Raw genomic sequence first — 72,089 nt, forward strand, 5'->3', positions numbered from 1 at the left:
CTTTATGAAACTACTCACTCATGGTGAGATTAAAAATAATTAAATAAGTGATAAACACATCATGCAAGCAAATAAAGTAAAGCAATATGAATAACCTGAATTGAATCAAACTTGATTAAATAAAAGAAAACCATAAAATTACAAAATGTTGCAGAGGGATTCAAATGAGAGCAAATATCAAAAGCTAAGAGGTACAAAGTATTTAGTAGTAAAAAGTGATAATTTGTGCCTTTTACCTCAAGTTCAAGTGCATATTTATACAAAACAAAGAGCCAATAATCTCCCATAATCACTAATAATTTTATGCTAAATCATTAAAACACACTAACAAAAAGTCTTGGGAGGTTTCAGGTATCCAAAAGCCACAAGAACGCTAAAAAATCCATTGAAATCGTAACCTTCATTGGGTGCAACACGGGTGTGTCACCTAACGATGTCAGGCAATACAACCCATGTCAGAGGACACGACCAACCTATGTTTTCCCCTATTATTTTGTATGGGTTTAACAACATAGGACAACATGGCCCGTGTCAGATGACACGGCCTGGCCGTGTTGGCCATAGGCATTTTGTATGGCGAGGGCTCCTTTACATGAAATCCTTGACCTTTTTCACTCTAGTTAGGTCCATTTCTCTTTTATTTTCTAAAAACATCAAAAGAACACAAAAGCGCATAAATTAGAACTAAAACGATGAAAACACACGGGAAAACAAGAAGAAATAAGCTAAAAACATGACGCAGTAATCACTTATCACGAACATGTCACTTTTCTACTCAAACTAGTAATTCTACATATATCTATTGAATTCATGTATGAAGGTTAAGAAGTAGTAATTAACTCTTAGTGAATTCACTTCAAAGAGGAAACACACGTCTGAGTGCACAATCTTTAACTTCTATTGTAACTTAATTGACATGTTATGTTTGAATGACTTTCTTGCTTGCTTGGCAATATAACACTTTTCACATAGTTTCTTTGGCATTGTGTTTTTGGGAAGTCCATATACCATCTTCTTCATATGCATCCGACTGAGACTCCTAAAATTGGGATGGCCATACCTCTGATGCCAAATCCAATTTGGATCTTCAATTGTGGTTGTTGAAAGATATTAGTGGTCTAACATGTTAATCATAATCTTGAATGTCCTATTGGTTGATAAGGGGCCCTTTAATATTAGCTTGGAAATTAAATCAAACACATTGAGCTCTTTAACTTCTAGCCTTATTGTTTAGTTTTTGTCAAGAAATTGACCCAAGCTGATCAGGTTGTTTGCCATATAAGCAATATACAAAACATCATTGCTTATTATCCATCCATTTTCTTCACAAGAATGTTTCCCTTTCCTTCTAATGTAACCAGGATACTATGAGAAAATCTAATGGGTATCCTCATAGATTCATCAAGCTTGATGAACCATTTTTTATTTCCAGGCATGTAATTGTTTCACCATATGTCAAGGTACCAAACATCGGTTATGTCTTGAGCCAAATGTGAATTTGCTATCAAAATGACCTCTTTCGAGTCACTAATTCAAACATGAGCAAATCACTACTATAAAATATACCTTTGGTAACACTAACTTACAATGATCTGACAATTAATTATGGTAATACCTCATATATGGACGCATTTTATTTTTTTATATTTACGAATAGACATTGCATTATGGTCAAAACAAATAACTGTGATTATACATCCATGGAGTGACATGGTTCGAATCTCAACTCCAATAATTTTCTACTTTTTGTTACAATGAGTGTTGTTCTTATAATATGATATACATATTAAAATTAAAATACCTATCACCACGATTGGTAATGTCCACAATTTTGAAAGGAATTACATTTCATCACAGTTTTTGAATACGACCGTGATGAAATTGGTTACCCATATATAAGTGAATTAACTCTTGCTTTTTGACAGTATCGCGGTATCTCTCATAGCGAAACCCTAAAACACATTTTCTCTATTCTTCTTCGTCATTAACTTTCCTATTTTACACTATTGCCTCAATCTTGTTCTTCATACACAAAAGTATTCTTCTTCTTCCTTATTCTCTCGTTTTTGTGTATGTTGTTATTATGTTTCACATGGTTTTCTTTTTTTTTGTACGTTGTTATATGTTGTTGTTGTTATTGATAAATATAGATAAATGTTGTATGTTTTTGTTTATGTATCTTGTTGTATGTTGTTGTTGTATGTTATTTCTGTGTATGTTGTCGTGTATGTTGTTGATGAATGTTGTTGTATGTGTTGATGTTGTTGTTGATGTTGTTTTGTTTCAAAATCTGCTTATGTTTCAATAGCTTATTTCATAAATGTTGTTTTATGTTATTGATGTTGTTGTTGATAAATATTGTTGTATGTTATTGATGTTGTTGTTGATGTTGTTATTTTGTTTCAAAATCTTCTTATATTGATGTATTATTGTTTATGTTTCAATAGCTTATTTCATAATGTTTGAACTTTCTGCTTATTTTGACTTGTAGGTAGGGATGCTTGTTATAATAACGAGGATGAAGCTAAAGTCAGCGCTACGAACTTGTGTGAAAGACCCAGAATTACATTCATTCAAAATTAACACAAGGTTGCAGCTCTCACTTCAGCTTCATCCTCCTTTCATTGTGGATGCCATTATGGGAGACATGTACGTTTCTGAAACATTCTATGAATTGATATATATATATATATATATATATATCTATATATATATATATATATATATATATATATATATATATTATATATATATATATATATATATATATATATTATATATATATATATTATATATATATATATATATGGTGTGTGTGTGTGTGTGTTGTGTTCTTATTAATAAAAGTGCTATGTTGTATGTTGCTTAAGGTTTGTTGTTGATGAATGTTGTTGTTAATGTTTGTTTAAAAGATGAGTTTATTATATGTTACGTGGTTTGAGTGTTTTTCCAATCCCTTACCAAATTTATAACTTTTCAGATTATATTAGAAAATTATAATATGATAGATAAAGTTATATTAGAAAATAAGTACGCATTCAATTCTAGCCAAGAATTCTTCAGCTTGTTATTTGCATTTCGTTCTTTATCCCTTAGAACTTTATTTAATGCTTATAGTTTTTCAACCGCCCTTTTCCCTACCTCTAATTTTGTTTGCAGAGTAAATAATATTTTGCAAAATGAACTAGAGGTGAAGGAATGAAAGATTGAAGAACTAGGAGCATTAAACAAAGTTCTAACCTTTAAAGAACAAAATATGGATAATGAGTTGAAGAACTCTTGTCTAGCATTAAACGTGAACTTGTTCTTCTAATATAACTCAATTTGTCATATTATAATGCTCTAGATCAGATTGAAAGATTATATGTTTAGTGAGCATTGGTGAAATAAATATTCCACATAATTTATAATAAATATAGTGTATATATCACAACGGTTGTTTATACTAATTGTTGTTAAATGTTATGCATTGAGAATATCACAACGGTTGTTTAAAATAACTGTTGTGATAGGTAGCGTGCTACATAGCTTATAATCATGGGCGAACGACCATGGTGGAAAGCATCATACATACAACTACCCCTCTATTTCACAACGATTGGTCAGGCGTCGTGGTATCCCTTTTCTAACCGTTGTGAAGTGGCTTTTCCATAGTAGTGGATTGTGCTACACCCTTGTCATTTTCATTTGATTCTTTGTTAAAGTAACAATCTCTAGCATAATGTGCAAACTTTTGAAAATAATAGCATTAGACTTCCTTCATCTCCATATTATTTTTTAATTTCTGATTGTGAGGAGCACTATTCTTGATTGTCTCACCTTGACTTCTTGAATTCTTGCTTGCATCATCACTTTCATTACACTCCTTCTTCCATCTATCTTTGTCTTTGTTGTTATTTGAGGAGTTTTCTTTCATTTTTTTGTTGAAGAATTTGACATGCAAGACTTGTTTAGACACCTTTTCTAAATTTATCTGTTTTAGCCTAAACTCATGAGTTTCACGAGATGCTTGTCATTCTTCGAGCTTTATTTCAGATAAATATTTGAATTCTTCCATTGTAACAACAACGTGATCAAACTTGGCAGGTAGAGATCTTAGAAGCTTTTCCACTTTCAGCAGTTCCGATATCTTCTCTCCACACAACTTCATTTGATTGGCCAGAATCACCAATCTTGAGAAGAACTTTACAATTGCTTCAATATAATCCATTTGCATATTCTCATATTGTTTCCTCAAGGATTGCAGTTTGACTTTTTTTAGATTCTCATCTCATCCATACAATTTCTTGAGAGTATCCCGCGCATCTTTGATTATTTCTCGCTCAATTATCTTCTCAATGAAATTCAAATCTACGCACTGATGGATCAAGAACAAGAGTTTCCCATCCTTCTTGCTCATTTCACGATGAGTAGTTATTTGCGCCTCAACAACATTTTTCTCTAATGCCAAGAAACCATCATTCGTGATTTCACACTCATCTTGAAATCTGAATATGATTTTCATCTCCGCATACTATGTTCATAACGTTATTCCTTGAACACTGATAGATTGATTAGGAATTGATTGGAGGTTGTTCTTCCATTTGCCATAGATGGAGGTTGATGATAGAATCGATACTCTAGATATTAATTTGTTGGATATGTTGGGTAACTTGTATTCCAAGTTAGTTACAAATCAGAGAATTTTAGAGGAAATTAAAGGCAATTGAGAGAGAGATTATTGAAATAGAATGAATACAAGTTTAATGAGAAAATGCCTATTTAAATGGTTGGTAAAGCCTAAAACTAACCAACAAACTTAACTATCAAGTTATAATAGTTTGTTTGTATTGCAAGTTACAAGTGCAATGTTTTCAAATTGTCACCAACAATCATATTTAAAAAGTGATTTATATTCTAATACCTTCTTCAATTTATATACAGACTTGTTTTCCATAAGTGGGAGAAACCCGAGGAGAAAAGCTTAACATAAAAAAAATTAGAAAATTTCATAACATAAATAATAATGAAATATCTTATTTATTGAAAACTTTACCAATTGATCAAATACTATATACAATCTTCTGTTTATATATAAAATAAAGATTCTAATGATAATTAATCTAATTAACTCTATTATAGAAACATAATAACAAACTCTTAACTAACTATATATATCTAATAAAATTAAGTCAGTTGTTGTTGTTAAAACAAGGCACAAACAATTTTTCAGTGAGTTGGTGGCTTGAAACCCCTAACAGAATGACATTCCCTGCAACTATATATTACCACACACAATAACTATAATTAATTTTAATGAACATGATTAGTAGTGATTAATTAAATGAATGGAATTAGAATCTTAGATATTGCTATAGATTCTCTTTTTTTCATTGATAAAATATTGCCGCGTATATTTTCATGCAACTGTTTGATATCGATGCACTCAAATAAAACCAACTAAACTAAAAATCTTATATTTTAAGGTTGTTTTTCGCATTGACATATTTTTAATTTATAATATATATATTGATATGATAATAAAAAAATTGTTTGATAATGATTTTTTTATCATAAATTTATAATTTATTTTATTAATTTATAATTTATTTTTTACTATTTAAAATTATTATTTTTTCTTTCACTTTTATCTTAATTATTTTAATTAAAATCCATTTTTATTCTTTTTAATTTATTTTAATTTTAGATAAGAAATTGTGAATTAAATGCAAATAATACCTATCATTTTATATTTATCAACTAATTGAATATTTAATTTTATCAAATACTTTATTTAACTTATGAGTGGTCAACTATCGACCATAAATTATAAACTACCGTAAATTATCGATCAACCGATAATTTTAAAAAAAATCAGCTAATTTATAATTTGATAGGCCATTGCCATGCAATACTGCACTTGGCTTAAAAGCAAGTCCTATGCTTTCATTGACTTAATTATTCCACGAGGAACAATACAAATATGTAGAAAACAAAATTGTGCTTCGTCATTGTCAGAGCCAGATTACTTGGGTTGTTCATGTCCCAATTTGTCTATGGAGAACAGCAATGCCAGCATGAGTTTTTGACTCAAAAGGCATATACTTTTGAACACTATAAAAGAACTGGGCCATTTTCTGTTACCACATTGAGAATTCAACTAAAATGATAGATCATGAGATCTAATTCATTGGATTTGGATTGTCTCATCATAGATGACCCACAATTTTCTTACACTACACACTATAAAGGAAGTCTATGCCCCCCTTCTACAATGACAAATGGAAAACGAATAAAAATGTTTCTTGAGATTGTAGTTATTGCGATTGTGTGATGCGTATTGCGGCGGTTGCATCGTGAAATTTAATTGAGAAGAGTTTGAAAATACGCAGTAGAAAACACTTGATGTGGAGATTTTTAAGAAGTAAATTCAGTTTTTGAGTCTAAATTTTGAATTATAAATTCAATTTGAAAAATATGTTATACGCACAATTTTGTGGGGCACCCTATACTCCCAATAGGTAGTAACACTATCATGCTTCCCTTGAAAATGAAAGCAAGTTTTTTGGGTCATTCAAATAGCTGTCTCTTGCAAGACAAGTTTCAATTTCATTCATTACCTGCAAGGCTGGAACACTCTTAACATTCATGAATCTATCAAAACATGATTTTAACAAACTCTAAGGTAAACAATGCATTTGTCTATGGGACCAATAAACCCTTCAAAGATAGTAATACACACAACAATGTATCTGTCACTTTCATAGTGACCAAGCAACATGTATCTTTATAAGTGGACATGTCAAGTTCCACATTCCAATATACTATGACTCCACAACTTCATCATACAATAAAAAGTATTGATTACAGTTTCACTTCTCATCTCAGGTGAAGAAAGTATTACTCCATTGTCTTGTTACCACCCCAAGCAATATAGCTATCCTGCGAAATGAAGTCCTATAAAAAAAAAGATGAAAGAAATGTATCACAAATCGAGAAAATTTGGCGCGTGACAAAATAAAATGAGTTTAATGTAATGAAAATCATTGAGTAAATAGGAATACCAGTTGACTTAATCGAAAATCGGTAGTTGGTGCGTCACAGTCAAGATTTTGATAATCTTCGATATCGTTCTTCTTTGCAATGTCAAGGTCAAGATTTAGGTAATCTTCGATATTGTTCTCCTTTGCAATGCCAAGGTCAAAATTTTGATAATCTTCGATATCATTCGTCTTTGCAATGTTCAGGTCAAGATTTTGGTGATCTTCGATATCGTTTTTCTTTGCAATGTCCCGGTCAAGATTTAGCCACTCTTCGATATCATCATTCGATTGGTCTGGTCCTAGATGAGCACTTATAGAAAGACTATGTTGTTCATTATGTTGTCCGTTTTCTCCATCCTTATTCGGAAACTGACTTTGAATCGAACCAGTAAACAAGGGAAATGCTTCCGCAAGTTGTTGTGGATCCAATAGATTCTGCGACAGATCAATGTTATCTATCCCTTCATTAACCGGAGTTGTTAACATCGACAGATCTATATTCGTGCGCTCATCATTGTCATCCCGACTATCAAATAACAGACTTTCTAACTCATTAAGGTTTAGCGGAGGAGTCTGGCGTGGAAGATAAACAAAAGAACAAAATTATCAACATAGCTTATAAGAATTTTGAACCATTCCCATTCAGAATATGTTAGTGGCAGGTGATAACTGTAAGGATCTTTTACCTCAGGAGAATGATGAGATTCTCGCGCTTGGTCGATATCCAGGCGTTGCTTTTTGATCCAACTAGGCTCGCGAGTCGCAGAACTGGGAGTGACAGGACTCACTTTTTCAGCGGTTTGAAGATCATCCTGAGTACCTTTGCCTCGCAGTTTGACATGCTCCGGCTGCTGGTAAAAGACTTTCGATGCAACGTACTCTCCATGCTTTTCGTTCTCTTTTGTCCCGAGATGATACTGATGCATAATCCAATTAGTTTTCCCAGATAAATCTTTACTCTCTGGTGTTGTATAGAGAACCATAACCTTTTTACTTCCTCTATGAACCCCGTTCAAAAGAATAGGTTTCGTCTTTCCGGTCTTGTGCCAGCGGACATCACAAGAATCGTCTTGACCATATATTTTTCGACGCTTTCGACTGCCACTATTATAGGCCTTAACTGCTCGATGGAAATAGTGCGAAGCACTTTCATCGAACGAAACACCTACATTTTTTTAAACATATAGTATTGTGATCGAAATGATAATGAAGCATTCAAATTTGAATAAAACTAGTATTATCTACCTGGTAAATATCGAGGATGAGTATAACAGATACCCTCGTCCATATCAATGGTAGGGATAAATCCATCGATGAAAGGGTGCGGTTTTGAGTTTCCTTCACCAACTTTTGTAAGTAAGTGCGATATTATCTCTTGATCAGACGGATCAAATTTAACACCTATAGGCAGTCCAGGCCACTCTTGTGTTACCTAACAATAGAGTTTTCAAATATCAGATCATTTGTTAGTATCATAATTTAGGACTTAAAAAACGAAGAAACACAAGTAATTTCATTATTTGAGATCACATGTATTGAGAATGTGTACTAGGATTGTGAATGCAAGCCACCAATTGGTGTCATGTACCTTAGATCAGATAAGGAATACTTAATCTCTATAGTAGAAAAGATGATACGAATTAACTTAGTGATTTGAGTGTCTAAAGAGAAAATTTGTAGAATTTGTAGTAAGGAGAATAGATCAAATAGAAAGTATCTAACCGCTTAAGATAGAGGAACAACAACAATAATCAAGTCTTATTCCACTAAGTAGGGTCAGCTACATAAATCAACTTTCGTCGTAATGTTCTATTCAAAATCATGTTTTTTATCTAAATTATTAAATTCGAGATAAAGGTAGAAAAAATTTTAAAAAATTGTAAAAAAAATTATTATGAAAAATTTATAGAGAAATGAATGAGGTTGAGGTTGAACAGTTTCTATGAAATTTATAGATAAAGGGAAAATTCTTATGAAAAATTCATGGAAATTTATAGATAAAAATATGGTATTTGATAGAACATTATGGTGTCTTTATATATAGTTCAATTGATGCAATATAATGTCTAGTCATATATTTGGCTCAAAGATGATTAAATTGAAGGACTTTTGCATGTTGTTTTAGAAAATTAGAAACAATGCAAGATTATGAAGAAAACTGTCTTTATGTAAACCATAGGTATGTCTTAATCCCTTCATTTTAAATTTGAATTGGGACAAACTAAACTTTCAAAATCAGCTTAAATGAACTAAACTTTCAAAATCAGCTTAAATGAACTAATAAGATGAAAATTACCCCAATTATAAACATAAGTTCATGCCATAATTTAACAAATAAGAATACACAATCACACATGCAATATCATTGATAGAAGTTAGCAAATAATCGAAAAAAGATAAAATACCTGCAAGACTAGTGTAATTGTGATAAAAAGTAGTAGTAATGAAAACTATATTGAACAAATGAACACAAGTACAAAACTAGACATGAATGAGGTTGAACAGTTTGCATGAAATAAACCATACAAACACAAATGCAATATCTAAAACAAAAAACTAAAATAAAAAGATATACATACACTATTGTTGTCAATAACATGTTGGCAATTGGGGCAAGCTATGGTAGGATTGCTTTCCGATATAACTCTCTCGATTGCTCCCGATGCACACCTTATTTTGGTTGCAATGCTACTTTTATCCACCAACCACGATGGTCTGAATATACACAAAAAGATGAATCATTAATCAATATAGATGTGAGATTATTCAACACAAAGTATAAATTAGAAAATGTCTCTTGGAATTTTAAAAAAATTGCAACCACGGTTCTGGGTTGTGACATCAAGGTTATGACATCAAGGTTTTTGATATCGCCATGACTACATCCAGACTACGACATGCGTCAAGACATCTATATTTTTATGTCTTTTTCAACCACAATTAAGAGAACATAAGATGCATTTGATTCCAAGTCTATGCAAAATCGAGGATCTCAACGCGAGTGCAATTTAAAACCACAGTCTCTATGACTGCATCACAATTGCATTAACAATAACATGATACCTAGTTGATTACACTTTGGTGAGTATCAAGGATACCAACACAATCGTGATGCGACCTCGATTTAATAATTTGAACTTTGTGATCATATTAGATACATGCAATTAGCCCGTTACTATGAATCCCAACACAATCATGGCGCAACCTCAGTTTAAAATTTTGATCTTTGTGATCTTACGGAATACATGATTGATTGCAATTAGCTCAATATCGAGGATCCCAACACAAACGTGGCGTGCCTAAAATTTTCAACCTTGATCAATGTATTCATATCGCAACCACAATTGCATGCGCATATTACCTAATTGCGATTCAAAACCTTGATATTGCGGCCGCAATTGCAGTATCAAGGATCGTATTGTGATTGTCTGTGATTCTATATACCTAATTGACTACAATTTTCTCAGGATCAAGGATCATGATCGGATCACAATTTAAAACCCCATCAACATTAGAAACTAAGGGAATATTACTCAGCCAAATGTCATATTCATTGAATTCTATACTAAGTAAAAGCAACTTCAAATTTAATTTGAAATTAAAAGGATAATCACCATGGTTGGATATTAAACTAAGCAAACCATTTTGAAGGTGCAATAAATTTTACTAGTAAACACATATGATGAAAAATATAGAAAATCGGCTTTCATTAGTGACATTCCATTTAAAATATAAACAATTTTTCCATTCAAGAAGCAAACCCATTTGCAATAAAGAGAAAAGATTCAAAAGACATTTTTGGTATTCTTCACATAAGTTTAAGTGAAAAAATTAAGTGATGCTTGGTGCTGAAATAAGTAGGAAAAAGAAGAGACTTACCCAGCCATAGCCATAAGATATATAGATAACTTGGTAGTGCAATTTAAGTGTATGTGTATGTGTGAGAGACCATATACTTATACTGTTTTTGAGGTTGTTTCTCCCTCTCAAACTTCCTGTGATTTAAACAACAGATGTATGTTCTTCGTGTCACATAGAAAAATATGTTTAATGAATTTCTTCCCTTATTTTTTCTCTATTTTAAATCTATTTTATATATTTTTTAATTCATATGTATTAATACTATAATCAGTTTTACAACTTAAGTTGATCACGATTTTTGTGTTTGATTCATATAAAAGTATTACTTTTATCTTCAGACGCGTTTAATTTGCTAAAAACAAAAAAAATGAACAATATAACTTTTAATATATTCTAGATTTAAAAATGAATCATGACACGTGACAAAGAAAATAATAACACCTTAAACGAAAATCATGTGACAAAATAAATAGTAATAAATCGAACAAAAATAAAACAAATTTATTACTTGCGTAAAAATAAATAAAGTTGTCCAACAAATACTTATAATTGGACCTATTCGAAACTGAGTTTGATTTGATTCATTTAATATATATATATATATATATATATATATATATATATATATATATATATATATACCCATTAAGTTGATCACAATTTTTTATGTTTGATTCTTATAAAAAATTATTTATATTTAGGTGTATTTAATTTACAAGAAAACAAATGATACAACTTTTAATATGTTCTAGATTTAAAAATTGACAATGACATGTGACAAAGTAAATAGCAATAGCCCGAACAAAACCTATATGACAAAATAAATGGTAATAAAATCCTAACACAAATTTCATATTATCGTTTTTTCTATTAATCTTTTTAAAAACAAATGTTTTTAATGTAAAATTGATTTTTAAACATGCTAATAGATTAAATCAAATTTTAAGAAGCCCAAGCTTAAAATAAAGTCTATGACATCTAATAGAATAGACTCATACTTAAGTTTTTTTAAGTAGGTCTAACTCAATCTTTCCATAAACAATATATATTTTATAGAAATGATATTATAGTAAACATTGTATCATTTTATCGAATGCATATAGATATCTAACATAAAGTGTACTACAAAATTGTTTGTCTAATGCAAAAACAATCAAACCCAAAAAAAATACAACAAAAAAATTGTCTTATACTAGTTTGTATTATCATGTAGGATGCATATTTATGCTCAATATTGTCATTCTATGGATTTTTCAGGTACAATTAACTGTAACTTTCAAATGATAGTTGGGGGTTTTGATAATGACAACTTCCAATTTCAAACATCAATTGGTGAATTTTATGTTAATTTGTTGTCAAGAAATCTTTGATGATGTTGTCTATTAAAAAAGTTATATCCAGTTTCATTAGTTATAAGAGTCAAGTCTTAGATGAAGTGTAGAATCAATGGAGAGTCAAGCAAAGGAACTACACGCACACACATGCACACACACGCGCGCGTACACACATGCACACGCACGCGCGCGTACACACGTGCACACACATAAACATGCACGTGCATGCACACACGCATGCACACACACGCACGTACACACATACACGCGTGCACACACATGCACATGTACACACACGCACACACGTGCACGCATACACCCCCCCCCCCCTCACACACACACACGCATACACACACATACACACACACATACACACACAATCCCTTTGAATCCTTTCTAATTTTGTGAATGCATATAGCTTGTTTAAACATATAAGAAGGATTTTTACACTAGATAATAGATTAACACATTAGGTTTAATCGATTAACTTTTTTGTAATGTCTCTTAATAGTTTAAGTAAGTTTCTAATCGACTAGTGATAATAGATTTGAAAACCATCCATGTTTGGCTATATAATCGATTAAGAAGAAGAAAATGGTGGTAATATGTGAAACCTAACAAGGTCAATGCAGTATGTTGTTTGTGGTGATTCATATGTTTGAGTGAGGATGGTGGTGTTTACATGTTGGAAGTTATTGTTAAGGGAGAAAAAAGATGGTATGTGGTTTGAGTGATTGTTGAAGGATGTTGTTTATGGAATATGCAGCTTTTGTGAAGGTGAGTTGAGTGACAATGGTGATAAGGAAAACATTGGGATTATGAAGGTGAATATCAAAGATCAGAAGAAAAAAAAAGGAATATAATATTTTATGAGTTCACCCTTTTTCTTTCCAACCAAAGCCACTCTCTTTATTTTTTTTCATTTTTGCAAAGAGAGGTAAATTGAATTGAGATGCGTTGCTCATTCATTGGTTCCTCTCCTCCCCCATGCATCCTTCACACTCAGGTGCAAAGTATTTTCTATCCATAGTTGATGATTATTCTAGAAAGTTATGGGTATTCATCCAGGAGACTAAGGATGAAACTTTTGAAATTTTCAAAACTTAGAAGACTCTAGTCGAAAATCAAACTGGCAAGAAGCTCAAGAGGTTGAGAACCGATAATGGCCTTGAGTTTTACAATGAAGCTTTCGGCAGTTAGTGTAATATCTATGGTATTACAAGTCAAAAGACTATTGTGGTTAATCCTCATCAAAATGGCTTGGTTGAGATATTTAATTGAACAATCTTGGAAAGGGTTAGATACACGTTGGTTAGTGTTGGATTGAAGAAGGTATTTTGGGATGAGGCTATTGTGACTGCAACATACTTGATAAATATATGTCCCTCGATTGCCTTAGGAATGAAGACACCTGAAGAAGTCTGGTCGGGACATCCATGTAATCAATACAAACTTAAAGGACTTTCATGTTTATCTTGTGCTCACATTAGGCAAGTGATCAGTGCGTATTTTTATATTTAAGTTTATTTTTTGTTTTATTTTATTTTCGTACTTTATTTTCAGCATAAATAGTTATTTCATACCTTGTTACTATGCAGATCATAACTTGAGCTACGAGGATCGGATTGATGCATTCTAATATGCGTTGGAAAGCTGAGAGGATGAGCTAAAAGTTTTATGTTGAAGTCAAAAGCTGATTCTAAGTGAAGGAGGATAGAATAATTTATTGATGTTCCAGACTTAATTAAAATAGTTAGTTTGAGACAGTTTTTGTAATTTTCGGGCCGAATCCTATAAGGGCCCGAATTTGCCTTTTATTATATTAGGTCTTTCACTACCATAGTAATCGAATTTTGAATTTGATGATACAATATTGCTTAGAAAATTTCATAGAGAGTTAATTCCCAAATAGTTGATCTGTTGTATTCGAATTCCACTTTGAGGTTTTTATTAATTTCAGTTTAATTTCGATTTCTTTTCAATTCTTCCTATAAACTCGTTTGCTTAATTCGATTGTTTCTTATAGGATAGAGTTGATTAAATTTGATTGTTTGTATGATCCTTAAATATAATCACGTTAGCGTAGCTTTTTCGTTATCGTGTTTGATTAAGTCGCGTTTGCTTAATTCGCGTCTACTTAAATCTGTTTGCTTAATTCAGAAATTAGGAACATGCATCATATAATATCAATTTGCGCTTGTTAGTGGGTATTGTAATTGAATGAGATTGAATCCGCTAGGGAATTAAAATTATAAGAATCGATGATAAGTCGGAAATCGATACAATAGATTAACTTATTTATCAATTTTGCTTTTACCTTTAATCATCTTCGATTTAAGTTTTGAATCTTAAAATCCCCCTTTTTTCCATTCGTTTGATTATAACATTCAAGAGTCCTTGTGACACGATATTCGAGTGTCGCTTCCATTTTACTACACTTTTAAACTCGTTTTTGACCTGTGTGCGACAGCGGATCAAATTGGTGCCGTTGCCGGGGACTCTTGTAGATCTTAATCATTATTATAGTTTAATCATTATTATAGGTTTAGGTGTTATGTTTTAGCTTTCTTTTTGCCCTAACTTTCTCGGGTTTTGGTCTTTTTGCATTTTAGGATAAAAAAAATCTGTTTTTTTAGAAAATTGTCACAAATTATTCCGATTATTTGTCGATTGACTAGGAAAAAATCAAGGATTAAAAGCCTCTATTTAGAAACTAAATATTGGAAGTCGTTCTAAAAATCCGAAATTCCTTATTTTTCTATTTTTTATGATTTATTTTCTGTTTTGATAGTTTTAGAAAATTCCGCAAAAAATCTCAAAATTCTTAATTGACGTTATTAGATTAATTTTTGTGTTTTTGTATTTTTTGTATTTTATTTTAATGTTTTTTTTCGTATTTCAATTGTTTTTACTTAATAGGGACATTGTCGATATTTTCCTATTTGTTGCTGCATTGCTGAATTAGTTGTGTTTTCTTATTGTTTGTTAATTTTTTTCTTTTCTATTGAGTTTAACATGGCTGACCAAAGAATTCTAAGAGAACTTGTTGCCCCTGATGTTGATTATAATGCTTTGTGTATTGAATATCATGTTGCTGTCAAATCCTTGATTGGGAACATGTCACTTAACTCCCAACAATTCACAACAAGGGATAATTTTATGGTCAAAGCAAAAGGTATGAATGAGATTCAGGTTTCTTCTTCCAACAAGGCTCTAGAAACCAGAATTGATGAACTTACCTCTTTAGTGAAATAATTGATGTTACCCATTCCACCACCACCACCATATAACCCTCCACAAGTAATCACCTCTTCACGTTCTGAACCTCCACTTGAGGATCTTGTCAAGCAAATGGCTGTAAATAATCTTCAATTTCAACAACGAACAGATTCTAGTATTCAGACTTTACAAACACAAATTGGACAACTTGCCACTTCAATGAATGTCATGCAACAAGCTCGAAGGTCGAACCAACTACCTGCCCAAACAGGAGTGAATCCAAAATGCCTCAATGTGAGTGCAATTTCCTTGAGATCCGGAAAAGTTGCAGAATTAACCCCAGAAAAAAATAAAAAAATTGTTAGTGTAACACCTGAAAATAAACATGAACCTTATATTGTTGTTGAGGTTGAAAAAGAGTATGTACCATCAATCCCTTTTCCACAAAGAGTACTGAAAAATAAGAAGATTGACGAAGAAGAGCATTCTGTTTTTCAAATGGAGTTGCTTTCTGAAGTTGTTGATGAAGCTTATTCTGATTTGTTTTCAGTTGATTTTCCAACTTTATCTGGTTTTGATGATATTTACTCATGTGATGATTGTACTAACACTAACCTTTGTGCTGTTTGTGCTGAGATTGATGTTGCCTTGCAGGGTGACAGTGTAAATGAAGTTGTTTATGTAGCTGAAGCTCTTGACATTCCGGCTGCCCCAAACATATCATTCACTGAACAACCATATTCTGTAGAGCCTAATCCACTTCCCAAGGATTCATATTATTCATCAAAACTTCAACTTAAGCAAAAATATAAGAAAGGAATGGACCTTGGCTGACACTCGTGATATTAGCCCATCCATATGTATGCATAGGATCTCACCTAAAGATGAAACAAAAGTAGTGAGGCAGCCCCGTAATATTTTGATTCTTGATGTTGTGAAAAAGGATATCACTTTCACGTGCCCATTCAACACTTTTACTTATCGAAGATTCTTCTTTGATCCTGGAATACAAGACAAGTGCACTAATCAAAATTTCAAGGTCAATGAACACTACCCAAAGCTACTACATGAGAACCCGACTTTGGAAGAAGAGACTGTAGAAGAGCTCTCTTTGGGAAAGGCTACTTATGCAATCACTTATCCGCCTTGACTCCTCGAGTGTGTTCTTTCCTTTCTCTCACTCTTATTTTATATTTATGCTCTTTCGTTGAGGACAGTGTATGTTTTAAGTGTGGGGGAGGGAACCATTTATTTGTTTTGTTTTCTTTATTTTTTCTCTGTTTTGGTTTTGGTTTGCTTTCTTAAAAAAATTGCATGTTTTTCCCTTTGGTTTTTGAGTTACGATTATGAGTATTTTTATTAGTTCTCTTGACTAAAGTCTTGTGGTGTGATGAGAAAAATTTGTTGTGCATTTTTAGTATGATAAGAATGACTAAACTCTAAATTGTACATCATTTGTGGTAGATCAATTAACCTTGTGAGCTTTGAGTCTTATATGGATAACATACAAAAATCCATCTCTTTCTTTCTTGTGTGATTCACTCATGTCTGTTAGTCTCTAGAACTTGAATTGAATCTTGTTGATGTTGTTGTTTACTTGTGCACACTGATATGGTAAAGGCAATTTTGTTTTTTGTTTTTTTAGCCAGTTAGCCAAAAAGTCAACCCTGAAATAATATCATCCCTTGTTTGAAACCCCCTTGAGCTTATTATCCTTTTTTTGTTTAAAACTCATTACAAACCGAGAAGTGAAAAACAATGTTATCGTCTTATTCAAAGGATTGAAAGAGCCTTGTTTGGAATTGTGTGGGGTTGAATGATTATGTTTGTAATATTTCAGAAGTTGGTAGAAAAAGAAAAGAAAAATAGAAAAAGAAAATAGAAAAGAAAAAAAAATGAATGAAAAGAAATAGAAGGATGTATACATGTCAATACATACTCCTTATGAAAAAGAAAAAAAGAAGAAGAAAAAAGAGAAAGGAGAAAAAATATGAACGAAAATAGTTAATATAGAGTTGTTGAAGTGAATGAAATATTTTATAAATTCAACTCCCGCATTTTCTTTCAAGTTTCTTTTGTCTCTTTGGATTTTAGCCTAGTAACCCTTAGGATTTATCTCACCCTTACCTTGACCATATTACAACCAAATAAAAGTTCTTTTGATCTTTGTGTGCATGTATTTCAGTTGTGGATGTTAGAGTCTTTTGAAGCTTATGGTAGTACTAACTTTCATGTTGTGCTTTGAGTGTAAACAGTTAATCTAAACACTTGAGAGTTGAGTGAATAATATCCTGTGAGGATCTTACTGCTGTTGATGTACTCTTTGATAACCTGTTTTCCTATCTGCTTTGAATGTCACAAAAACTTGCTCACTAACACCATATTTTTGAAGCTTAGCCTTAGAATTCTGCTTGTACCTTGTATCTTGATAAACTTTGGAATTGCATGTTTTGTTTGTTCTTGTTTTTTTCTTTCTGTTTTGAGTTTTGAATTTGTAATTTTGCTCGGAGTGCAAAAGTTCAAGTGTGGGGGAATTTGATCAGTGCATTTTGATGCACCTTCTTCTACTATTGTACTTAGGAAACTCTATAGTTTATTTTATTATTTTTACTATTTTAGTGAATTTTTATATTTAAGTTTATTTTTGGTTATATTTTATTTTCGTACTTTATTTTCAGCACAAATAGTTATTTCATACCTTGTTACGATGCAGATCATAACTTGAGTTACGAGGATCGGATTGATGCATTCTAATATGCGTTGGAAAGCTGAGAGGATGAGCTAAAAGTTTCATGTTGAAGTGAAAAGCTGATTCTAAGTGAAGGAGGGTCGAATAATTCGTTGAAGTTCCAGACTTAATTAAAATAGTTAGTTTGGGACAATTTTTGTAATTTTCGGGCCGAATCCTATAAGGGCCCGAATTTGCCTTTTATTATATTAGGTCTTTCACTACCATAGTAATCGAATTTTGAATTTGATGATACAATATTGCTTAGAAGATTTCATGGAGAGCTAATTCCCAAAGAGTTGATATGTTGTATTCGAATTCCACTTTGAGGTTTTTATTAATTTCAGTTTAATTTCGATTTCTTTTCAATTCTTCCTATAAACTCGTTTTCTTAATTCGATTGTTTCTTATAGGATAGAGTTGATTAAATTTGATTGTTTGTATGATCCTTAACTATAACCACGTTAGCGTAGCTTTTTCGTTATCGTGTTTGATTAAGTCGCGTTTGCTCAATTCGCGTCTGCTTAAATCCCTTTGCTTAATTTAGAAATTAGGAACATACATCATATAATATCAATTTGCGCTTGTCAGTGGGTATTGTAATCGAATGGGATTGAATCTGCTAGGGAATTGAAATTATAAGAATCGATGATAAGTCGGAAATCGATACAATAGATTAACTTATTTATCAATTTTGCTTTTACCTTTAATCATCTCTGATTTAAGTTTTGAACCTTAAAATCCCCCTTTTTTCCATTCGTTTGGTTATAACATTCAAGAGTCCTTGTGATACGATATTCGAGTGTCGCTTTCGTTTTACTACACTTTTAAACTCGTTTTTGACCCGTGTGTGACAGCGGATCAGCAAGACAAGCTCGAACCTAGAGCTCTGAGATGTATGTTTCTTGGATATCCTGAAGGAGTCAAAGCTTATAGGATGTGGTTCCTAGAGCTAGGTTACATGAGGTGTATCATAAGTCGAGATGTAGCTTTCAATGAAGTTGAGATGGCTTTCAAGAAAAGTGATGATGTTGTTCAAAATGCAAAGATCTTTGTGGAAAAGATGGAGTATGAAGAGATTCATGTTGAGGTGGAGCATAGTGATGCTGAATTGCATAACCCACATAAAGTCGAACAAGAAGAAAATGTTTCTGATGAAGATGATGAGACTGATAATGACTACCTCCTGGAAAGAGACAGGTCGAGAAGAGTCATCAAGCCACCTCAGATACTTGGTTATGCATATTCATGGCTTTTGCATTAATCTTTGTAAGTGAAGTTCTTGATCAATAACCTATAGACTACAAGGAAGCTATGAGGAGTCGGAACAAGACTGAATGGCTGAAATCCATGGATGATGAGATGAAATATCTTCATGATAACCATACTTGGGAGGTGTTCGAGAAACCTTCTAGAGCCAGGTTAGTCAGATGTAAGTGAATTTTCAAGGTTAAAGAAGGAATCAAATGAGTGATGTCAAAGAGATTTAAGGCAAGGTTAAGGTTTACTTAGAAAGAATGAGTCAACTTCAATGATATGTTATCACCTATTGTAAATCACCGATCCATTAGAATGTTGTTAGCCATGGTGGAAAATTTCGACTTAGAAGGTGAATAGATGGATGTAAAAACAGCCTTCCTATATGGTGAACTAGATAAAACAATCCTGATGAGGCAACCTAAAGGGTATACAGAAAGAGGAAAGGAAGATTATGTGTGCAAGTTAAATAGGTCTTTATATGGACCTGTACAATCTCCTTGACAATGGAATAGGAGATTTGACAAGTTCATGACACTCATAGGTTTCACTAGGAGTCAGTTCGACCATTGTGTTTACTTCAGATTTTGACTTGGAAGTTCACTTGTTATTGTGTTGCTTTATGTGGATGAAATCCTCATAGTAAGCAACAATGTCGATGATATTATGAAGGTGGAGGTTGAACTCCATAAGGAGTTCGACATGAAGGGTCTGGCAGCTACCACCTGGATTCTTGGGATTGATATTTGAAAAGATAGAAAGCAATCGAGATTATGCTTATCTCAAGAGACATGCCTGAAGAAGATTCTTGACAAATTTGGTATGTCGAATTCAAATCCTATTGTAACATCGACAACTCCTCAATTCAAGCTGAGCACGACTCAAAGTCCTAGTATTTAATTTGAAAAATCTTATATAAATAGTATTCATATGTTAGTATAATAAGTTCTTTGATGTATCTTATGATCGGTACGAGACCATATCTAGCGTATGGAGTGAGCCTTATAAGCAAATATATGGCCAACCCTAGGAAGGCATATTGGCAAGCCTTGAAGTGGATTATGAGATACATAAAAGGATCCCTGAGTAGGTTCTTGGTTTATGGTGAATCCATGAGTCATGGTGAAGCCGAAGTCAAAGGATTTGTCGACTCTAACTATGCAGGATGTATGTGCAACAGAAAATCTCTTTCTGGATATGTTTTCATTATGTTTTGTACAATAATAAGTTGGAAAGCTTCTCTTCAGAAGTTTGTTGCCTTATCAACCACTGAAGCTGAATATATTGCCCTCACTGAAGTTATGAAAGAAGCATTGTGGCTTGAAGGGTTTGTTAAGGAACTGAAACTTCAAGGTCAAGCTATCACTATTAAATGTGATAGTCAAAGTGCCATATATTTGTCGAAGAATTCAGCTTGTCATGATAGAACAAAGCAAATTGATGTTAGGTTGCATTTCGTCAGGGAGAAAATCAAAAGTGGAGAAGTCAAAGTGATTAAGGTTTCGACAGATCACAATACTGCAAATATGATCACCAAGTCATTGCCAAGTAGCAAGTTCTTCCACTGTACGCAGTTGATAAAGTTGCATAATAAAAACTACTTTGTTATATTAATGTTGTAAAAATTTTCCAAGGTGGATATTTGTGGTATTTTGGATCAGACTATAGTCGCGATAGGGATAACTTCATGTTTGGACAAGAGTTGTGTGTGGTGTAGTCGAAGTCTGTTCAAGCATGTAGGAGTCAGAGATGTGTGTGTTGTAGTCGAAGCTTATTCTAGCATACAGTTGTATAAGTTAGCTTGTTGTTTAAGTTAGATTAGTTCTTAAGTTAGCTTGTTGGTTAAGTTAGCTTATAGTTTATAAATAGGTTGCTCCCCCAGATTGTTAAGAGGTGGTTAAAGTTTATTGATATTTGCTTGTAAACAATTTTCCCTTTTGTGAAAGTAAATAGTAAAACGATTTTAACCAATTTTTATTCTTCTTTTTCCTTCTTCCCTCTCTTTCGTAAGCCTAAAAAGAGCTTCTTGTGTTTGTTTAAAAAACTCAATTTTTTTCATAGTTTTATATGTTACTGGTGCGATATTTGTCACAACAGAAACTATTGTAGTTATGATGTACTACACTCACTATAGTATTAACTCTCTATCTAACTGAAATTGATTGATTCTAGGTTATTTGTTAAAGATCAATTACAGTTAGATTTCATCAGCCTCACTAGTTTGCATATATAAGCAAAACTTTAACTTGAAACAAAGTCTTTGCATGAATTTCGTTCTCCTGCACCTCTGCAATACATAAATAAAATAAATGATGAATTATGATGAAAGGACTTATTATTGATTTTATATATTTAAAATAAAGTGTCAAATGAATATTTATAAGTAGAGATAATTCTATTGGTCAAAATATACATGCTTAAAAAACTAGCTTGACTTATCTTAATATGTTATTCTCTTGTGGTAGTGTGTTATTTCTGCTTGTTTCTCTGTCTTAAATCTTCGGAGGCTATGTGAATATTACTCATAGTTTAATTATAACAAAATAAGTAGAGATATTCTTTACTCATAATTTAACCTGGAAAATATTTTATTAAATTCTATTTAATCATGACAATTTTGAATTTTTTTATCTTAATTCGTCTTACGCATTTTCAAAGACGACTTTAGAGGTATGTGACGCCCTTTGTTTGGCTTGGTTTCTCCCCATTTTGTTGTGTTTATTTTTATCTATTGACTAAATCTAATTCAGTTATTTATTGTGTTCGATTAACAATTTAAAATATTTTTTACATTTAAACCATGTTCAATTTCTTAAGACTACCAATATAAAAAGAGTTTATAGAGTCAATATTCAGGAAAAATCTGTTGGTAAGATTTCCCAAATATTTATTTGAGGAAAAATAATGATTAATTTCATTTAATGGAATTTTTGTATCACAATTAATTGTAATGGTGGAGTGGTTTTGAGTTTAAATAGAGATCTAAAGTGTCAAGGGTACAACAATTGGCTTTGATACTTTTTGGAATTTAAATGTTATTTTAGAAAATAAAAGACAAATTAAAACCAAGAATTGCGCCGACCAAATTCAAACCCGATACAACTTGGCCTAAAAGGCACACTTGAACCAACGCACCTACCATTAAACCAATGCTTTCTTTAAATAGAAATTTGAACGACAATGAACATAACAATAACAATGTTAAACGACCAGTGATTCAAACAATGCTTCCTTCCATCAAATGACACGATTTTCTCTATAAATAGATATATTGTGCAAAGTGAAAATACGCACTAAAATCGATGTTTTAAGAGTCAATATTATATATATATATATATATATATATATAATATATATATATATATATATATATATATATATATATATATATAATATATATATATATATATATATATATATATATATATATATATATATATAAGTCATTTCTTTATTGAAAATACACACTAAAATCATAAATCAAAATTATATAATTTTAGAAATTATATAAGTTAATGTATGATTCATGTTAAGGTTTCCAAAGTATCCTGAATGGGATTCACCAGATTATCCATTTACATCTAATTTGTCTAAATTAGTGTGAGCGAATTGAACCTAAAGTTTAGTGTAAACACACGCTTTGAAATATATTTTGTGCAACTTTCATCGTATCGTTTTCATCTTCTTCTTGTTCATGTTTTGTAATAAACCCCTAACACAAGATCTAATAATTTTTATGTTCGATTTTTTATTTTCGATTTTGATCCATACTTTATTCATAATTAATATTAAAATATGCAATTTTAAAGAAGATGATAACAACTTTCAATGATAGTGAAAGGTACACAATTAATTTATATAATTTCTAAAATTATATAATTTTGATTTATGATTTTTTGTGAATAATTTTTTACTAGAACTTTGATGAAGAGCTAAACATGCATGATTGCTTATTCATAACCATGGTGAAAGGTACCTAACTATTTTAAATAAATGCATGTTATACGATGTTCTAAATCTTTGTAAAATATGTTGCACATAATTTATATTTATGTTAAGTTTGACATGTGCAGTAAAATTATGTATGCATGATTTTTAAATTATTCAAGTACGTGAGTTTGAATATATAAGAATATATTTGATTTATGATGCATACTTAAATGCAAAATATATATTAAATATTATTCTTTAGTGTAAGTAATTTATTTTAATTAATAATGCATTATTTCTAGATGAAATTATTTGGTACAAAAAAAAACATGAATTTGAATTATTATTTTTGTGCAATGATTTGTAACATAAAATGATGTAAATAAAATGTTAAAAACATCAAGGACATATTTAAATTGTATTTTAGTTTGTGCAAGAGTATATTAAATTTAAAATGATTTATCTCATATTATATGTGTATCATAATAGAAAATATTAATGATGTAAATTCATTGTTTATTTTGTATTAGGTTTTTTTGTTAAATATGAAACTTGAATTTATCATATGGTGTTGTATTTATATGGAGTTTATGAATTACATGTTTGAACCCATTTTATAAAATAAAAGTTAGTTATAACAAATTTGTTTGATCGTGGTTGTTATTTGCTACAAAAGTTTAATGTATTAAAATATATTTTGGATATACTTAAGTGGAAATAAAATTTCAAATTAAAAAAGTTAGCAAATGAAGAATGACATAAAATTTGTGTAAATGACAAAAGTGTCATGATGATAGTTTATCGAAACTATCAGAAATATAGAATATATGTTGTATATGATAACTATATTAATATGACAAAAGTATCATGATTTGATGATAGATGGTAAATACTATCAAGAGTTACATAAAGTCATTGTATGCATGATTAGTTAAAAAATTGAATACTCTGAATTTATTAAAGTTTGAAAAAATCTTGCAATTCTTTGAGGATATGATGTGTTTGGATATAATTGAATTCAATGAAGAAATCATTAGGGATGTGGTACAAACTCATATCTAATTAATCATCAATAGTGGAAACTTGACTCACACTTGAGTTCAATGACAAAAATACACTATTAGAGTGATTGAAGTACTTAATGATGGATACGTTTTAACGGGTAAAAGTACTTGAACCATAAGAATAAGGGTGGTAGGATGAAGTTTTCATCTTAATAGATATATATGATGTGTTTGCTAGAATGTATAATTATGGATGCATTTTTTTATATAGTCCACCTATATGAGAATGAAGTGGTGCCGCTTCATAGAGTTCAAGGGTTTGACTATTAAAATTCTCATGAAAAGGATATGAGATACAAGGCCTAATAAATGTCTCATATTAATAATTCGATCAATGATTCAAAATTTGTCTACCAATTTATTCGGGGATAAGTGGAAATTTAACTTACTAAGTAATTGTTCAAATAAATGACAAAATTAAAACCAAGAATTACGATGGTCAGATTCGAACCCAATACATTTCAACTTAAAAGGCACATGTGAAGCAACACAATTGTCATTAAACCAATGCATTCTTTATTAAGTAATTTGAACGAAAATGAACATAACAATGTTAGACGACCGGTGATTCAAACAATGCTTTCTTCCATCAAATGATATGATTCTCTTTATAAATAGAGATATTATGCAAATTAAAAATACATACCAAAATAAATGTTTAAATAGTCAATATATATCTAAGTCATGTGTGATTCATGTTAAAGTTTCCAAAGTATCTTGAAGGGGATTTATCAAATTACTCATTAACATCTGATTTATCTAAATCTGTGGGAGCAAATCAAACTTATAGTGTAAACACACGTTTTAGAATTTATTTTGTGCAACTTTCATCGTACCATTTTCATCTTTTTCTTGTTCATGTTTTATAACAAATCATCAGTGTCTAACATAATCATTTATTATATATATATATATATATATATATATATATATATATATATATATATATATATATATATATATATATATATATATAGAGAGAGAGAGAGAGAGAGAGTTGGAGTTTGAATTTGTCTAAGTTGAATAAGTCATCTACTGTTACTTAGTGGAGTTTGTTCCTAGTTTCTAGCTATAGTGAAGTATGTTTCCTAGTTTCTAGTGTAGTGGAGTCAGTTTCCTAATTTCTAGCATGTTTCCGTTATTTTATTTATTTCTCCTGTAAGGCTATATAATGCCATAGTCGTTGGTTTAATATATTATCACTTTCAGCTTTATATTTCACATTTGGTATCAGAGCAAAAACCTGTGTGAGAAAGTGATCAAGAGAGATGTCTGAGAGATCTAAAAAATTTGTGCAGCCAGCCATCCCAAAATTTGATGGCCATTACGATTTTTGGTCCATGACGATGGAGAATTTTCTGAGAAGTAGAGAATTGTGGAGTCTGGTGGAAGATGGCATTTCGGCGATGTCGATCGAAACAACACGGGCGAGTGAGGTGCAAAACAAATTGGTAGAAGAGGCGAAGTTGAAGGATTTGAAGGTCAAGAATTTCTTGTTCCAATCCATTGACAGAGAGATTCTGGAAACTATTCTTGACAAAGGTACCTCTAAGGCTATCTGGGAATCCATGGAAAAGAAGTATCAAGGCTCTACAAAGGTGAAAAGGGCGCAATTGCAAGCTTTGAGAAGGGAGTTCGAATTGCTGGCCATGAAAGAAGGAGAGAAAATCGACATTTTCCTAGGAAGAACCTTGACGGTGGTTAACAAGATGAAGATGAATGGTGAATCAATGGAGCAGAGCACAATCGTGAGCAAAATTCTCAGATCGCTAACCTCGAGATTCAACTATGTGGTGTGTTCGATTGAGGAATCGAATGATCTGAGCATGATGAGTATCGATGAATTACATGGCAGCCTACTTGTCCATGGGCAGCGATTGAATGGATGTGTGCAAGAAGAGCTGGCACTAAAAGTGTATCAAGATGAAAAACCTAGTAGAGGAAGAGGTCGCGGAATGTTCTGAGGTGGACGCGGTAGAGGAAGAGGAAGAAACGCAGTCGATCGTGCCATTATCGAGTGCTACAAATGTCACCAGTTAGGGCACTATCAGAACGAGTGTCCCGAATGGGAGAAGAAGGCGAATTATGTTGAACTAGAAGAAGAAGAAGAGTTGCTCTTGATGTCTTATCTTGAGAAACATCAGGCAAACAAAGAAGAAGTTTGGTTCCTTGATTCCGGGTGCAGCAATCATATGACCGGGTGCAAAGATTGGTTTTTCGAGTTGGAAGAAGGTTTGAATCAATCTGTGAAACTTGGAAACGACACAAGAATGTCGGTGGTGGGAAAAGGAAGCGTCAAAGTACAAGTTAACGAAGCCACTCAAGTCATACCTGAAGTTTATTATGTCCCAGAGCTCAAGAACAATTTACTAAGCCTTGGACAATTGCAAGAGAGAGGCTTGGCAATTTTGATTCGTGATGAAACCTGCAAAGTATATCATCCCAAGAAAGGTGCAATCATGGAGACTAATATGAGTGGAAACAGGATGTTCTTTCTTCTAACATCCAAATTGCAAAAAAACACAATGTGCTTGAAGACAGAAGAGGTGATCGAGAAGGAGACGAATTTGTGGCATCGCCGTTTTGGGCATTTAAACCAAGAAGCTCTAAAACAACTTGCACAAAATAAGATGGTTATTGGGTTGCCGATGCTGAAGTCCACGAAGGAGATATGTGTGGTGTGTCTGACTGGAAAATAACACAGAGAGTCGATGTCAAAAAGGAGCCTTTGGCGTGCATCGAGACAGCTGCAGCTGGTGCACTCGGATATATGTGGTCCAATTACACCAATTTCACACAGCGGAAAGTGGTACATTTTAACTTTCATTGATGATTTCACTAGAAAAACTTGGGTTTATTTTCTCCATGAAAAATCGGAAGCACTCATCACCTTCAAAGCTTTCAAAGCAAGTGTTGAAAAGGAGATTGGAACCTTCATCGCTTGCTTGAGGACAGACCGTGGAGGGGAATTCACGTCCAATGAATTCAGAGAGTTTTGTAAAACTCATTGTATCACCCGGCAATTGACGGTTGCATTTACGCCACAACAGAACGGAGTGGTAGAGAGGAAGAATAGAACAATAATGAATATGGTACGATCTATGCTGAGTGAGAGGCAAGTCCCAAAGGAGTTTTGGTCTGAAGCTACAAGATGGAGTGTGCACATCCAGAATCGATCTCCAACAGCAGCAGTAGAAGACATGACACCTGAAGAAGCTTGGAGCGGTTCAAAACCTGAGGTGGAGTATTTTCGTGTCTTTGGGTGCATAGCATATGCGCACATACCTGATCAGAAGAGGATAAAACTAGATGATAAAAGCAAGAAATGTGTTTTCCTCGGAGTCAGTGAGGAATCGAAAGCATGGAGGTTGTATGATCCGGTTACGAAAACGATCGTGATAAGCAAAGATGTAGTGTTTGATGAAGACAAAAGCTGGGATTGGAATCAAACCAGTGTAAAAGAGAAAATACTCGACTGTGGAGAAGAAGAACAGAATACATAAGAGAGAGAAGATGACATGGCTTGTCCTCTGCCAACCACAAATTCATCGCCTTCTGGTTCGTCTTCGTCTTCCGCATCTGGTGGTAATTCGACACCGCCAAGCCCAGTCTCTTCTCTTCCCAGTCCAATTCCGCCATCTCCATCAAGATCGATTGAAAGAGAAGTGGTTGCAGGCCCGCGGGTAAGGAGAACACCAGGTTATTTGGCTGATTATGTCACGGGTGAAGGAGAAGATGAGGAAGAAAGTTTATTGGTCATGCTATTGATGATGATGACAGAAAACGATCCAGTCAAATTCGAAGAAGCAGTGAAAGACAAGGTGTGGATAGAAGCAATGAAATATGAGATCGAATCGATCGAGAAAAACAACACATGGGAGCTAACTATCTTACTTGCAGGTTTTACACCAATTGGAGTGAAATGGGTGTATAAAACAAAGCTGAATGAAGATGGTAAAGTCGACAAATACAAGGCGAGGTTGGTGGCAAAGGGATATGCTCAGTGTTATGGTATAGACTATACCGAAGTCTTTGCTCCGGTGGCAAGGCTCGATACGATTCGAACTATACTTGCGGTTGCAGCACAATCAAATTGGGAAATCTTCCAATTAGATGTCAAGAGTGCGTTTCTACATGGGGAACTAAAAGAGAATGTGTATGTGCGACAACCGGAGGGATTCATAAAGAAAGGAGAAGAGGAGAAAGTATACAAGCTGAGGAAGGCATTGTATGGGCTCAAACAAGCCCCGAGAGCTTGGTACAGCCGTATTGAAGGATATTTCTTGGATGAGGAGTTTGAGAGGTGTCCGAGCGAGCATACTCTATTTACCAAGACGAAAGGAGGTAAAATTCTCATTGTCAGCTTGTATGTTGATGACTTAATATTCACTGGAAATGATAGAGCTATGTGTGATGAGTTTAAGAAGTCGATGATGATCGAATTTGAGATGTCAGATTTGGGAAAAATGAAACATTTTCTTGGGGTGGAGGTGAAGCAGAGTGTTAATGGGATTTTTATTTGTCAAAAACGGTATGCTCGTGAAGTTTTAGCAAGGTTTGGAATGGAAGAAAGCAATGCTGTTAAAAATCCAATTGTGCCGGGAACGAAGCTCACAAAAGATGAGAATGGCGAGAAGGTGGATGCAACTATGTTCAAGCAATTGGTTGGGAGTCTTATGTATCTAACAGTGACCAGGCCGGATTTAATGTATGGATTATGTCTCATAAGTCGATTCATGGCAAATCCAAGGATGTCACATTGGCTTGCTGCGAAGAGGATCTTAAGATACTTAAAAGGTACAATCGAACTTGGAATCTTCTACCGGAGAAGTGAAAGCAGCAGTACAAGACTTATGGCATTCACGGATAGCGACTACGCCAGCGATTTGGATGATCGGAGGAGCACAACAGGCTGTGTGTTTTTGATAGGGTCCGGTGCGATTTCTTGGGCATCTAAAAAGCAGCTTGTTGTCGCCCTTTCCACCACTGAGGCCGAATATATTGCCGCTGCCTTTTGTGCTTGTCAATGTGTGTGGATTAGAAGGATCTTAGAGAAGATTAGAGCTGAAGAAGTGTCTGCAACCGTCATTCATTGTGACAACAGTTCGACGATTGCTTTGTCCAAACATCCAGTCCTTCACGGGAAAAGTAAGCATATCGAAGTACGGTTTCATTATCTTAGAGAGCTGGTGAATGGCAAAACTGTTAAGCTGGAGTATTGTGCAACAAAAAACCAAGTTGCGGATATTTTTACAAAGTCGTTGAAGCTGGAGCAGTTCGAGAAACTGAGAGCACTACTTGGAATTGTTAACTTGTCTGAAGTAAGCTTAATTCAGGATAGTTAAGCTTAAGGGAGGGTATGTTGGAGTTTGAATTTGTCTAAGTTGAATAAGTCATCTACTGTTACTTAGTGGAGTTTGTTCCTAGTTTCTAGCTATAGTGAAGTGTGTTTCCTAGTTTCTAGTGTAGTGGAGTCAGTTTCCTAATTTCTAGCATGTTTCCGTTATTTTATTTATTTCTCCTGTAAGGCTATATAATGCCACAGTCTTTGGTTTAATATATTATCACTTTCAGCTTTATATTTCAGAGAGAGAGAGAGAGAGAGAGAGAGAGAGAGAGAGAGAGAGAGAGAGAGAGAGAGAGAGAGAGAGAGAGAGAGAGAGAGAGAGAGAGAGAGAGAGAGAGAGAGAGAGAGAGAGAGATTAATTACTATACACTGTCAGTGTAAAAAGTTTTACACAATCGATTCATCACCATCACCCATTTGCATTACTTTATAGATTTTAAAAATAAAAATCAAACTTGTTTCAACATCCAACGACTATGATCAACTGACGGTACACCGTCAGTGTATTTCAATTAAAGTCATATATATATATATATATATATATATATATATATATATATAATATATTATATATATATTATATATATATATATATATATATATATAATTATATAATATAATATATATATATATTATATATATATATTATATATATATATATATAAAATATTTATTTTGATTAAGCCAATAAAAACCTCAAACTATGTGTTAGATAGTATTTATACATATACTTATAAATTATGCATCAAAATATCCACATGTTGCCAATATATGCATCCAATCCGATGATTATTTTCTCTATCATTTGGTTTGTTTTTCAAATTTTATAATTGAGAGTGATTTGCCTTGCGCTTTTAACTTTCTTGATATAGCTTGATTTGAAGTCTTCGAAAAAACCAAGTGAAGAAAAAAATGGATACTTATTTTTAGACTACTTCAACATTAATATAGTAAGGATGTTTTCTTTAGGCCGATATAATTAAGATTCTTTTAATACAATGTAATTAGAAAAGTTATATAGTCAATTCACCTAACATCATTTTGGTAGAAATTCCTTTAGAAAATAAATAAATTCTCGCCAATAATCTACTCAAAATATATGAAATATTAAATATTAGTCTATTGTCTATCTCACTTCACTAACCCCGACGACCAAATTAATAGCTAGTTGTTGTTTTGTTCGTATTATTCTTTTACAATAAATATTATTTCAATCGATCTTAAATTCACATCAATGCATTTAGAAAACAATTTTTTTATCCAAAAACATGTTATTAAGTTGTTAGGTTGATATAAATATATATATAAACTAGTCTTACTCTCTATTCTCAAATAATATAAAATCATGTTGGTCTCTCCATAACATATACCAAATTTTTAATTTACAAAAAAACGTGTAGCTTGGCCACCTAAATTTTTTCATAGCAAATTGGACCTAAACTTCAAATGAGCAAATCCAAACTTTCATGTGCATTTGGTAGTCAGCGGTTAAAAAACACTTGAGTTGAAAGAGTTGAAGAGTAGATGATGGAAATTAATATAGCAACCCTTCCCTACCAATATTAATTCCATTTATGGTCACTAACTAGTATCATGTAACCGTAACATCCATTTATTCTATATAACAAACTAGCACCCTTTCATTTCAAATCATTCCATACCCAAATTGTTACCATTATCACTCCCCCAAAAGCAAAACAATGGCACCAACTTCATCACCACCAACCACTCTTGCTTCCAAGAATCGAGTCCTAATCATTGGTGCAACAGGTTTCATGGGAAAATTTTTGACTGAGGCAAGTCTTTCCTCATCACATCCAACCTATTTGTTGATCCGCCCCGGAGGACCTCTTCTTTCTCCCAAGTCTACCACTATTAAGACTTTCCAAGACAAAGGAGCCATTATCGTTTACGTAAGTTATAATATAAACTTTTTGGTTCAGAGTTAACATATATATTATTATACGTAAAAAAAAAAAAAAATTATGTCACTGTAGGGTGTGGTAGATAACAAAGAGTTCATGGAGAAGATTTTGAAGAAGTATGAAATAGATATAGTAATTTCTGCAATAGGAGCTGAGAGTTTACTGGATCAGATTACTTTGGTGGAGGCAATGAAATCAATTAAGACCGTTAAGGTATAGTATCTCTATTCAAACTTATGGTTTAATTAATGAGTTCTATTTTTTTTATAATAAAACAGTTTTTATTAAGATGAAACTTGAATTAATGGACAGTTTAGAGTATAAATCGATAAATAAACAACTACTCTTGCTACTGTTTTTTTCTTCAGTTATTTATGGTATTAGTAGTTATAAATAGTAGTTACTTTATGTTGATAAGTTTTCAATTATTAAAGGTATCTTTATTTCTTTAGAGCTATTAGAAGGGGTACAGCTAATATAACCTAAAAAATATTACAAATGTGAACCAAGCATTTTAATTAAAGGTAACTTTTAGAGTACACATATGGTCAATTTGTGCACCCATTTTTAGTTATTGATTTAATAATTTCATATTTAATGACTTAGATGTATGAAAGGACAACATATATAGTAATATTTTTGGGGGTCTTACATATATATTTATCAAATGAGACTTCTAAAAAAAAAAAATTTACTAGGGTCTCTTGAAAATGTAAAACTCATTTATATTAAAAAAAAAACATAATGGATTAAAGTAATTTAATTTGAAATAATGGATTGATATTAGATTGTTGTGATAAGTCTATTAAAATTATATAAAAAAATACAAGAATAAAATCTAAATATTGTGTGTTAAAACTTTATCAATAATCTTCATATCAACCACATGAAATAGTATCATTAATAAAAACAATTTTGTAAATATGTTGATATCAATTTTATCTCAATCATGTGAATAGTATCATAATGTTATGAATATGATTGCATTAAACACATGTTATAAACTTATAATGAATTCAACATGTTGCAGAGGTTTTTGCCTTCAGAATTTGGTCACGATGTGGACAGAGCAGATCCTGTGGAGCCAGGTTTAGCAATGTACAAACAGAAACGTTTGGTTAGACGTGTGATCGAGGAATCTGGTGTACCCTACACCTACATTTGTTGCAACTCCATCGCATCTTGGCCTTACTATAACAACTGTCATCCATCATCGCTTCCTCCACCGTTGGATCAGTTGCACGTCTATGGTAACGGCAATGTCAAAGGTATATAGTAAAACAAGCACTTATAGCATTAACCATAAATTATCATTTTATTAGTAACGTGATTATGATTAATTATGCAGCTTACTTTGTTGATGGCTTTGATATTGGAAAGTTCACTATGAAGATAGTTGATGATCATAGAACAATCAACAAAAATATTCATTTTCGTCCTTCTATTAACTGTTATAGCATGAATGAACTTGCTTCTTTGTGGGAGAGTAAAATTGCTCGGAAAATCCCTAGACTTTTCGTCTCTGAAAACGATCTTCTAGCAATAGCCGCAGGTTCAATCTTGCTATCTTCTTAATATTATTATGTATATTTTAATGTGACAAATAGTATGAAAAGTGAAATATTTTTGTTTATGTGGAAATGCAGAAAATATCATACCAGAGAGCGTTGTTGCATCACTCACTCATGATATATTCATCAATGGATGTCAAGTTAGTTACAAGATAGATGGAGTTCATGATGTTGAGATTAGCACTCTTTATCCCGGAGAATCATTCAGGAGCATGGAGGATTGTTTTGAGAGCTTTGTTGTCATGGCGGCCGACAAGATTCGTAAAGGGGAGAATGGAGTTGCCGGCGGAACAAAGTCTATGGTAGAACCAGTAATAATCACAGCTTCCTGTTGAAGTTATATATTCTTTTGAGTCATAAGACATGTTGATGTTATTTTCAAGACTGTCCCATCATATGTCATGTGTTTTTGTTGAATATTTGTACTAAGTATGAATGACTGTTGTAGTGTTGTAGTGTCTATGTATGTTCCGAGTGGCAACAACTTATTGTTATTCTGTGTTCGCTTTAAAGTATTCATGTAGTTGTGTTGCTTTCTAATATTTGCTATAAAAGAAACTGTCTTTTTCCCCCAAGAGCATGCTTTCATTTCATTATGGTGAACATATCTGATAAATACCAGCTAGTTAGCCAGTTTATAAACCCGCCTCCACCATCACAGACTCACAGTCCTGTAGCCGAGCGCGCATATCGACAAGCTTGTCAGCCATCACCGTGAACTCAACTGAAAACTGGCATGAGCTCACTGTTTTTTTTGCTGCGCTCGTTGCCTCAAGTCTTTTTTTTTTGAAATTATTCATTATATTTTTTTTGAAAATTCGAAAATACTCCTTTTGTGATATCTAGAGTTTGAAATTCGAACGCAACAAAATCTAACGAGTCTCTTCATCATAACTGTAGTTTATGGGTTATAAACTAGTGTTGTAACAAACTCTATCGAAGTTGAAGAACTCTGTCAAAGTCGAAGAGATAGTGTAGATGTCGAAATATGTTAGTTTGTTGTTTAAGTTAGTGTGTTGAATTATGTCATTTTGTTGGACCGATTGTTTAGTATGTTAGTTGAAAGCTACAGTTTAGTTTTCTTATAAATAGCATATTAATTCTCATTTTGAATTGTATTTCTCTTTTCTTCTCTCTTTCCTTTTACTTTCTGGTTTTCTTGTTAATTAAGAAACGGATCATATTTTGTTTTCTGAGCATCACTTTCACAACAAGCACGCATCCAATGTCAATAAAAAATATATACGAATTTTAATCTTCGGGCACTCTACAAAGATTGAAATCCATACACACCAATTTAAGTGACGCAATTGGTATTTCTCTCCTATTCTATTATATTTGAAATCAAATGAAAAATCACGAAGAGATAGAAGAGTGTTGGAACAAAAGGATTTTCAAGAAAGATGAGAGAAGAGGAAGAGAGAAAAGTGAGAAAACTGAATTGTAGAAATTAGAATTTGTATTGAGTGAAGTTGTTGTTAGGATTTACATCATACAATATCTTTATATAGGCAACTAAAACTCAGATCCAAAACTTACAACTCAAGCCAAAAAAAATGCAAAGTACAAAATTACAAGTTACATTTCAACATAACAAGTATATGTTGTATTCGACCCTGTCGAATACAGCTGAATCATACACCTCGACTAGCTACTTCGATATAGTCGAATGTTAGCTTTCGACAGAACATCGAATTACAACTTCTAGCACATCCCCTAATTCATGTTCTCGAGACTTCTCATCCCAATGTTTCTCTTCAACTAGTCGAACCTGACTTTCTTCAGGGGTTTGGTGAGTATGTCTGCTAGTTTCCATTCTGTCTTGCAATGCTCAAGTTCAAGATTTCCTTTATTAGTTTGATCCCTAAGAAAATGATACCTCCTATCTATGTGATTACTTCGATCATGACACATTGGGTGATTCGCCAGGTCAATAGCCGACTTTTTATCGACAAACAACTTCATTTTCTTAGGTTTCATTATCCTAAGCTCTTCGAGCAACAACTTTATCCATGTTGTTTGACATGTTGCATATGATGCAGCCACGTACTTAGCTTCACGTGATTACAAAGCCATAATATTTGGCTTCATTTAGCTCCATGATATTGGAGCGTCTTCGATCATGAATATGTAGCTTGCAATACTCTTCTTCTCATCTTAATCTCAATTACAATCTGAATCAGTGTAGCCATATACCTTTGCATCTGTGATGGTCTTCTTCCGTCTTAGCATTAGCACACCATGATCAATTATACTCTTTATGTATCTCAACAATCTCTTGACTGTAGTGAGATGACATTCTTGAGGTTTCTCCATGAATCTGCTCAATAGTCTGACACTTTGACAGATATCTGGTCTAGTATTGCAAAGGTACCCCAAGGATCCAATGATTTGTTTGTACAGTGTTGCACTTACAAGTTCATCATTTGTCTCTTCTTCAACTTTGCTCCAGATTCTAATGGCGTAGCATCTGCATTACAGTTGTTCATCTTGAATCTCTTCAAGATATCTTAGGCATACTTCTTTTGGTGTAAGAACACTCTTTCACATGTGTCTTTGAACTCCATCCCTAACAAATATGACAAATTTCCTAGGTCTGACATTTCAAACTTTTGCATTAGCTTCGACTTGACTTTTCTTATTCTGATTCATATGCACTTGTAATCAACAAGTCATCTACATTCAAGCATACGATGATTCGACTCACCCTGTATGCTTCATTGACATACACTCCATGTTCAGATACACCCTTTATGAAACCTGCTTCGATCAGGAAATTATTTATTCTCTTATTCCAAGCTCTTGGGGCTTACTTCAAACCATATAGAGCCTTCCTCAATATGTACACCTTCGACTTCTGCCCTTTGATTTCGAATCCTGGTGGTTAAATGACATAGACTTCTTCTTCAAAAGTTCCATTCAGAAATGATGACTTTACATCTAACTGATGTATCTTCCATCCTTTTGGTTGTTATCGTCGACACAACAATTTTGATGATTTCCAGCCTCACCACAGGTGCATACACTTCGTCGAAATCAATACATGTTTTTTGCAGAAAACCTCTTCCCACTATTCTTGTCTTTTTCTTGGAAATTTCACTGTGTGGCCTTCGTTTTAGCTTGTAAACCCACTTCGCGTCTATTGGCTTCTTTATTGACTCTTCGACAAGCTCTCATGTCTTATTCTTCTCGATTTCCCTGAGTTCTTCTTTCACAGCTGCTAACCAATTCAAAACATCCATGGCTTGATCCAAATTAATTGGTTCTGCTTCATCCATTATCATTGTTTCTTCTAGTAAGTCACCATCTGCATCGTGTAACACCCTTCTAAAATACCCCAAAATTAAATTAAAACATCAAAACATAAATCAGAGTAAATATGCAACTAAGGGTGTCACACAAACACTTCACACCATGTTCCAAAATATCCTGTCATGCTCATTTATTTAATCAAAATAAAACATTTGCATAATACGCAGCGGATAGAAATTAACAACAACATTCAAACTATGTAATACATTACATGTAAAGTTGTTCAACAACCAAATGAAAACGTAGTAAAACATCCCATCCCGATGTTACATCTACCAGAGCATGGCCCACTAAGGAACTACACTAGACTCCAAGCACTAGCTTCTACTCAATCACTGCTCGTTACCTGAAAAATAGTTGTAAGGGTGAGTTCCTCAATCGATATAATAAGCATTATAAAACATCATGTAATGCTAAGTAATTTAACACATATCATCACCCTAATCACATCACACATTCGGTAACGGCACATCAATTCAAATATCATACTCAATACCAATACAATTCATGCTCATACTCAATATCAACACAAACACACGTATAATATTGGAATACATCCATTCATATTATACGCCATACATATTATGCAATGAGACTCCATGCATGCGGTACCGACTATTTGTGAACATATAGTTCACCTCACCGTCCAAATCCAGGCACGGCTACCAAGCCCACTAGTCCCACTCATTTGAGACCTAGTGACTCACTTACTAATTCCTCACCATGGGAATTAGCTACCACCCAAGGGCCATGCTATGCACGCTAATTCACCTAGCATGCAAACATCAACAACAGTCCAAAATGACTAACTCACTAATTCCTCACCATGGGAATTAGCTACCACCATAAAGGCCACAATATGCATGCTAATCACCTAGCAATGCTAAATCATCAACCACAATTCAAGAATAGACATATGCTCACACTCTAAGCCATAAAACAGTCTATTCACAATTGCACACATAACTGATACATTCACAAGATCATGCATACCATCACACATCATCAGTATTTTATCACATAAGCATATCAGATCATGCCAAAGAACAACCACAGTATTAGCACACTCTACTAATACCTATACTACTCAAAACAACGGGAAATGATCCCTAATATATCGTACATCAGCTAAATCACATTACTCAGCTGAACAACCAAAAACTGCACAACAACAGCACAGAAAAATCACAATCCTGCCCATACGCGTATTGCCTAGTCCCATACGCGTATGGCCCATCTCCTGACCAAAATCCCATACGCGTAACACCATCTCATACGCGTATGCTACGCGTATCACTTCCCCATACGCGTACCAACAGAGACCAAACTACGTTCAAAACATCATCTTCCTCATCCATACGCGTATTGCCTAGTGCCATACGCGTACCAGACCATCTCATACGCGTATTGCCTAGTGCCATACGCGTATGACCAGAAACCAGACTTCCAGATCTGCTATGTCTTTCTCTGCTACGAGATCTATCCAATTCAACCTTCCACAGTCCAATTTTACACATTATTCGTTCATATCCTCTAACACAAATCATACCCTATTCGATTTCACAAAATCTAACATTATTACATCTAATTCCTACGAATTTCCTTCATTTATAATCCAAATTTCGTTCATCCAATATTTCACAATTTTCATCATACATCATTCCAATCAGAGGTAAATCAATAGTATATCACTACCCAGTACATATTATCCCATAATACCCATTAAACGATGATAAACCCCCCTTACCTGAGTTAATCCGGCGAATCTTGCAGCTTCAAGCTCTTCCTCTCTTCAACCCTTGTTCTATGGTTCTCTTTGCCCTTTTCCACTTTTCTGTCTCCTTTTTCCTTTTCACGTGAAAAAAACCCTTTTACCAAATGGGACCTTTTCTAATTCCAACTTTTATTCCAATAAAATAATAACCCAATAATAATAATTCAAATAATAATATTCCAATTATTTAATTAAATTAATAAATATATTATTAACTTAAATTAAATAATTATCTTATTTTATCGGGGTGTTACAACTCTCCCCCACTAAAAGAGTTTTCGTCCTCGAAAACATACCTCAAGCGAATAACTCTGGATAGGACTCTTTCATCTGACTCTCAAGTTCCCAAGTCACATTGCCACCTGCTGGTCCTCCCCAAGCTACCTTCACCAAAGCAATCTCTTTACCCCGCAACTGCTTCAACTCTCGATCCTCAATCCTCATAGGTGATGTTTCAACAGTCAGGTTATCTCTCACCTGGACATCATCTACTTGGACCACATGCGACGGATCATGAATGTACCTCCTCAACTGAGACACATGAAAAACCTCATGCAAATTCGCAAGTGACGGCGGTAAAGCGATACGATAGGCTACTTCCCCTATCCTCTCCAAAATCTGATAAGGACCAATAAATCGAGGTGTCAACTTCTTCGACTTCAAAGCTCGACCAACCCCAGTTATCGGAGTAACACGAAGAAACACATGATCTCCCTCTTGGAACTCAAGTGCCTTCCTCCTCTTGTCGTGATAACTCTTCTGACGACTCTGAGCAATCCTCATCTTCTCCTGAATCATCTTAATCTTTTCCGTAGTCTGTTGAACAATCTCCGGTCCAACCACAGCACTCTCACCGGACTCATACCAACATAAAGGTGTCCGACATCTCCTACCATACAAAGCTTCAAACGGTGCCATACCAATGCTCGAATGAAAACTATTGTTGTAGGTAAACTCAATCAAAGGTAAATAACAATCCCAAGCACCTCCTTTTTCCAAAACACACGCCCTCAAAAGATCCTCTAGTGACTGAATCGTCCTCTCAGTCTGACCATCAGTCTGCGGATGATATGCAGAACTCAATCTCAGCTTAGTTCCCAAAGCCCTCTGCAAACCTTCCCAGAACTTAGATGTAAATCTAGGATCTCTGTCCGAAACAATACTCGACGGAATACCATGCAAACTTACAATCTTCTCAATATACAGCTCAGCTAATCTCTCTAACGGATAATCCATTCTGATCGGAATGAAATGAACCGATTTTGTCAATCTGTCAACAATCACCCAAATAGCTTCAAAATTCTTAATTGTCCTCGGTAAACCAGAAACAAAATCCATACTGATACTATCCCACTTCCACTCTGGAATAGCCAACGGTTGCATTAGCCCAGACGGCTTCTGATGCTCAATCTTCGACTTCTGACAAGTCAAACAAGAATAGACAAAACTTGCAATTTCTCTTTTCATTCCCGGCCACCAAAATAACTTTTTCAAATCATGATACATCTTCGTAGCTCCAGGATGAATACTCAAGCCACTACGATGTCCTTCCTCAAGAATACTCTTCTTCAGTTCGGTAACATCCGGAATACACACCCGATTACCAAATTTCAAAACACCATTCTCATCAACTCTGAATTCACCACCTTGACCTTGATTCACTAGAGTCAACTTATCAACCAAAAGCACATCGGATTTCTGACCCTCTCTAATCTCATCCAGAATACCACTCGTTAACTTCAACATTCCCAATTTAACACTATTGTGTGTACTCTCACACACCAAACTCAAGTCTCTAAACTGTTCAATTAAATCCAATTCTTTAACCATTAACATAGACATATGCAATGATTTCCGACTCAATGCATCAGCCACTACGTTTGCTTTACCCGGATGGTAATTCAAACCAAAGTCATAATCCTTCAGAAACTCTAACCATCTCCTCTGTCTCATATTCAGCTCTTTCTGATCAAATAAATACTTTAAACTTTTATGGTCACTGAAAACCTCAAATCTTGACCCGTACAAGTAATGCCTCCATAACTTCAGAACAAATACCACGGCTGCCAACTCTAAATCGTGTGTCGGATAGTTCCTCTCATGAACCCTCAGCTGTCTCGAAGCATAAGTTATAACCTGCTTATTCTGCATCAATACACCACCCAAACCCAACAATGAAGCATCACAGTAAACCTCAAATGATTCCGACGAACTCGGTAATATCAGAATAGGAGCAGTAGTTAACCTTCTCTTTAACTCTTGGAAACCTTCTTCACATTTTGAGTCCCAAACAAACGCTTGCCCCTTTCTAGTCAACATCGTCAACGGTAACGCCAACTTAGAAAATCCCTTAATGAATTTCCTATAATAACCTGCAAGTCCAAGAAAACTCCTTATCTCAGAAACTGACTTCGGAGCTTCCCACTTAGATACAGCTTCAATCTTAGAAGGATCAACAGCAACACCACCTCTGGAAATCACATGACCAAGAAAACTAACCTCTTCTAACCAAAATTCACACTTAGACAGTTTAGCAAATAACTTCTTTTCTCGTAGAATTCCTAACACCACTCTCAAATGCTCAGCATGCTCTTCTTCAGATTTCGAATACACCAAAATATCGTCAATAAACACCACAACAAACTGATCTAGGTACGGATGGAAAATCCTATTCATATACTCCATAAACACTCCAGGCGCATTAGTCACACCAAAAGGCATTACAGAATACTCATAATGTCCATACCTTGTTCTGAAAGCAGTCTTCTGAATATCCTCAGTTTTCACACGTATCTGATGATACCCAGATCTCAAATCTATTTTGCTGAACACCCTCGCACCAACCAACTGATCCATCAAATCATCAATCCTCGGCAAAGGATACCGATTCTTGATCGTCACTTTATTCAGTTGCCTGTAGTCCACACACAACCTCATAGTACCTTCTTTCTTTTTAACCAACAACACTGGTGCACCCCACGGTGACACACTCGGACGAATAAATTTCTTATCCAACAGATCTTCCAGCTGACTCTTCAATTCAGCTAACTCAACAGCAGACATACGGTACGGAGCCATCGATATCGGCCTAGTACCAGGTACCAAATCAATCGAGAACTCAACTTCACGCTCTGGCGGTAATTCATTCACTTCTTCCGGAAACACGTCAGGAAAATCACACACCACGGCTAGATCACAAATCGCCAGTTTATCTTTAGCCTCCAAAGTCGCTAACAGCATAAACAACTCTGCCCCATCCGTTACTGCCTCATTCACCTGCCTCGCTGATAGAAACAAATCCTTTCCTTCCTCAATCTCAGGAAAGATCACAGTCTTATCAAAACAGTTGATAGAAACTCGGTTACACACCAACCAGTTCATACCCAGGATAACATCAATCTGCACTAGTGGAAGACACACAAGGTCCATTCCAAAGTCTCTACCAAAAATACTCAAAGGACAATTTAAACAAACTGAAGTAGTAGTCACTGAACCCTTCGCAGGAGTATCAATCACCATACTTCCATGCATCTCAGATATCTCTAACTTAAGTTTCACAGCACAATCCAAAGATATAAAGGAATGAGTCGCACCTGTGTCAATAATAGCTACAAGAGGAAAGCCATTAATATAACACGTACCTCGGATCAAACGATCATCTGCAGAAGTCTTAGAACCCGATAAAGCAAAGACCTTGCCTCCCGACTGGTTCTCTCTCTTCGGCTTAGGACACTGTGGACTGATATGACCCACTTCTCCACAGTTGAAACAAGTCACAGTCTTCAACCGGCACTCTGCAGCCAAGTGACCACCTTTGCCACACTTAAAACACTTCCTCTCAACACTGGTACACTCATGGATACGATGTCCAGCCTGACCACATCTGTAACACTTAGCAGGGGCACTGGAGTCTCCCCCACTAGGCCTCTTCATCCCACTCTGTCTCTGGAAACCTTTGCCAGCTGCATACGGTTTCCCACGATCATTCTGATTCTTGCCTTTCCTATCAACCCTCTGCTGATAGCTTTCCGCTCTGGCCTTGGTATCCTGTTCAAAAATCCTGCAACAGTCAACCAAATCAGAAAACACTCTAATCCGCTGATATCCAATAGCCTGCTTGATCTCGGGACGTAACCCGTTCTCAAACTTCACACATTTCGAAAATTCCCCCGTAGCCTCATTATAGGGAGTGTAATACTTCGACAGCTCTGTGAACTTAGCAGCATACTCAGTAACAGACCGATTACCCTGCTTCAATTCTAAGAACTCTACCTCTTTCTTTCCTCTGACATCCTCTGGAAAGTACTTCCTCAGGAATCTCTCTCGGAACACAGCCCAAGTGATCTCAGCATTCCCAGCAGATTCCAACTCAGTGCGGTTAGCAACCCACCAATCATCTGCTTCCTCTGACAGCATATGCGTACCGAACCTGACCTTCTGGTTATCGGCACACTCAGTCACTCGGAAGATCCTCTCGATCTCCTTCAACCACTTCTGAGCACCATCTGGATCGTATGCTCCCTTGAACATTGGAGGATTGTTCTTCTGGAACTCACTCAGCTGACGAGCAGCTCCCATTCCCACAACATTCGAATTTCCTCCAAGTACTCCAGCTAGCATACCCAGAGCCTCAACAATCGCAGCATCATCTCTACCTCTTCCAGCCATCTCTATTCTGAAAACCCAACAAGCTAAAACAGTAAGTACTGATAGGGTTACACAACACCTATCTCGTACAGGGGAACAGAATAATTACGACTCGACTCGACCGACTATGCTCTGATACCACTAATGTAACACCCTTCTAAAATACCCCAAAATTAAATTAAAACATCAAAACAATCAGAGTAAATATGCAACTAAGGGTGTCACAAACACTTCACACCATGTTCCAAAATATCCTGTCATGCTCATTTATTTAATCAAAATAAAACATTTGCATAATACGCAGCGGATAGAAATTAACAACAACATTCAAACTATGTAATACATTACATGTAAAGTTGTTCAACAACCAAATGAAAACGTAGTAAAACATCCCATCCCGATGTTACATCTACCAGAGCATGACCCACTAAGGAACTACACTAGACTCCAAGCACTAGCTTCTACTCAATCACTGCTCGTTACCTGAAAAATAGTTGTAAGGGTGAGTTCCTCAATCGATATAATAAGCATTATAAAACATCATGTAATGCTAAGTAATTTAACACATATCATCACCCTAATCACATCACACATTCGGTAACGGCACATCAATTCAAATATCATACTCAATACCAATACAATTCATGCTCATACTCAATATCAACACAAACACACGTATAATATTGGAATACATCCATTCATATTATACGCCATACACATATTATGCAATGAGACTCCATGCATGCGGTACCGACTATTTGTGAACATATAGTTCACCTCACCGTCCAAATCCAGGCACGGCTACCAAGCCCACTAGTCCCACTCATTTGAGACCTAGTGACTCACTTACTAATTCCTCACCATGGGAATTAGCTACCACCCCAAGGGCCATGCTATGCACGCTAATTCACCTAGCATGCAAACATCAACAACAGTCCAAAATGACTAACTCACTAATTCCTCACCATGGGAATTAGCTACCACCATAAAGGCCACAATATGCATGCTAATCACCTAGCAATGCTAAATCATCAACCACAATTCAAGAATAGACATATGCTCACACTCTAAGCCATAAAACAGTCTATTCACAATTGCACACATAACTGATACATTCACAAGATCATGCATACCATCACACATCATCAGTATTTTATCACATAAGCATATCAGATCATGCCAAAGAACAACCACAGTATTAGCACACTCTACTAATACCTATACTACTCAAAACAACGGGAAATGATCCCTAATATATCGTACATCAGCTAAATCACATTACTCAGCTGAACAACCAAAAACTGCACAACAACAGCACAGAAAAATCACAATCCTGCCCATACGCGTATTGCCTAGTCCCATACGCGTATGGCCCATCTCCTGACCAAAATCCCATACGCGTAACACCATCTCATACGCGTATGCTACGCGTATCACTTCCCCATACGCGTACCAACAGAGACCAAACTACGTTCAAAACATCATCTTCCTCATCCATACGCGTATTGCCTAGTGCCATACGCGTACCAGACCATCTCATACGCGTATTGCCTAGTGCCATACGCGTATGACCAGAAACCAGACTTCCAGATCTGCTATGTCTTTCTCTGCTACGAGATCTATCCAATTCAACCTTCCACAGTCCAATTTTACACATTATTCATTCATATCCTCTAACACAAATCATACCCTATTCGATTTCACAAAATCTAACATTATTACATCTAATTCCTACGAATTTCCTTCATTTATAATCCAAATTTCGTTCATCCAATATTTCACAATTTTCATCATACATCATTCCAATCAGAGGTAAATCAATGGTTTATCACTACCCAGTACATATTATCCCATAATACCCATTAAACGATGATAAACCCTCCTTACCTGAGTTAATCCGGCGAATCTTGCAGCTTCAAGCTCTTCCTCTCTTCAACCCTTGTTCTATGGTCCTCTTTGCCCTTTTCCACTTTTCTGTCTCCTTTTTCCTTTTCACGTGAAAAAAACCCTTTTACCAAATGGGACCTTTTCTAATTCCAACTTTTATTCCAATAAAATAATAACCCAATAATAATAATTCCAATAATAATATTCCAATTATTTAATTAAATTAATAAATATATTATTAACTTAAATTAAATAATTATCTTATTTTATCGGGGTGTTACACATCGACTGCTTGATATGGAAATCTCTCGTATCCAGTTGGCCTTGTCAACTCGGTGCTTGCTCTATTCAATCTCCTAATATTCTTCTCTTGTGGTTCTTCGTTTCGATTGGTTGGGACTTCAGTTTATTGGTCTTCTTCAAACACAGTTTTGATTGTATCTGATTTCTGTCGAATTGATGCATGACTCCAATCCCACCCTTTGCTTTCATCCACTAGAACATCTCGACTGATCACAAGTTTATCATCATTTGGTGAATACAACTTATATACATCATTCGAATGATAACCTATGAGCACAATAGCCTAACTTCGATCATCTAGTTTCTTCCTTAATTGTTAAGGTACATGCCTGAAGTATATTGATCCACACACTCTAATATAAATAAAATTCAGCTTCACACTTGTCCAAGCCTCATAAGGGATCCTCTCGACTATCTTCTTGATTGGACATCTCTTTAGAATGTATATCATTGTCGAAGCTGCTTCACCCCAAAATCTCTTTGGCATATCTTTAGCTTTCAACATGCTCCTAGTCATGTTCAGTATACTTCGATTCTTCCTCTCAACTATGTCATTGTGTTGAGGTGTATAGGATGCCATTACCTCATGCTTTATACCTTCCTCATTGCAAAATCTAGCAAAATCTCGAAAAGTGTATTCATCACCACCATCAGCTCTCAATTTCTTCAACTTGCATCCATTTTGCTTCTCAACAAGAAATTTGAACTTATTAAAATGTGTGAATACCTCACTCTTCCTTTCATTAAGGTAAATCCACATATGTCTAGTGAATTCATCTATTAAGGTTAGGAAATAGTAGTTACCTCCATTCGACCTTACTCCAAAAGTTCCACACACATCTGAGTGAACTAGCTCCAGCTTTTCCTTCGACCTCATTGGAAAGTCATGCTTGAATGCTTTCTTAGCCTGATTTTCTTTACAATATTCCTGACATACCTAACTTTGTTCCTTCACCTGAGGTGAGCCATACACCATCTTTTTCGGGTTGAGTATACCTAAACTTCTGAAGTTTAGATGTCCATACATGTGATGTCATAGCCAGTTCTTGTCTTCTTTTGCAGTCAAAGCAAGATACTTATGATCAACCGGGTTGATATCTACCTTAAAGTTTTGGTTGTCCTTCAAAGTCAACCTTCAATCACCATGATACACCTTCATCTTATTCTTTTATAGCTTCATGTTGTACCATTTTACAAGTAATTGACCTATGCTTATCAAGTTACTTGTCATTGAAGATACATACAACACATCAGTGATGTTGCTTTTCGACCATCCTTTCTGACAATAGAGATATCTTCTTTTCCACCTGATGTGTTGTGTCTGCCATCTGCAAACTTTATCACTTTCTCAACTGATTCATCTAGCTTGGTGAACCAGTTTTTTATTACCAGTTATGTGGTTATTGCATCCTAAATCCAGGTACCACATGTTGGTTTTCTCAGTGTTCGACTGAGTGTTGGCCATGAGTAGCACATCTTCAGAATCATTATCTTCAGCATGTGCATACTGCACTTCATCTCTATCTTTCTCTCGTGCTTCCTTCTTTCTTCCACAATCTCAAGCATAGTGGTCAAATCCTTGACAGTTGTAAAATTGCACCTCCTTCATGTCAACTTTCTTCCCATAATACTTGTTCTCCATGCCTTTCTTGATCGAATCAGTTTGATTCTTTTAGTTCTTGCTTGACTTATCATCATTAGCAATATTATCCTACTTCGCCTTATCTTTCCCAAATTTCTTGATGAATCGTGATTGTAGTTCCTATTCAGCCACCTTCTCCCTTTCTAAGTTCCTTTGCTTCAGCCTCATCTCATGAGCCTCTAATTAAGCTGTAAGTTCATCTAACTTTATCTCATCTAGGTTCTTGGACTCTTCAATTGACACTACAATAAAATCAAAATTTATAGTCAGAGATCTTAACACTTTCTCAATCTTCTGTAAACTGTTGATTGATTCACCACGTGCCTTCATCTGGTTTGTTAAGAACACCACACGTGAAAGGTATTCTGAGACTGCTTCATCTTCCTTCATCTGAGTCATCTCAAATTGCTTTCTCAAAGTCTGCAACTTCATTCTTTTCAATTTTTCATCTCCGTCGTACAAGTTATTTAACTTGTCCCACACTCTTTTGGTCGTTTCTTCTTCAATTATCTTCTAGAACAAGTAGGATTCACACACTGGTGAATCAAGAACAAATTTTTTCCATCTTTCTTTCTTCGTTCCTTGTGCACAACTTATTGAACATCATTTTCATTCTCTTCCAATGCAGGTACTACATTGTTAATGATTTCAGCCACATCTTGAAATCTGAAGATGGCCTTCCTCTATACAATCCATTGTTCGTAGCTCCCCCCTTTGAAAACCGGTAAATCCAGACCGGGCGCCTTCTGACCCTCCATAGCTAGCATACGTTCTTCCAGCAACTTGTACTTATCATCTCTTGGAGAGTACTGTTCATTTTCATAATCTTCATCGTCATCCTCAGGGTTGGAGAAATCAGCATTCTCTTCCTCTGAATCATTCTCCGCCCCCTCTTCTGGACCATTCGGGATTCCAAACTTGACTCCTACGGCCTGTCCTTTACGCCTTCTTCCCGGGTTAATGAAACTCACAGCTTTCTTGTCTTTCTTCTTTTCGAGCAAAAGAGCCTTCAGTTCCTCCTGCCCCTTGGATAAGCTTAGCATCATCTCCTTGAATTGAGCATTCTGAGTCTGGAGATCTTTGACAGTTTGTTCGAGATCCATTTTTCTGTTTGTAATGAAGACCGTGAGAACATTGAACTTGTAGAATACCTGTTATGCAGTGTTATGTTATGTTATGCAATGCATGAAATGTTTTCAAGGACTTTTGGAATTTAACTTTGCGTAAATCACCAACAAGAGAGAAATGTTTATTGCTAATTTCTTTGATCAATGTTCATTACAAAAGGAATAATAATAAAATACAATGAAAGCTCAAGTCTCCCAGGGGCGACTTCTTTTTGGGCGAAGATACGCATTGAGTCTTCGTTCCTCATTAAGTTGACTGGTAAGTTCTAACACTTTTTTCCTTTCTGCGACGAACTGAGTCTCGAAAGTATCCCTTTCTTCTCTCAACTGGATCCAGGATCTCTTTAGTTCCTCAACATTGGTAGGCATATCTGGATAAGGAATAATCTGAGGAGCACCTCCTTCAGCTTCAGGTTCGACAATCTGAGGTCCGATTGCAAGATATGGCATGACAAGTTCACGAGCTCTGGCCGTACCCATCTGAGATAAGGTTCCATAGGAATAGAATTTTTCTGTCCTAACGTACCTCTCTTCACCATGCCCCAAGCTCGTACAAATCTTTGACGGAGGCCTTGGGAATCGTTGTCATAGTCGAACACAATGCCTTCGATGATCATTTCATGTGGACCATCTCTTCGAGCACAACCAAACTGTCGCAGAGCTAAAGCAGGATTATAAGTAATACCTCCTCTTATTCCTCGGAGTGGTACATTAGGGAACTCGCCACAACGGTCAATGATGGTAACATTTTCCTTGAACTGAGGACACCAACAGATGTCTGGGTGGGAGAGCGACATTATCCTTTGAGACCATTTCAAATTATGCTCGTTCTTCAAGACTGATTGAGGAAGGTGCGAAATAAACTACCTAGACAACAAAGGTATGCAGCACATGAGAGTCCCTTGCTTCTTCATGGTACGAGTGTGGAGGGAATGCAAAATGTCTCCCAGCAAGGTAGGTACAGGGTTATGAGTGAGGAATATCTTAATAGCATTCATGTCTATGAATTGGTCTGGATTAGGGAATAACACCAAGCCATAGATTAGCAATGCCAGGATGTCTTCGAAAGCACGGACATTCATAACTTTTAAGAATTCTCGGGCCTTATTTGTCAGAAATTTGGCAAGTAAACCCTTAACTCCACTCCTTGTTACCCAATTAGCTTCAATGTCGGACTTCGTCGTGTGTAAAGCTGCGGCAACTTCTTCAGACTTCGGAACCTTTTCTAAACCACTGAAAGGTATTTGATCAAGGATAGGTATCCCAAGCAGTCTGGAGAATTCTTCCAGTGTAGGTACCAACTGATAATCTGGGAATGTGAAGCAATGATGTTTAGGGTCGAAGAACTGGAATAAAACTCTCATCATATCTTCTTTGAACCCAGTGGTAACTAAATTGAGAAGAGAACCATGTCTCTTGATGAACTGCGCATGATCGGAAAGTTCTGACACTAAGTTCTTGAGTTGAGGAGCGATTGCTACAAAATTGATCCGGATGGTCTTCCTGGGAGCCATAACCTTACAAAACAGAGCAAAGTTAAATCCCTAAGTCCTTGAAATGGTTAGTACAATGTTATGATGTCATGATGTTATGATGTTATGATGTTATGATGCTATGAGGTTAAATAAATAACAAGCACAAGCAAGTCACACAACCATCATTCCTAGGTTTTAAGGCTTGCATGAGTTCCATAGGTAAGTACCCTCCCCACTGAAGTTTAGTTGGTTCAACCTGTCCTAGAATAGTAACCGGGTTCTAGAAGGATCTCAAATCATCGACCTTCCTTTAAGTCCACTTCAGTGCAACACCAAGTGGTTGACCGAAGCTTCCCTAAAGTCCAATCTCAAAGAGTGTAGTATCGAGTCTCAACCAACCCCAGTCGGAACCGAAGTCAGTTATCTCACTACTTTCTAATGGCCAGGATGAGTCAATTAGGGTTCTAAAGGTCTGGTTAATGCTTTAATGACACCACGCGGAAGCCAAATTTTTCCTCAAGTGAACATGAGGAACATCAGGACATCCAAAGTGTCACATTAACCGTAGCCATCATTTTAACCATTCCAGTATACGCCGGATAGTCGCGATGATCTATTGCTACTTACCTAAGGTACACTAGATCCGGGTGTAGGATCTTTCACTCAAGAATACCCAAGCAATCCCTTAAAAGTAAATCAGACAAGTGATCTTGTTTTTAAGGTAACCTCTTTTTAAAGTGTCCCCAGCAGAGTCGCCAGTTCTGTCATACGGTGAACTGACTTGGGGTGTTTTGCTTTTTATCGCAATGTCGCGGATAGCAAGAGTCGCCACCGACTTTTCTTTTATCCAATAAGGAAAGGTGGAAAAGAACAGGAAAGACCTCAATAGATTTTGGGTTCGGGAGGTACATTATACAAAGGGAAGGTATTAGCACCCTTTGTATCCATGGTTATCCATGGGCTCTTAATTGCTGGATCACTTATATTTTTGTCTGAAAAGTGTTGGTGAATTGTTTAAAAATGTTTCGAAAAGAGAGTTTAACTTTGTAATGATTCTCGTATGAATGTATACAAAGTATTTATCTCGTTTGATTTTGAAAAACAGTTTAGAAAGATATAACTTGGTAATGATTCTAGTATGAATGTATACCAAGTGGTGACTTTCTAGGACTTGCAAAGTGTGAGGGGTGGAAAATGTTTTAGGTTATGATCCAGTAATTGAGAGTTATACCTTCCTAAGGTCGTTATGAACGTTTCCTATCCTTATGAGGGTAAAACTGCCCTTACTATTGAGAAGTAAGTAGTTTTATCCTTTGGATGTAAAAGGGTCATCGTAGGGTCATCGGTAGGTCATTGAAGGCAACAGTTGTAAGGATACCTTAGCATTCGAAGGGACGATCATCATTTAACCGTAGGCTACACCGAAGGGTCATCGAGGGACAAAATCGTATTTTCGAAGGCAACATCCGAGAGACCATGATTTATTTTATGATGATTTAACCGAAGGGCCGTTGCTAAGTGTATCCCTACATTCGCGGGACATGACCGTTATACCGTAATACCGTAGGGCAAAAGAGAGGTCCAAGATCACATATTTAGAGGCCATGTTTTAAAGTTAATTAGGTAATTAGGGTGAATCTCCACATTAAAATCAATACATTAAAAATAATACATTAAAATTAATACATTAAAATTAATTAAGCAATTTAGGGCAGCTCTTCACAAGGGTACCCCACAAATAAAGTGGAAGACCTAAACAACAATCTTTCCTTGGGTGTGTGAACCTTTGCAACATTCAGCAAACGGGTTAGAATACCAAATCAGGGTGCAATCGAGGATTACACCGTAAAAGAAATCACAACAGTAATATGATCAGATAAACAATGTCTGGCTATGATAAAACATGAATGAAAAATCAGAATAGAAAAGTCGGCTACTGTCAGGTTCGCGCCTGCCTCGCCTAGCGAAGCCTTAGCGAATACTCGCTTCATGCTCGCTTAGCGACGTGCTAGCGAGCGACTGCGGATTCTGGTTTTGATATCAGTACAATTTCAACCAATTTTATGCCTTATGGCTTTCATTACAGCAATTATATGGTTAATCATTTAAGGTATTCAAGTGCACACTACAATTCACATGACAAACTTAAGATTTTCATAAATTTAATCATAATGCCATATGCAAATTAAGAACATAAGGTAGTAATAGCAATGCCAACCTGTTTGTAATCGAATTGTAACCTTGAATTGGCCGACCGGATCGAATTGAGCGGAAGTGACCTTGCTGCCGCCGGCTTTTCCTTCAGGGTTTCTCGGAATTCTCAGGGTTAGCCTCCAGGGTTTTCCGTCTGTGAGCGCGAGGGTTTGCTTGCTAGGGTTCTCCTTTCGTCCTTTTTCGTTCTCTCGTTTCATTACTGAAGTGCTGGTATTTATAATGCTCTTTTTCATGACCTAATGGGCTCAGAATGAAGCCCGAAATTTTCTGTTGTCTGTCAGCTTCGCTAGGCGAGCGTGTAGCGAACGTGTAGCGAACGTTCGCTAGAGCGTGTAGCGAACGCGTAGCGAACAGGCCAGTTTGGGCCATTTTCTGGATTGGGCCATTCGTGAGCTGGGCCTTTGTTCCTTTAAGATCAGTGTCATAGAAATGAGTCGGAGTGCCCTGAAAAATGTCTTGAAATATTAATGGGCAAATTTTGGGGTATGACAGCTGCCCCTGTTCAATATTCTTGAACCGAGAGAGTCAGAATGGTATGTACGTCATTCGTGGTCTGGAGGTGGAAGATTATTGAACACTTAGAATGCCCCAAAAATTTGCACTTGTCAATTAGTTAGTCTTGATGGAGATGGGCTTAAAGATGCCATCTAGGAAGTTTGATGATGAGAGCTTCAGAGTACGTCGTACGTTAGAAGATATCTGAAGTCATGGGTGTCACTGGGTCATACGCTAGACCGTATAGTGGGTCATTCATTAGGCCGTCGACTTCCCTGGGGATTTAGAATGGGTCGTCCGTTAGGCTGCATCTGACGAAAAGTAGTCGTACGCTAGACTACACCTCGGAATGTACCGTATGCTAGGTAGTATCTGAGGACAGAACATCCAAATGGGTCGTATGCTAGACCGTATCGGACTTGTTGGAGGAGTCGTATGCTGTGCCGAATCAGGATGAGATAAGAATCCGAATGAGTCATACACTGCTGGGGATAAAGGATCAGAATGGATCGTACGCTAGATCGTATCTGAGTTGCGGAACGAACCGTCCGTTAGGCTGTATCGTTACTGGGGGTGAAGGATCAGAATGGATCGTATGTTAGATCGTATCTGAGTTGTAGACTGAGCCGTCCGTTAGGCTGTACCTGGTGATGAAGGGGGTAGTCATACGCCAGACTACACTTCAGAATATACCGTACGCTAGGTAGCATTTGAGGGGATGAACATCCAAGCGGGTCGTAAGCTAGACCGTCTCTGAGTCAGAACGAGCCGTCCGTTAGGCTGCATCTGATAATAAAGGGGTAGTCATACGCCAGACTACACTTCAGAATGTACCGTACGCTAGGTAGCATCCGAGGCCTTGAAGGTCCAAATGGGTCTTACGCTGGACCGTATTGGAGTTGTTGAAGGTCGGAATGGATCGTACGTTAGATCGCATCTGAGTTGAAAGAGTCATATGTTGAGCTGAATCAGAATGAACCGTACGCTAGGCTATATCTGATAGTATTTGTATATGTTGTATTTGCAATAAATGTCTGGGATGGGCTTATAGATGCCGTCACTAGGAGGACGTCAGGATGAATGTTGTCATGGAGTGTATCTGAAAGATGTATTTGAATCTGAACGTAATCGATGAAGATGTCCGTCTGAATGACTCTCTATTTTGACTGTATCAGGAAGATAATTAACCTGAAAAATAAAGTCAGCTTCATGCCATGTCATGATGCATGAGATGCTTTATGCTTTCGAAAATAACTGCAAACGATGTATGCATGCGTATGCTGTGAAATGATGTAATGAATGAATTATGCATCTGAAAAGTTCTTCCAGAGGACTCTACTGGGGAAAACAAATCTCAATCTTCTGGTTGGAGATACTGGTATCGGTGATCCTTTCTTAGCTGGGGATACTTGATTCTGTCTGAGGGTAGAAATATTTAACAGAAGCCTGGCTGGGGGTGGAAGAGATGACCAATTTGTCTAGTAATGCCAATTGCTTTTGGGGAATAACTGGCTTTGCTGGGGAATAGAATTAGCAACGGATTCATTGGAAAGCATGGTTAGACCTTCTCCTCGATCCTGAAGCCTAGTAGTAATCGCTATTTCTATTTTATGCACGCATTTTTGGTAAACATCGATCATATCCAAATGCATATATTAATTCGAATTAAATCATGGACGTTTATGCAAACAAAACAGAGAAAGTAAAACAAGAGCATTTTTTTTAAAATTATATTGATTTCGAAAGAGGGCCTATAAACAGGCAATTTGTGTACAAGGAGACAAAAATCCTAGTAAGAGGAAATTGTCAAGAAAACAAAGAGAAAGCTATGCCGAAAACGTCCTATTGACTTTAATTCCACTACTGCCATTATGTCTTCAAGCCTCTCATCTCCTGCTTTCGGATAGAAGTGATTAGCTTGTTCAGTCCTTTGAACTTGGATGAAGCTGTCTGAGAACGGGACATAGTCATACGCTTTAATCCCTAATTTTTGCCTGGACCGCCTTTTCAGGTTTTCAATCCACCAGGATACCCCTTTTTGCTCAAGCCGCCTTTTCAGGTTTTCGACTTGCCGGGTGTACGTCTTTATATGTTTATCCCTAATTTTTGCCCGAACCCTTTTGGTTCGCCGGGATGCCCTTACTTTTGCCTAGGTACGTCGACCTAGCGGGTCTTCCTTTATGCGTAGTATTTTTTGACTATGTCTGCGTTCACGGGATGCGGGAAGTCTTCGCCATCCATCGTAGCGAGTATCATGGCTCCACCAGAGAATACTTTCTTAACCACAAATGGCCCTTCGTATGTGGGAGTCCACTTGCCTCTGGGATCACCTTGTGGTAGAATGATACGCTTGACCACCAAGTCACCGATTTGATACACCTGTCTCTTGACTCTTTTGTTAAATGCCTGGGTCATGCGTTCTTGTCTGATATCTGTCCATGACACACAGCCGCAAGTCTCTTCTCATCGATCAAGTTTATCTGGTCGAGTCGAGTCTGAATCCATTCATCTTCATCTAAGCCCGCCTCTTTCATGATTCGTAGAGAGGGAATCTGAACTTCCACTGGTAAAACGGCTTCCATTCCGTAGACTAAAGAGAAAGGAGTTGCTCCTGTCGAAGTGCGTACTGAAGTGCGATAACCGTGAAGAGCAAACGGTAACATCTCATGCCAGTCTTTGTACGTCACCGTCATCTTTTGTATGATCTTCTTGATATTCTTATTAGCAGCCTCCACGGCACCGTTCATCTTTGGCCGGTACGGAGAAGAGTTATGGTGTTTTATTTTGAACTGCGTGCAGAGTTCAGTAATCATCTTGTTGTTCAAATTAGTACCATTGTCAGTAATAACTCTTTCAGGGATGCCATATCGACAAATGAGATTATTCTTGATGAATCGTGCCACCACATTCTTGGTGACAGAAGCGAATGAGGCGGCCTCTACCCACTTTGTAAAGTAATCAATAGCAACAAGGATGAAATGATGCCCGTTAGAAGCAGTAGGTTTAATCTCCCCAATCATATCGATGCCCCACATTGCAAAGGGCCAAGGTGCGGTCAACACGTTCAATGGAGCAGGAGGTGCATGTACTTTATCCGCATATATCTGGCACTTATGACAAGTTCTGGAGTGATGGTGGCAATCAACTTCCATGGTAGACCAATAATACCCTGATCTCAGAATCTTCTTGGCCATCGTATGTCCACTAGAATGAGTCCCGAAAATACCGCCGTGCATGTCTTCCATAATCTCTTCTGCTTCCTTTTTATCCACACAGCGAAGCAAAGTTGAGTCATGATTACGTTTGTATAATACTCCATTACTCAAAAAGAATTTAGCAGAGAACTTCCTCAGGAATTTTCTATCATTGATAGATGCCCCCTCAGGGTACTCCTGAGTTTCTAAATATCTTTTTACTTCGTGGAACCAAGGTTTTTCCCGTACTCCCTCAGTGTTAAGTTCATAACAGTATGCCGGTTCATCTAGTCGCTCAATGGTGATCCTGGGAGCTTCATTGTCCCATCTGACTCTGAACATAGATGACATGGTAGCTAATGCGTCTGCCAACTGATTCTCTTCTCGTGGGATATGTTCGAATGTAATCTCTTCAAAGTATGGGATTAATGTCATCACCCGTTCTCGGTAAGGGATGAGATTCGGATGCTTAGTGTCCCATTCTCCTTTGATCTGACTGATTACTAATGCTGAGTCTCCGTACACACTCAAAAACTTGACCCGCCGGTCTATAGCAGCCTTGAGCCCCAAAATACATGCTTCATACTCAGCCATATTATTGGTACAATGAAAACATAGTCTAGCAGTGAAAGGCGTATGGTAACCCTCGGGAGAAATGATTACCACACCAACGCCATTGCCCAATGCATTAGAAGACCCATCGAAAACCATAGTCCATCGGGATCCTAGTTCGGGTCCTTCCTCCGGTCCAGGTTCTTCATAATCAGTAACAAGCATGACATCCTCATCTGGGAACTCAAAATTCATAGATTGGTAATCATCCACTACTTGATGAGCCAAATGATCGGCTAGCACGCTTCCTTTGATTGCTTTCTGGGTAGTATACTGGATGTCGTACTCTGTTAGAATCATCTGCCATCTTGCTATTCTTCCGGAGAGAGCGGGTTTCTCAAATATGTATTTGATAGGATCCATCTTAGAAATCAATAAAGTGGTGTGATTCAACATATACTGTCTCAGTCGGCGAGCAGCCCAGGCCAAAGCACAACAAGTTTTCTCGAGCAGTGAGTATCTTGTTTCACAGTCAGTAAACTTTTTGCTAAGGTAGTATATGGCATGCTCTTTTCGACCAGGCTCGTCATGTTGTCCCAACACGCACCCCATTGAATTTTCTAACACGGTTAAATACATGATTAGAGGTCTTCCTTCAACTGGTGGCATCAAAATTGGAGGTTCTTGAAGATACTTCTTGATTTTGTCAAAAGCTTCTTGACATTCTTCATTCCATATCATCTCTTGATTTTTCCTCAGTAGCTTGAAGAGGGGTTTGCAGGTGGCGGTCAAATGGGAGATAAATCGGGCAATGTAATTCAAGCGTCCCAAGAAACCTCTGACTTCTTTATCTGTACTGGGAACTGGCATTTCTTGAATAGCTCTCACCTTGGCCGGGTCAACCTCAATCCCTTTACCACGGACAATAAAGCCCAGGAGTTTGCCGGACCTTACCCAAAGGTGCATTTGTTCGGGTTCAACCTCAACTTGTATTTCTTCAACCTCTCGAACAGTTTGTATAAATGATCGAGATGTTCCTCCTCAGTCTGAGATCTGGCTATCATGTCATCCACATATACTTCTATTTCATGATGGATCATATCATGGAACAAAACCACCATAGCACGCTGGTACGTTGCCCCTGCATTCTTTAAACCAAATGGCATTACTTTATAACAGAACGTGCCCCATTGCGTTACAAACGTAGTTTTCTCCATGTCCTCAGGCGCCATCTTAATCTGGTTATAACCTGAGAATCCATCCATGAATGAGAATATCTTGTGTTGAGCGGTGTTATCTACCAGAACATCAATGTGCGGAAGTGGAAAGTCGTCTTTGGGACTCGCTTTATTCAAATCTCTGTAGTCTACACACATTCGCACCTTGCCATCCTTCTTCGGCACTGGTACCACATTAGCAACCCATTGAGGATAAGAAGTAACAGCCAGAAAACCTGCATCAAATTGTTTCATCACCTCGGCTTTGATTTTCTCAGACATTTCAGGACGCATGCGACGAACCTTTTGCTTAACAGGACGACATTCTTCCCTCGTTGGCAGTCGATGCACTACTATATCGGTATCCAGTCCTGGCATGTCTTCATAAGACCAAGCAAAAATCTCTACATAGTCATGCAACATCTGAATCAACCTTCTCTTGACACTGTTTTCCAAGCCCGCTCCTATTTTGACTTCCTTCTTGTTTACTTCAGTACCCAGATTTACAGTCTCAACTGACTCCTCGTGTGGCTGTATAGTCCTTTCTTCCTGCAGTAACAGTCTGGCAAGTTCTCCAGGTACTTCACAATCTTCCTCACTTCCATCCTCGGCTTGGTAGATCGGATTTTCAAAGTCATAATGAACAGTAGTAGAACTATTGTCAACAGGATCCAGAGTGGGTATGGATCTGCAATTCGTTACGTGAGTGTGTGTAAGAAACATAGCTCGTTTGGAAGATGACAGAAAAGATAAAGAGCGCAATATTTGAATGCAAAAAGTCCATTGATTTATTGAATATGAATATGCTTATGAAGATGACAAAACCCTTAACAAATTAGCTATTGTGCCCCGGGCATAGACACAACGCTTGGAGAAGTTCAATTGTAAAAAAAAAAAAAATTTGCAACACTAAAATAGACAATAACAATTACTCCTGACTAAAGGAAATCGGGATAGTGTCTTCAGCCTTCCAATTATTGAGTCCGTCACCAATTGTTGGGAAAATCCAGCTATCCAGGTCGCAATCGCTGTCAGCATCTTCTACAGCATTAATTTGACTCTTGTCAGAGCTGAACCCCAGGCCAAATTTGTCAGACTTGTACGGTACGTCGATCAATTGACCCCAGCCAGTACGACCACCATCTTCAACCACGGCTTGAGCGTCCTTCAGAGAATCATAGTAGGAGGAGCACGAATAACCTTGGGCACACCGGAAGTTGGCTTAGGACAGGATTGGTCGGAGGAACTACTTCAAATGACTGACAAGGAGTCTCAATGAATTCACCATCCATCTCGACGTATCTGAAGGTATGCACACTACTGACAATGTATTCTTCTTCTCCACACACGGTGACAATTTTGCCCTTTGTGGGATACCTCAACTTTTGATGGAGAGACGAGGCTACAGCGCCTGCCCCATGAATCCAAGGGCGTCCCAGTAAGCAGGAATAGGCAGGACGAATGTTCATTACATGGAAGGTAGTGTTGAAGACTTGAGGTCCTATCTTGATAGGAAGGACTACTTCTCCATGGACAACACTCTTCGCACCATCGTAAGCACGTACCACAATGTCACTAGGTTTCAGTTCCATGCTTTTACAATCCAGCTTATCCAGCACAGCTGTCGGCAGCACATTCAAGGAAGAGCCATTATCGATCAACACATGAGACAAAGTGATTCCCCTACACTCAATGGAGATATGCAGGGCTTTATTGTGATTCTTTCCTGCTGGTGTCAGATCAGCATCGGAAAAGCCTAGGCCATTGTCAACAGCCAAGTGAGCAACATAATTTTCGAACTGATCGACAGATGTTTCCTGAGGCACGTGAGCAGTCTTCAAGAATTTTACCAATGCATTGGCATGAGATTCAGAAGATAACAGCAAGGATAACATTGAGATCTTAGACGGGGTATGCCCCAACTGTTCTACAACATCAAAATCACTCTTGCGAATGATTTTCAGCACTTCTTCCATTTCTTGTTTGGCAACATCTTCGGGAGTAACTTCGACCGGTGTCTCTGACTGAGAAGGATTGACTGGTTCCTTTCCTCGAGTTTCAAGGACAGGAGGTGAGATTTCTGGAGAGAAGATCCTTCCACTTCGAGTAATTTTACTAGTCCCAACGATGCCATTAGGATTAGTAGAATTGTCAATTTGCTTTACGCCATGGACGTAAACATCACCGCCATAATTCCACGGAATAGCTTTGCTTGAGGAATACGGGATCGGGCCAGGTGCAGTGATGACTAGGGGAGCAACCCTGGGCTCAGCAGTAATCTTCACAGGCGCCCTGGTAGCGGTAATCTTCACTGGAACTTTGGACCTAGCAATCACAGATATTTCTTCAATAGGGTTTTCCGCCTTAGGAATCCTTTCGAAGAGAACTGTACGATCGTCCATCAGCCGTTGAATACCATTCTTCAATTTCAAACAGTCCTCGGGCCGGAGTATGCAGAGATTGCAATCTTCAGCACAACCTAGAAATAAACCAGCTTGCAATAAATTCCTCTTTATGATCGGGAGAGGAGATGTTAAGTCCGCCACATTGGAAATGTGAGAATCGTCATCCATAGCATTAACAGTCTTGTCATGGTTAGGCATAGGAGCAGTGATGACATTAGGAGTCTCCGGAGGCTCAAACTCAATTTCTCCAGCTTCGATCATATCCTGAATCTTATTCTTCAATGACCAGCAATCGTTTGTATCATGCCCGGGGCTATCGGAGTGATATGCACACTTGGCATGGGGATTATAACGAGAAGAGGTAGTGTTGGGATTCGTAGGAGGATCTCTGAGGGTGATCAAATTTGCCTTTAGCATTCCCTGCAGTGCTTGTGCCAAGGTCATATTGATCCTGGTAAACTGCCTTCTTGGCCTGTCTTGTTTGGGCTGGAAGTTTTGAGATGGTGGTGCTGCAATCGTAACTGCTCCGATGTCATGGTCACGGTTTTTCTTGTTACGACCCTTTTGACCGTACACAGCATTTGATTCATCCTCCCCTGATAGGACCTTTTGGTGCTTGCAGAGGCAGCCGCCTGTATCTTTCCACTTCGGATGCCGCTTTCAACACGTTCACCTGTCAATATAAGTTCAGTGAAACCTGATGAAGAACTTCCCAGTAGATGGCTGTAGAATGGGGTCGTCAGTGTGCCCATGAACATATCCACCAATTCTCTGTCAGTCATAGGGGGTTTGACTCTGCCAGCCAAATCTCTCCACTTTTGAGCATATTCTTTAAAGCTTTCTTTAGATCCCATAGTCATATTCTGCAGTTGTAGCCGGGTAGGCGCTAGTTCAGAGTTATACTGGTATTGTTTATAGAAAGCTGTTGCTAAATCATTCCAGGTGCGGATGTCAGAGCTCTCGAGCTGATAATACCATTCCAACTGTGTGCCAGACAGGCTCTCTTGGAAGAAATGGATCCATAGCTTCCTGTCAGTGGTATGCGGCTGAATCTTTCTCACATAAGCTCTCAAATGCATCTGAGGACAAGACGCACCATCGTACTTAGTGAAAGTGGGGATTTTGAATTTGCGAGGAATGGTCACATCGGAGACCAGACCCAAATTTTCGAAATCCAGACCGGGCGCCTTCTGACCCTCCATAGCTAGCATACGTTCTTCTAGCAACTTGTACTTATCATCTCTTGGAGAGTACTGTTCATTTTCATAATCTTCATCGTCATCCTCAGGGTTGGAGAAATCAGCATTCTCTTCCTCTGAATCATTCTCCGCCCCCTCTTCTGGACCATTCGGGATTCCAAACTTGACTCCTACGGCCTGTCCTTTACGCCTTCTTCCCGGGTTAATGAAACTCACAGCTTTCTTGTCTTTCTTCTTTTCGAGCAAAATAGCCTTCAGTTCCTCCTGCCCCTTGGATAAGCTTAGCATCATCTCCTTGAATTGAGCATTCTGAGTCTGGAGATCTTTGACAGTTTGTTCGAGATCCATTTTTCTGTTTGTAATGAAGACCGTGAGAACATTGAACTTGTAGAATACCTGTTATGCAGTGTTATGTTATGTTATGCAATGCATGAAATGTTTTCAAGGACTTTTGGAATTTAACTTTGCGTAAATCACCAACAAGAGAGAAATGTTTATTGCTAATTTCTTTGATCAATGTTCATTACAAAAGGAATAATAATAAATACAATGAAAGCTCAAGTCTCCCAGGGGCGACTTCTTTTTGGGCGAAGATACGCATTGAGTCTTCGTTCCTCATTAAGCTGACTGGTAAGTTCTAACACTTTCTTCCTTTCTGCGACGAACTGAGTCTCGAAAGTATCCCTTTCTTCTCTCAACTGGATCCAGGATCTCTTTAGTTCCTCAACATTGGTAGGCATATCTGGATAAGGAATAATCTGAGGAGCACCTCCTTCAGCTTCAGGTTCGACAATCTGAGGTCCGATTGCAAGATATGGCATGACAAGTTCACGAGCTCTGGCGCGTACCCATCTGAGATAAGGTTCCATAGGAATAGAATTTTTCTGTCCTAACGTACCTCTCTTCACCATGCCCCAAGCTCGTACAAATCTTTGACGGAGGCCTTGGGAATCGTTGTCATAGTCGAACACAATGCCTTCGATGATCATTTCATGTGGACCATCTCTTCGAGCACAACCAAACTGTCGCAGAGCTAAAGCAGGATTATAAGTAATACCTCCTCTTATTCCTAGGAGTGGTACATTAGGGAACTCGCCACAACGGTCAATGATGGTAACATTTTCCTTGAACTGAGAACACCAACAGATGTCTGGGTGGGAGAGCGACATTATCCTTTGAGACCATTTCAAATTATGCTCGTTCTTCAAGACTGATTGAGGAAGGTGCGAAATAAACTACCTAGACAACAAAGGTATGCAGCACATGAGAGTCCCTTGCTTCTTCATGGTACGAGTGTGGAGGGAATGCAAAATGTCTCCCAGCAAGGTAGGTACAGGGTTATGAGTGAGGAATATCTTAATAGCATTCATGTCTATGAATTGGTCTGGATTAGGGAATAACACCAAGCCATAGATTAGCAATGCCAGGATGTCTTCGAAAGCACGGACATTCATAACTTTTAAGAATTCTCGGGCCTTATTTGTCAGAATTTGGCAAGTAAACCCTTAACTCCACTCCTTGTTACCCAATTAGCTTCAATGTCGGACTTCGTCGTGTGTAAAGCTGCGGCAACTTCTTCAGACTTCGGAACCTTTTCTAAACCACTGAAAGGTATTTGATCAAGGATAGGTATCCCAAGCAGTCTGGAGAATTCTTCCAGTGTAGGTACCAACTGATAATCTGGGAATGTGAAGCAATGATGTTTAGGGTCGAAGAACTGGAATAAAACTCTCATCATATCTTCTTTGAACCCAGTGGTAACTAAATTGAGAAGAGAACCATGTCTCTTGATGAACTGCGCATGATCGGAAAGTTCTGACACTAAGTTCTTGAGTTGAGGAGCGATTGCTACAAAATTGATCCGGATGGTCTTCCTGGGAGCCATAACCTTACAAAACAGAGCAAAGTTAAATCCCTAAGTCCTTGAAATGGTTAGTACAATGTTATGATGTCATGATGTTATGATGTTATGATGTTATGATGCTATGAGGTTAAATAAATAACAAGCACAAGCAAGTCACACAACCATCATTCCTAGGTTTTAAGGCTTGCATGAGTTCCATAGGTAAGTACCCTCCCCACTGAAGTTTAGTTGGTTCAACCTGTCCTAGAATAGTAACCGGGTTCTAGAAGGATCTCAAATCATCGACCTTCCTTTAAGTCCACTTCAGTGCAACACCAAGTGGTTGACCGAAGCTTCCCTAAAGTCCAATCTCAAAGAGTGTAGTATCGAGTCTCAACCAACCCCAGTCGGAACCGAAGTCAGTTATCTCACTACTTTCTAATGGCCAGGATGAGTCAATTAGGGTTCTAAAGGTCTGGTTAATGCTTTAATGACACCACGCGGAAGCCAAATTTTTCCTCAAGTGAACATGAGGAACATCAGGACATCCAAAGTGTCACATTAACCGTAGCCATCATTTTAACCATTCCAGTATACGCCGGATAGTCGCGATGATCTATTGCTACTTACCTAAGGTACACTAGATCCGGGTGTAGGATCTTTCACTCAAGAATACCCAAGCAATCCCTTAAAAGTAAATCAGACAAGTGATCTTGTTTTTAAGGTAACCTCTCTTTTTAAAGTGTCCCCAGCAGAGTCGCCAGTTCTGTCATACGGTGAACTGACTTGGGGTGTTTTGCTTTTTATCGCAATGTCGCGGATAGCAAGAGTCGCCACCGACTTTTCTTTTATCCAATAAGGAAAGGTGGAAAAGAACAGGAAAGACCTCAATAGATTTTGGGTTCGGGAGGTACATTATACAAAGGGAAGGTATTAGCACCCTTTGTATCCATGGTTATCCATGGGCTCTTAATTGCTGGATCACTTATATTTTTGTCTGAAAAGTGTTGGTGAATTGTTTAAAAATGTTTCGAAAAGAGAGTTTAACTTTGTAATGATTCTCGTATGAATGTATACAAAGTATTTATCTCGTTTGATTTTGAAAAACAGTTTAGAAAGATATAACTTGGTAATGATTCTAGTATGAATGTATACCAAGTGGTGACTTTCTAGGACTTGCAAAGTGTGAGGGGTGGAAAATGTTTTAGGTTATGATCCAGTAATTGAGAGTTATACCTTCCTAAGGTCGTTATGAACGTTTCCTATCCTTATGAGGGTAAAACTGCCCTTACTATTGAGAAGTAAGTAGTTTTATCCTTTGGATGTAAAAGGGTCATCGTAGGGTCATCGGTAGGTCATTGAAGGCAACAGTTGTAAGGATACCTTAGCATTCGAAGGGACGATCATCATTTAACCGTAGGCTACACCGAAGGGTCATCGAGGGACAAAATCGTATTTTCGAAGGCAACATCCGAGAGACCATGATTTATTTTATGATGATTTAACCGAAGGGCCGTTGCTAAGTGTATCCCTACATTCGCGGGACATGACCGTTATACCGTAATACCGTAGGGCAAAAGAGAGGTCCAAGATCACATATTTAGAGGCCATGTTTTAAAGTTAATTAGGTAATTAGGGTGAATCTCCACATTAAAATCAATACATTAAAATAATACATTAAAATTAATACATTAAAATTAATTAAGCAATTTAGGGCAGCTCTTCACAAGGGTATCCCACAAATAAAGTGGAAGACCTAAACAACAATCTTTTCCTTGGGTGTGTGAACCTTTGCAACATTCAGCAAACGGGTTAGAATACCAAATCAGGGTGCAATCGAGGATTACACCGTAAAAGAAATCACAACAGTAATATGATCAGATAAACAATGTCTGGCTATGATAAAACATGAATGAAAAATCAGAATAGAAAAGTCGGCTACTGTCAGGTTCGCGCCTGCCTCGCCTAGCGAAGCCTTAGCGAATACTCGCTTCATGCTCGCTTAGCGACGTGCTAGCGAGCGACTGCGGATTCTGGTTTTGATATCAGTACAATTTCAACCAATTTTATGCCTTATGGCTTTCATTACAGCAATTATATGGTTAATCATTTAAGGTATTCAAGTGCACACTACAATTCACATGACAAACTTAAGATATTTTCATAAATTTAATCATAATGTCATATGCAAATTAAGAACATAAGGTAGTAATAGCAATGCCAACCTGTTTGTAATCGAATTGTAACCTTGAATTGGCCGACCGGATCGAATTGAGCGGAAGTGACCTTGCTGCCGCCGGCTTTTCCTTCAGGGTTTCTCGGAATTCTCAAGGTTAGCCTCCAGGGTTTTCCGTCTGTGAGCGCGAGGGTTTGCTTGCTAGGGTTCTCCTTTCGTTCTTTTTCGTTCTCTCTTTTCATTACTGAAGTGCTGGTATTTATAATGCTCTTTTTCATGACCTAATGGGCTCAGAATGAAGCCCGAAATTTTCTGTTGTCTGTCAGCTTCGCTAGGCGAGCGTGTAGCGAACGTGTAGCGAACGTTCGCTAGGCGAGCGTGTAGCGAACGCGTAGCGAACAGGCCAGTTTGGGCCATTTTCTGGATTGGGCCATTCGTGAGCTGGGCCTTTGTTCCTTTAAGATCAGTGTCATAGAAATGAGTCGGAGTGCCCTGAAAAATATCTTGAAATATTAATGGGCAAATTTTGGGGTATGACACATCCCATGCTAGGAAGATAGAAAAGTTGCATAAACCATAAGAGTCATGGTAAATATGTTGAATAATTTAATGGTATTACGTTAAGTCCAAAATATATTTCAAACTCTTTTTCCATCCTCAGTGACTATGTACCTAGATAGATAATGAAGGGCATCCAATAGTTTCAACAATTGTTACGCTTCGGACCTTGGACCTCTTATTGTCTTATTGTTTTGGTGGCGAGCATTGTACACTTGCTCAATATTTGAGACACTCTTAGATCTTTTCCTTTTCAAAGTTATGAGTATGTTTTGGGACTCAACCATGTTTAATGTCATGTTAGATACAAACTTCTTCTCTTCAAAATTCAGAAGATATACAATCGGATGACAAGTTGGCTTGTGACACAATCCATGATTATGTATACCACAAATCATACTAAATGTCCATGTGTAATTACCTAATTTCCTTTATATAATAGACAACTCATTTTTTAGATTCATGGAATAACGGTTTATATACTAGATACATTAATTATTCAAGGAATCTAAAAAGTGAGTTGTCTCTTATATAAAGGAAGAGAGGTAGTATTAAATTTGTGGTACCCACACAACTTAAAAGGACATTCCCATTTTTTGTTCTGGTTTTAACTTTCATATAGGTTACACAACTTAAAAGGACATTCACATTTTTTGTTCTGGTTTCAACTTTCATATAGGTTATTTATACTGGTCAGTGGTCACATCTTTCGCATCTCATCGTAACAAATATTTGTCTTCTATCATAACTACATTCTGACCTCCTAATAATGATGACAAATCCTTGTTGAGAATGTTTCGGATCACCATCCTTAGATGTAATAGCTTTTTTGATAGTATTATAGTGCACCATACATACGACAAACACAAAAACTAAGAAAATTTCAATCCACACTCAAAGTATTCAAAAATCAATATCCTGATCAATCCTTCAAGGATCCGAATTAATCTCCGGATTACGTTCACGTTATAGGAAAAAAACATTATTTTAATCATCGTCAGAAAAAAATACAAATTATTTCAATCATCATATGTAATAGACATGTACATTATCTCTGATTTTAAGAGATTTTGCACCTTTTGATATTGAAATACAGTAGAATTGTATTTGTAAACGAAAATCTAGAATGCAAGAAATTTTTGAAATGTTTTAAAATAATGTGTTATGATCATGAATCCATAGGTTTAACAGAGGCTTATGCATGACTATTTGAATATTTGAGTTCTAAAGGGTGTGTCAAGATTTCAATGCCGAAAAGTGTGCCCAAATTTTGGAATCCAGACAAATGTTTACTTACATTTGACACATTTCTAATGAAGTGAATTGTTGGATTTTGATGCGTCTGAATTTCAATCTTCAAATGGTGCTAAAAGGGTATTTTTAGGTTTTCATACTGTTTGAAAGACCTAGAAGAGTGCAATGAGGATCCCCTTTACCCTTGTTTGTCCTTGGATACCTCTCGACTGACCGGCCTACTAATTTGCAAATTTGGTGTAATGAAATGTTTTGGAATTTATAGTGCGGCACTTGCTGTCCACCTAGCAGCATTAATAACACTAAACTAAAAATGTGGGCATACAGAAAGAAAAAAAACAGTGCAATTGAGTGATACTTCACAGACGCGGAACTTAATGGCAGCAACTTCAACCAAACATTCAACCAAGTTTCCTTTGACTATCACATGTATCTTTTTTTAGTATTTACTATTCCCTCGCTAACTACAAACATGCCTATATGAATGCGATATAAATGCTAAACTGCATGGTGGCATTCCTAGTTCAACAAACATCTTGCATTGTGTAGGTACCAACACTCAAAATGACAGCACCCCGAAAGCTGAGTTTTCAATGTTGCAGATATGCATAACTTGCAATAACTGTTTAAAACTATGTACAACTTCTGTATGCTCATTATCTATAAGCAGAGAAATTAAAATTCTTGGTGCTTGCCTCATCTAAAACCACAAGCCATAATATCTATATATCTTACAGCGAACTCGGTCTACACATCATATACAGGCATCCGTTCTTCAATGGTACCACGGCAGATAGGACACTTCTTGCATTTTTCGCAGCAAGTGCTGTTAACCGCGTCAGAGGTTAAACAAAGGCGACAAACGTAAAAACAATCAATTTATGTTCCTGATACGATATTTGAGTAACACCGTGTTAAATATTGACGGTGACAGAAAAGTATTTGACTAAGCAATTACCTGCAAAGAACGTGATGCTTGCAAGGAAGGAGGACCACGTTAATCTGCTCTTCGAAGCAAACTCTACATAAGATCTTCTCCTGATATATTTAGCAATCAATTGAAAGCGTTTTAGATCCTGGTGTGGTTAACCGTCATTCAAGCATAAATAACATTGTTATAACTTCAATTAAATGATATGCAATCAAGGACGAGAATGTTACATTTTGAAGTCTTTCATATTCCTCCTGGCTATATTTTGTAACTTCTGTCTGTTCACCAAGTGCAGCTTGAAGTCTCCAAATCTGCCAGTTATACAAGAGCGGGTTATTGAAATCTATGAAAAAGATTCGACACGCTAGGGTACTTGTTATATAACTTATTCTTAAATAACAAAGCCATTAAGTAAGAAATAATGTGGTAGCTATATATTTTGATAATAAGGAAACAATGTCTTCACCTCCTCAACAAGTTCTCCTCTAGGCATTTTCTTCACCGTATCGGGAGAGAAAGTATTATACCTAAATAGGAAATCAAATCACGCATCATTATACACTGGTCAAAATGATGCAAACCTTATTGCAAACACATCAATACCATTATACACTAAAACATGTAGCACTGACACCTCTGAAGAAATGTGTCTTTGTCAGTGTAGGTGTCTGAAAACAACACCGACACTTATGATTCCGTTTAATTTGTTCATTTTTTCAAATTATTACCGGTGTCGATGTGTAAGTGTCGGTGTCGTGTTTCCGGTGTGTGCTTCATAGGTATAATGTAACATAGAGTACTGACCCAGAACTCCCGGCACAAAAAAGTCTAGCTTCTTCCTCTCTGCTTCCTTCATCTATTGACCACCAACCTAGCAACCTGTCAAAAGAGGAGAAGTGCAGCCAACGACACTTTCTTCATATCAGTTCAACAACATTTTATGAATTTCTAGGTTCCACTGACAATCTATGCTTAAAGATTAGAAAAAAATTCTAGCTGATAAAATATAAACTGATGATACCTTGATCCGTGATGGAAAAATCCAAAGCAGTCACGGGATTTTGATGCGATAGAAGAGTAGCTTCTAGGAACATCTCCGTTATAGAGTAATAGAACAATCTTCTCTATTAACCTATATGCTGCAAATAATACACCAGCTCCTTGCAACAGAAAAAGGGGAGAAAAAATTCCCCAAATCGGTATATTTTTTGCACCCAATGGTGTTCCCTGAAATTTAAGGTTCAAATAACAAAATATAAAGAAAGAAAATCAGAGAATGAGGAAACCGACAATGCGTGAGAACAAAACTGATACAGTTATTGTTAGCATTTATTTATACCTCTAAATGCATAAAAAGAAGTATTTGGAAACCAATTAGCGGAATTTTCATGATATGTCCGCCTATGTCTTGCAGACTGCAAAACAGATTTTGCTGCACATCTTCATCGGTAGAAATAACTATGCCTTCTCTACTCCATTCGAGATATCTTATGGTATTTGACGACGAACACGGTTCTGTAATTTGACAGTTTCCATGAATTGTAGGATTGTGCCACTTTGTACAAACGAGAAACGCAAAGCACTGTGCAATGCTGCAAAAAGAGAAAACGATTTTGTGATGGAAAAAGCACAAGCCTAATAACAAAAGATTAAAATAGTCTATCAATAGAAATTGATTATACCCGTAGTTGATAAACAAGTCCCACCAGCCTAGAGCAGCAACATCACCTGCAGGTAATCGCGAAATGATTAGTAACAAAATGTTTGAGGAGTATCCAATATCAATCAGATTCAAACAGTGAATAATTGTTTTAGAGAGGAAATTAAAGCTTACCGCATATCTTTAAAAGAGTGAACACTGTGGCAGCAATAAAGAAGACCATGGATATCGAAATCCAGAAGTGCTGGAAAACAGAATCATACAATTTAAATTTGGTAAAGGGCATTGGGAAAATAGAAAAGTAAGACCACATAATCTACGAAGTAAAACACTTAAAATTTGTCTTGTAGTAGCAAGTATTCAATTATAACGTAACGTTTGTATTATGCAACTTAAAATTACTAATCAATCAATTAATCAACTACTGAATGGTGTCTTACAGGAAGAGTTTCCCATACTGCTTCATCCGTCATATTTTCCTCGTCTCCAGGCATCAAAGCCCTGCACATCCTATATAAAGATAGATTTTTATCAGTAAAAACCAGTTTGACTGAAGAGTAAAAGTATTGAACATTGCAGCTTATATAATTGATTAACATATAGTCTAACCATGTATAGCCATACAATTAATTATTGCAAGCTTATAGGTTATGACACTTTTCAGCAATCAAAATGATTATTTGAGAAAAGACCCAAAAATGTAAGTTACTTTGTAAGTCGTTTGGTGATGTTGAATGAATGTGGCGACTCTGTTGTCAATTTTTTAAGAAAGTTCCAACTAATATCACAACAGTATTGTCGATGCCGGATGACGGTCCATGACAGAGAGCTAAAATCCTGCCATACCAGCTGCTTTGTGGCGCCATTTTAGCGGATTATGGCGGAAAAACTCGCAATATCGGCCAATATTTAGCATTGCGGCGAGCCCAAAAACTGCCATATCTGCTTGCGATTTTGAAGAGGAGGGGAAGGCTTCAGGAGGAGGGGACTTGAAGAAAAAATATAGAAATCTTTAATATTTCTTTAACTTGTATTTTTGTTTAGACGGAGGAATGAATTTTTATCATTAATATACTTTTAATTTTCATAATTTTATATCAGCATAGGTTTTATTTGAAGATTTTATCTAAGCTCTCCAACTCCAAACCCCTCCTCCAATACAATTTTATTTTTGAGTTCCACCAAACTAGGGAGATTTTGTATTATGAATAAAAATCAACCCCCAAAAACCCTCTTCTCACCCAAATCTCAATTATTTCCACTACATCCTTTCCTTTTTCGAAGTTCTCCCCTCCCTTCCCCTACAAACTCTCAAACAAAGGCTAAGTGATGTAGGACTAAAGACACCCCCTCACTCAGATTTGGATTGCCTGCTGCAAAATAAACACGCAGTTGCACACAGGTAATGATCTCGGTCGTTAATTTGAGATTGGACTGCTTAAATCAGTTTTAAGATCTCAACTGTTAGTTTAGATTCGACGCTCCACATTAAAAACCTATGTTGTCAATAATGTGCTTTGTGGCACTATAGCGAAATAGTGTAGAGGTAATAGGGCTTCACGCGACACTTTGGGCTAGCGAGCCGCCGTCAACAATAGTGGGTTTAGCTTCCACTATTTGCGGACCAAGTCACTATCCAAGCCACTAGTAGGGTTTCAGGGAGAAATTCCTCGAAGCCTTTTTTTGAACCCAAACAATCATTATAGTTTTCCTACTTTTGATATAGTTTTGTTATGTTTCTCTTCTCGGTTTAAGTTTTATTGCACTGTATTTTAGATTCTTTAATTATTAAGTATGAAGGTTTCTTTAATTTTGTGTATTTCTCTATTTGAGTATTTATGTTTACTTTCCATACTGATTTTAGTCTTTGCGATAGCGGCTATTATGCTATACACTATAGCATTTTAAGGGGCCAGTGCTACATGACGTTATTTGCGATTAACAACATAATAAAATCTGTACAATGCTTGTACAGCACCAAATCCATTTCCCCATCACTCACCCAACACGACGAAAGTGCTAAATGCTGCAATGAACAAAGGCGGTCCAAAGTTGCCACAATTAAGGCGGCTAGGGACAGACCACAGTTTAGGCAGATTTGCAACTTATAGAATATAAATTTTGGCATGCTATAAATGGAAAAAAGATAATTACCTGATGTTATCGATCAGAATCACTAATTCAAAAGCTATAAGAGGTATGAAGACAATCTTTAAATTCACCACTGCATCATTACGATGAATAATTACTCAAATTGATAGCATCTTTCAATCAAAGAATTATAGAAGTACCACATTTCATCTTTATGCAAAGAGACAGTTATCAATAATATCCATGATAAGTGTGCCATAAGAAATGTTGCTTACCATAACTGCTTCCAAGATGTATACACAGAAGAAGCTCAAATGCCACAAGTAATGGCGTTGCTATGACTGAATGACAAGGAGCCCACTGCGCGTGAATGAAATTGTTTTACATCAGAAACAAAAACCTACTACACGAAAAATTTATAATTTCTCCACAAAACAGAGAAGATATTTGAAGTATGTCTTACTTGGCGACCATGAGGCACTGAAGGAGCGGGCAAGGAAAACCTGCCCCGTGCTACCACGACATGAAAAAGCCAAAGTGGAAAAAATACAGTCCTGCCAAAAAGAAAGATGTGTTCAAAAATGGAAAAATGGAAAAGTAAGGTGTTGATACGGATTTTATACAAATATATGTCTAATACGTCTACAGAAAGTATCTAATAAATTTCTAATATCCAGAAAAGTAGTACATCCATATCCAAATCCAAATCCGGTTAGAAAAAAACACAAGACTCTTACCAACGAAAGACACATTGTCAATCAGATATGATAATACGACAAAACATTGATTAGTAACTGTCAGTAAAGACGCGTTGACATCCAGATACGACGCAACAGTGATCGGCATTATTTACATAATCTTTTATCATTTTAACT

The 72,089-nt window shown here is 36.5% G+C and overlaps 4 protein-coding genes across 4 annotated transcripts in view; 2 read left to right on the forward strand and 2 right to left on the reverse strand.

The window, feature by feature from the left end:
• Positions 1–6,676: 6,676 nt before the first annotated feature.
• On the reverse strand, positions 6,677–11,058 carry LOC127097441 (SUPPRESSOR OF GAMMA RESPONSE 1). Its single transcript, XM_051035935.1, has 6 exons — positions 10,902–11,058; positions 9,602–9,737; positions 8,268–8,454; positions 7,709–8,187; positions 7,044–7,595; positions 6,677–6,936 (listed from the first exon to the last, which is right to left on the reverse strand). The coding sequence occupies exons 1-6, from the start codon at positions 10,913–10,915 to the stop codon at positions 6,880–6,882; spliced, it is 1,425 nt and encodes a 474-aa protein (XP_050891892.1). The 5' UTR covers positions 10,916–11,058; the 3' UTR covers positions 6,677–6,879.
• Positions 11,059–25,761: 14,703 nt separating this feature from the next.
• LOC127095805 (uncharacterized) lies at positions 25,762–26,379 on the forward strand. The gene has a single exon (XM_051034442.1). It carries the CDS (start codon positions 25,762–25,764, stop codon positions 26,377–26,379), a length of 618 nt encoding a protein of 205 aa, XP_050890399.1.
• Positions 26,380–31,233: 4,854 nt separating this feature from the next.
• LOC127097507 (leucoanthocyanidin reductase) lies at positions 31,234–33,833 on the forward strand. The gene is made up of 5 exons (XM_051036004.1): positions 31,234–31,675; positions 31,760–31,900; positions 32,718–32,955; positions 33,036–33,239; positions 33,334–33,833. The coding sequence occupies exons 1-5, from the start codon at positions 31,463–31,465 to the stop codon at positions 33,591–33,593; spliced, it is 1,056 nt and encodes a 351-aa protein (XP_050891961.1). The 5' UTR covers positions 31,234–31,462; the 3' UTR covers positions 33,594–33,833.
• Positions 33,834–67,048: 33,215 nt separating this feature from the next.
• Positions 67,049–72,089, reverse strand: part of LOC127092148 (uncharacterized) — a 6,367-nt gene continuing 1,326 nt past the window's right edge. The window contains exons 2-14 of the mRNA XM_051030964.1: positions 71,678–71,768; positions 71,490–71,574; positions 71,278–71,347; positions 69,564–69,633; positions 69,298–69,367; positions 69,146–69,191; positions 68,803–69,055; positions 68,485–68,690; positions 68,268–68,342; positions 67,930–67,990; positions 67,694–67,774; positions 67,491–67,570; positions 67,049–67,358 (exon numbers count right to left, since the gene is read on the reverse strand). Of these exons, the coding sequence (XP_050886921.1) occupies positions 67,280–67,358; positions 67,491–67,570; positions 67,694–67,774; positions 67,930–67,990; positions 68,268–68,342; positions 68,485–68,690; positions 68,803–69,055; positions 69,146–69,191; positions 69,298–69,367; positions 69,564–69,633; positions 71,278–71,347; positions 71,490–71,574; positions 71,678–71,768 (1,267 nt within the window). The 3' untranslated portion in view covers positions 67,049–67,279. The remainder of the gene's footprint in view (positions 67,359–67,490; positions 67,571–67,693; positions 67,775–67,929; positions 67,991–68,267; positions 68,343–68,484; positions 68,691–68,802; positions 69,056–69,145; positions 69,192–69,297; positions 69,368–69,563; positions 69,634–71,277; positions 71,348–71,489; positions 71,575–71,677; positions 71,769–72,089) is intronic.

This window comes from Lathyrus oleraceus, chromosome 6, assembly GCF_024323335.1.
Source record: "Lathyrus oleraceus cultivar Zhongwan6 chromosome 6, CAAS_Psat_ZW6_1.0, whole genome shotgun sequence".
NCBI lineage: Eukaryota > Viridiplantae > Streptophyta > Magnoliopsida > Fabales > Fabaceae > Lathyrus > Lathyrus oleraceus.

Coding starts and splice junctions, on each gene's coding strand:
- LOC127097441 (XM_051035935.1), bottom strand. Junction 8,455..9,601: donor ATGTTATTGACAACAATAGT/GTATGTATATCT, acceptor CTCTATTGTTAG/GTAACACAAGAGTGGCCTGG. Junction 8,188..8,267: donor TCATCCTCGATATTTACCAG/GTAGATAATACT, acceptor AAAAAAATGTAG/GTGTTTCGTTCGATGAAAGT.
- LOC127097507 (XM_051036004.1), top strand. CDS start 31,463: ATGGCACCAACTTCATCACCACCAACCACTCTTGCTTCCAAGAATCGA. Junction 31,676..31,759: donor AAGGAGCCATTATCGTTTAC/GTAAGTTATAAT, acceptor ATGTCACTGTAG/GGTGTGGTAGATAACAAAGA. Junction 31,901..32,717: donor AATCAATTAAGACCGTTAAG/GTATAGTATCTC, acceptor AACATGTTGCAG/AGGTTTTTGCCTTCAGAATT.
- LOC127095805 (XM_051034442.1), top strand. CDS start 25,762: ATGGAGAATTTTCTGAGAAGTAGAGAATTGTGGAGTCTGGTGGAAGAT.